Below are 72089 nucleotides of genomic sequence, written 5' to 3' on the forward strand. Positions count from 1 at the left end.
ACCATAGGCACCATGATCTTCAAAGCTCTGTGTGACCTTGGTTCAGGTATAAACCTCATGCCCCTCTCTGTAATAGAGAAACTGGGAATCTATGGGGTGCAAGCTGCTAAAATCTCACTATAGATGGCAGACAGCTCAAGAAGACAGGCTTATGGACACGTAGAAGATGTATTGGTAAAAGTTGAGGGCTTTTACATCCCTGCTGATTTCATAGTCCTGGATACTGGAAAGAAAGAGGATGAATCCATCATCCTAGGAAGACCTTTCCTGGCCACAGCAAGAGCTGTGATTGATGTTGACAGAGGTGAAATAGTCCTTCAATAGAATGAGGACTCCCTTGTGTTTAAAACTCAAGGATCTCCCTCTGCAACCATGGAGAGGAAGCAGAAAAAGCTTCTCTCCAAGCAGAGTCAACCAGAGCCCCCACAGTCAAACTCTAAGTTTGGTGTTGGGAGGCCACAACCAAACTCTAAGTTTGGTGTTGAACTCCCATATCCAAACTCTAAGTTTGGTGTTGGAGAGTCTCAACAAAGCTCTGTACATCTGTGAGGCTCCATGAGAGCTCACTGTCAAGCTATTGACATTAAAGAAGCGCTTGTTGGGAGGCAACCCAATGTTTATCTAATTCTTATTCTTATTGTTTTTCATGTTTTCTTAGGTTCATGATCATGTGGAGTCACAAAATAAAAAAAAAACAAAAAAAAAATTCAAAAACGGAATCAAAAATAGCAGAAGAAAAATCACACCCTAGAGGAGCATCTGTCTGGCGTTCAAATGCCAGAACAGAGCATAGTTCTGGCGCTGAACGCCCAGAATGGGAGCATCCTGGTGCTGAACGCCCAGAACAAGCATGGTTCTGGCGTTCAACGCCAGAAATGGCAGCAAAGGGGCGTTGAACGCCCAAAATGGGCACCAACCTGGCGCTGAACGCCCAGAGTTGTGTGCAAGGGCGTTTTGCATGCCTAAATTGGTGCAGGGATGTAAATGCCTTGACACCTCAGGATCTGTGGACACCACAGGATCATCTCAGGATCTGTGGACCCCACAGGATCCCCACTCTACCTCCTCATAATCCTAGTTTTTATTTTCACATCTTCTTCTTCATCTATTCCTTCTTCTTTTGCTCGAGGGCGAGCAACATTCTAAGTTTGGTGTGGTAAAAGCATAGCTTTTTTGTTTTTTCCATAACCATTGATGGCACCTAAGGCCAGAGAAACCTCTAGAAAGAGGAAAGGGAAGACAAAAGCTTCCATCAAGGGTCTATAGCTCAGTGGTAGAACATTTGACTACAAATCAAGAGATCCCTGAGATACCTCAGGGGATACATTTTCTTCCACACAATTATTGGAAGCAACTAAGGGTGGAACATCAAGAGCACTCCATCATCCTTCATGAAATCAGAGAAGATCTAAAAGCAATGAAGGAGGAGCAGCCAAGGCAAGGAAGAGACATAGAAGAGCTCAAGGACATCACTAAGGTGGATTCATTCCTTGTTCTTACTTTCTCTGTTTTTTGTTTTCTATATTATGTGCTTATCTATGTTTGTGTCTTCATTACATGATCATTAGTAGTAGTGACTTTGTCCTAAAGTTATAAATGTCCTATGAATCCATCACCTCTCTTAAATGAAAAATGTTTTAATTCAGAAGAATAAGAAGTACATGAGTTTCGAATTTATCCTTAAACTTAGCTTAATTATATTGATGTGGTGACAATGCTTCTTGTTTTCTGAATGTATGCTTGAACAGTGCATATGTCTTTTGAAGTTGTTGTTTAAGAATGTTAAATATGTTGGCTCTTGAAAGAATGATGACTAGGAGACATGTTATTTGATAATCTGAAAAATCATAAAAATGATTCTTGAAGCAAGAAAAAGCAGCAAAGAACAAAGCTTGCAGAAAAAAAAAAAAGGGCGAGAAAAAAAAATATATAGAAAGAAAAAGAAAAAGTAAGCAGAAAAAGCCAATAACCCTTAAAACCAAAAGGCAAGGGCAAATAAAAAGGATCCCAAGGCTTTGAGCATCAGTGGATAGGAGGGCCTAAAGGAATAAAATCCTGGTCTAAGCGGCTAAACCAAGCTGTCCCTAACCATGTGCTTGTGGCGTGTAGGTGTCAAGTGAAAACTTGAGACTGAGCGGTTAAAGTCAAGGTCCAAAGCAAAAGAAGAGTGTGCTTAAGAACCCTGGACACCTCTAATTGGGGACTTTAGCAAAGCTGAGTCACAATCTGAAAAGGTTCACCCAATTATGTGTCTGTGGCATTTATGTATCCGGTGGTAATACTGGAAAACAAAGTGCTTAGGGCCACGGCCAAGACTCATAAAGAAGCTGTGTTCAAGAATCATCATACTGAACTAGGAGAATCAATACACTATATGAACTCTGAGTTTCTATAGATGCCAATCATTTTGAACCTCAATGGATAAAGTGAGATGCCAAAACTATTCAAGAGGCAAAAAAGCTATAAGTCCCGCTCATTTGATTGAAGCTATGTTTCATTGATAGTTTAGAATTTATAGTATATTCTCTTCTTTTTATCCTATTTGATTTTTAGTTGCTTGGGGACAAGCAACAATTTATGTTTGGTGTTGTGATGAGCGGATAATTTATACGCTTTTTGACATTGTTTTTAGTATGTTTTTAGTAGGATCTAGTTACTTTTAGGGATGTTTTCATAAGTTTTTATGTTAAATTCACATTTCTTGACTTTACTATGAGTTTGTGTGTTTTTCTATGATTTCAGGTATTTTCTGGCTGAAATTGAGGGACTTGAGCAGAAATCAGATTCAGAGGTTGAAAAAGGACTGCTGATGCTGTTGGATTCTGACCTCCCTGTACTCAAAGTGGATTTTCTGGAGCTACAGAACTTGAAATGGCGCGCTTCCAATTGCGTTGGAAAGTAGACATTCAGGGCTTTCCAGAAATATATAATAGTCCATACTTTGGCCAAGAATTGACGACGTAAACTGGCGTTCAACGCCAGCCTTCTGCCCAAATCTGGCGTCCAGCGCCAGAAAAGGATCCAAAACCAGAGTTGAACGCCCAAACTGGCACAGAAACTGGCGTTCAACTCCACAAATGGCCTCTGCACGTGGAACACTTAAGCTCAGCCCAAACACACACCAAGTGGGCCCCAGAAGTGGATTTATGCATCAATTACTTACTCATGTAAACCCTAGTGACTAGTTTATTATAAATAGGACCTTTTACTAGTCTTTTTGACAATCTTTGGACGCCTGGTTCTTAGATCAGAGGGGCTGGCCATCTCGGCCATGCCTGGACCTTCACTTATGTATTTTCAACGGTAGAGTTTCTACACTCCATAGATTAAGGTGTGGAGCTCTACTGTTCCTCAAAGATTAATGCAAAGTACTACTGTTTTCTATTCAATTCTTCTTATTTCTCTTCTAAGATATCCATTCGCACCCAAGAACGTGATGAAGGTGATGATTATGTGTGACGCTCATCATCCTTCTCAATTTATGAACGCGTTCCTGACAAACACTTCTGTTCTACATGAATTAAGCTAGAATGAGTATCTCTTAGATCTCCTAACCAGAATCTTCGTGGCGTAAGCTAGAATGATGGCGGCATTCAAGAGAATCCGGAAGGTCTAAACCTTGTCTGTGGTATTCCGAGTAGGATTCAATGATTGAATGACTGTGACGAGCTCCTAACTCGCGATTGCAGGGCGTTAGTGACAGACGCAAAAGGATAGTAAATCCTATTCCAGCATGATCGAGAACCGACAGATGAATAGCCGTGCCGTGACAGGGTGCGTGAGCAGATTATTCACTGAGAGGATAAGATGAAGCCATTGACAAGGGTGATGCCTCCAGACGATTAGCCGTGCCGTGACAGGGCATTGGATCATTTTCCCGAGAGATGACCGAAAGTAGCCATTGACAGTGGTGATGTATCACATAAAGCCAGCCATGGAAAGGAGTAAGACTGATTGGATGAAGATAGCAGGAAAGCAGAGGTTCAGAGGAACGAAAAGCATCTCCATTCGCTTATCTGAAATTCCTGCCAATGAATCTACATAAGTATCTCTATCCCTTTTATTGTTTATTTTAATCTAATAAAATATCATGTTTAAATCCGCCTGACTGAGATTTGCAAGGTGACCATAGCTTGCTTCATACCAACAATCTCTGTGGGATCGACCCTTACTCACGTAAGGTTTATTACTTGGACGACCCAGTACACTTGCTGGTTAGTTGAACGGAGTTGTGTCCACACATAGTAAAGAGCCATAATAATGATTCCATACAATAACAAAGAGTACTACATTAATGTGATCACAATTTCGTCCACCATCACCCATGGCTCTAGTGGACCATGCCTCTGCCGCTGAAAGTACAACAGCTGCATGGAAATGTTGAATGGTTAATTAGTTCAACATAACCGCAAGTAGGATAAATAAGTAGTTTAACAATTTAACTTACCATCAGGGCGAACATGCAACCACCACAAGTTTCAAGATTCTTATTTTGGTGTTTTTCTACCACTTTTCCCAACCACTTGAATGTCTATGTGCCCAATTGAATTTGCTGGGATCTGAGACATCCAGAATCAGAGGTATGTGCCATGGAGAAATGGTTTGTTTATTTGTTGGGCATAGGAACATTTTTAAGATCACCAATATGAAGTGCCTTCTAAAATTCATCCTATTCTCTTCTGTGTGCATAGGGCAGGCATAAACAAAGTCGCGCAGCTAGGTGGTTATTTTCTTCTTAAATTGTTCTTTGATTTCTAGGTGGGCAGGATTCTTTTTGTCTATTTTCGGAATGTCAACACCTACATTTCAGAGTCAAACAAGTATGTAAAATAAATGTTATGAATGCTAAGAGCAAACCAACCGAACCATATATGACAAAACAGTTAAAGGAAACAGCAATAGCTTACCACCGGAGCATATCACTAACGCCCTCCCTGTCAACTCAGCATTAATGTGAATGATCCTGACATCCACTATAAGTGTGTCTGTCTCCACATCGTATGCCTTGGCCATTTGTATCATTATCCTCTGCTTCACTGCCCAGTGAGGAATCTTCTTCACAAATCCGAACCCAATTGTGTCAATCTCAACTAGCTTCACATCGGCATTAATTTCTTCCAGGTGGGTGATCATCCCGTTGATGTAGCATGGAGAACAGAGAACATTGCGTCTCAACTAATTTCTATTAAGAAACAGAATACAAGTTATAAAAAAATAGAATCAAGACTGAGTAATAACAAAATGCAGATTACCTTTTTTCCCATCTTAATGCTATTTAGCAACTGAAACTCAGAGCACTTTCTTGCCTGTGAGGAAACATTCAATCATAAGTCTTGACACCAATGACCCATTATCATATGACTGTAATTTTAAATCTAACCATCAATCCGAAGAGCTCGACACACACAGCAGCATGGTACTAAAATGAGTAACCAATAATGATGTTGCCATCAACAATTAGGCTACCGTAGTATTTATACCCAAATTAATTCATATCTACTTAAACCACCACAAAAAGCCTTCTCATGTTGGTTTCATGTGTTCTTACAAAATTGAACATCCCTAATGGATAGAATTTCAAAGTCAATCACATTAATCAGAGATACATAAACTAAAGAATTCTAAAATATTTATCACCAAATTCCAACAAATTTCATACTATTAGCTTTAATCCAAGCATCCATGCACCATGTGATATTTCTAACTGTGTTTTAATTACCAAAAAAAAAAAAGGAAATCAATGGCGATACAACAGTAGTCGTGTGCAATTCGAGTAAACGGGCAAAGAAGCAAAAATCAGGTGTAACAATGTTCTTGGAAAGGAAGCAGCCAAATTAAGTAATAATAAAAATTGCTTTATAAACACTAGAAATTAGTAAAAATAAAAATTGATTCATAAATGCTTTAGATCATTTCACAACCTTAAATTTTTAACATTCAACTAGTATAATTGTCCCCTCTCATGTATTAAAAATCCAACATGTTAAAAAAAATTATTTCTACATAAATACGTATTATTTTTAAAATTTTAATACATATCTTTAAAACATTCATGATCCAGAATAATAAAGTCACAGTTCACTAACTCATACTATTACTATTTGGCAAAATTTTTGTTGAAGAAGACGTGATGAGAACTTCAAAGTTCTTTACTGTCTAATTTTGTGGAACTTGCAATAATTGATTAAACATGTAACCATGAACATAGTTCCTTGTCTACTTTTCTTATCATGAATTAAACTTATTAAAGTTAGTAAGTTTTCCAAAATATACAACTAGTGGCAATTAAAAGAAGAAAAAAGAAAGTAAAGGTGTTTTGTTTCATTGAGCTATTGGGAGAGAATAATTGTTACACAAAACTGGCTCTGCAGAATTCGCACAAATAGACCGGCAAGTATACCAGGTCGTCCAAGTAATACCTGAGGTGAGTCAGGGTCAATCCCACGAGGATTGTGGTTTGAGCAAGTAGTAGATACCTTTTAGATCTTAGTTAGGCGGATAGAAATTATAGTTTGTCACGAAAAGCATATAAAACAGATAAATAGAACGTTACTAGGTAGATAGGAGTTCAATGGTGACAGAATGGTTGAGGCTTCGGAGATGCTTCGTCTTTCTGGATTAACTTTTCTTACTGTCTTCTTCAATAACCTTCTTGGTATGCGAAATTGTTACTCAGGTTGTGAATTATTGTTCGAAATTGATTCCCTGGCGATGGCACCAAAAACGGATGCACAGAACCATGGTCTAAACATATCTTCACAACTTCGCATAACTAACAAGCAAGTGCACTGGGTCGTCCAAGTAATAAACCTTACGTGAGTATGGGTTGATCCCACGGAGATTGTTGGTATGAAGCAAGCTATGGTCACCTTGTAAATCTCAGTCAGGCGGATATAAAATAGTTATAGAGTTTTCGAAATTAATACTAAAATAAGGATAGAAATACTTATGTAAATCATTGGTGAGAATTTCAGATAAGCGTATGGAGATGCATTCATTCCTCTGAACCTCTGCTTTCCTGCTGTCTTCATCCAATCCGTCTTACTCTTTTCTATGGCTGGCTTTATGTAAGGATGTCACCGGTGCCAATGGCTACTTTCAATCCTCTCGGGAAAATAGTCCAAATGCTCTGTCATAGCACGGCTAATCGTCTGGAGGCATCACTTTTGTCGTTGGTTGCATACTATTCCTCTCTGTGAAAATGGTCCGATGCGCTGTCACTGCATGGTAATTATCTTGGAGGTTCTCGATCATACTGGAATAGAATTTACTATCCTTTTGCGTCTGTCACTATGCCCAGCACTCGCGAGTTTGGAGTTCGTCACAGTCATTCAATCACAGAGTCCTACTCGGAATACCACGGACAAGGTTTAGACTTTCCGGACTCTCATGAATGCCGCCATCAATCTAGCTTATACCACGAAGATTCTGATTAAGAGATCTAAGAGATACTCATTCAATCTAATATAGAACGGAAGTGTTTGTCAGGCACGCGTTCATAGGGAATGATGATGATTGTCACATTCATCACATTCAGGTTGAAGTACGAATGAATATCTTAGAAGCGAAATAAGATGAATTGAATAGAAAATAGTAGTACTTTGCATTAATCTTTGAGGAACAGCAGAGCTCCACACCTTAATCTATGGAGTGCAGAAACTCTACCGTTGAAAATACATAAGTAATGAAGGTCCAGGCATGGCCGAATGGCCAGCCCCCAAACGTGATCAATAGATCAAAAGATAATCCAAAGATGGTTCAAAAGAAAGATATCTAATACAATAGTAAAAGGTCCTATTTATAATAAACTAGCTACTAGGGTTTACAGAAGTAAGTAATTGATGCATAAATCTACTTCCGGGGCCCACTTGGTGTGTGCTTGGGCTGAGCTTGAAGTCTACACATGGAGAGGTCATTCTTGGAGTTGAACGCCAGCTTTTGTGCCAGTTTGGGCGTTGAACTCCACTTTGCAACTTGTTTCTGGCGCTGGACGCCAGAATTGGGCAGAGAGCTGGCGTTGAACGCCAGTTTGCGTCGTCTAAACTTGGTCAACGTATGGACTATTATATATTGCTGGAAAGCCCTGGATGTCTAATTTCCAATGCAATTGGAAGCGCGCCATGTTGAGTTCTGTAGCTCCAGAAAATCCATTTTGAGTGCAGGGAGGTCAGAATCCAACAGCATCAGCAGTCCTTCTTCAACCTCTGAATCTGATTTTTGCTCAAGTCCCTCAATTTCAGCCAGAAAATACCTGAAATCACAGAAAAACACACAAACTCATAGTAAAGTCCAGAAATATGAATTTAACATAAAAACTAATGAAAACATCCCTAAAAGTAACTAGATTCTACTAAAAACATACTAAAAACAATGCCAAAAAGCGTATAAATTATCCGCTCATCACAACACCAAACTTAAATTGTTGCTTGTCCCCAAGCAACTGAAAATCAAATAGGATAAAAAGAAGAGAATATACTATAAATTCTAAACTATCAATGAAACATAGCTCCAATCAGATGAGCGGGACTTGTAGCTTTTTGCCTCTTGAATAGTTTTGGCATCTCACTTTATCCATTGAAGTTCAGAATGATTGGCTTCTATAGGAACTCAGAGTTTAGATAGTGTTATTGACTCTCCTAGTTCAGTATGATGATTCTTGAACACAACTATTTTATGAGTCTTGGCCGTGGCCCTAAGCACTTTGTTTTCCAGTATTACCACCGGATACATAAATGCCACAGACACATAATTTGGGTGAACCTTTTCAGATTTTGACTCAGCTTTGCTAAAGTCCCCAATTAGAGGTGTCCAGGGTTCTTAAGCACACTCTTTTTTTGCTTTGGACCTTGACTTTAACCGCTCAGTCTCAAATTTTCACTTGACACCTACACGCCACAAGCACATGGTTAGGGACAGCTCGGTTTAGCCGCTTAGACCAGGATTTTATTCCTTTAGGCCCTCCTATCCACTGATGCTCAAAGCCTTGGGATCCTTTTTATTTGCCCTTGCCTTTTGGTTTTAAGGGTTATTGGCTTTTTCTGCTTGCTTTTTCTTTCTATTTTTTTCGCCTAATTTTTTTTTTCTGCAAGCTTTATTCTTTGCTGCTTTTTCTTGCTTCAAGAATCATTTTTATGTTTTTTCAAATTATCAAATAACATGTCTCCTTGTCATCATTCTTTCAAGAGCCAACATATTTAACATTCTTAAACAACAACTTCAAAAGACATATGCACTGTTCAAGCATACAGTCAGAAAACAAGAAGCATTGTTACCACATCAATATAATTAAACTAAGTTCAAGGATAAATTCAAAACTCATGTACTTCTTGTTCTTTTGAATTAAAACATTTTTCATTTAAGAGAGGTGATGGATTCATAGGACATTCATAACTTTAAGACAAAGTTACTAACTATTAATGATCATGTAATGAAGATACAAACATAGATAAGCACTTAACATAGAGAAAACGAAAAACAGAGAAAGTAAGAACAAGGAATGAGTCCACCTTAGTGATGGTGGCGTTTCCTTCTTGAGGAACCAATGATGTCCTTGAGCTCTTCTATGTCTCTTCCTTGTCTTTGTTGCTCCTCCCTCATTGCTTTTTGATCTTCTCTTATTTCATGAAGGATGATGGAGTGCTCTTGATGTTCCACCCTTAGTTGTCCCATGTTGGAACTTAATTCTCCTAGGGAGGTGTTGATTTGCTCCCAATAGTTTTGTGGAGGAAAATGCATATGAGGCATCTCTGGGATCTCATGGTGATGAGCTTCCTGCGCCTCTTGAGCTCCATGAATGGGCTCTCTTGCTTGCTCCATCTTTTTCTTACTGATGGGCTTCTCTTCCTCAATGTGAATGTCTCCTTCTATGGAAGCTCCAGCTGAGTAACATAGATGGCAGATAAGATGAGGAAAAGCTAGCCTTGCCCCAGGAGAGGGCTTTTCGGCTATTTTGTAGAGTTCAAGGGAGATGACTTCATGAACCTCTACTTCTTCTCCAATCATGATGGCATGGATCATGATGGCCCGATCCACAGTAACTTCAGATCGGTTGCTAGTGGGGATGATGGAGCGTTGGATGAACTCCAACCATCCTCTAGCCACAGGCTTGAGATCCAATCTTCTTAGTTGAACCGGCTTGCCTTTGGAGTCAATCTTCCGTTGAGCTCCTTCCACACATATGTCCATGAGGACTTGGTCCAACCTTTGATTAAAGTTAACCCTTCTAGTATAGGGGCGCTCATCTCCTTGCATCATAGGCAAGTTAAACGCCAACCTCACATTCTCCGGAGTAAAATCTAAGTATTTCCCCCGAACCATTGTAACATAATTCTTTGGATTCGGGTTCTTACTTTGATCATGGTTCCTAGTGATCCATGCATTGGCATAGAACTCTTGAACCATTAGGATGCCGACTTGTTGGATGGGGTTTGTTAGGACTTCCCAACCTCTTCTTTGGATTTCATGTCGGATCTCCGGATACTCATTTCTCTTGAGCTTGAAAGGGACCTCAGGGATCACTTTCTTCTTGGCCACAACATCATAGAAGTGGTCTTGATGGGCTTTGGAGATGAACCTTTCCATCTCCCATGACTCGGAGGTGGAAGTTTTTGTCTTCCCTTTCCCTTTTCTAGAGGATTCTCCGATCTTGGGTGCCATCAATGGTAATGGAAAAACAAAAAGCTTATGCTTTTACCACACCAAACTTAGAATATTGCTCGCCCTCGAGCAAGAGAAGAAAGAATAGATGAAGAAGAAGAAGAAAATATGGAGGAGAGGGGGAGATGTGTTTTCGGTCAAGAATAGAAGAGAGGGTTGTGTTGTGTGAAAATGAAGAAGAATGGGGGGCTATATATAGGGAAGGGAGGGGGGTAAGTTCGGCCATTTAGGAGGGTTTGGGTGGAAAATTGATTTTAAATTTTGAAGGTAGGTGGAGTTTATTGGGTAGGTTTATGGGGAAGAGTGGGTGATTGTAAGTGACGAAGGGTTAATAGGGAAGAGAGATGGAGGTGATAGGTGAAGGGTGTTGGGGAAGAGTGTTTATTGGGAATAGAGGGTGATTGAGAAGAGAAAAGAGAGTGAGTGGAGGTAGGTGGGGATCCTGTGGGGTCCACAGATCCTGAGATGATCCTGTGGGGTCCACAGATCTTGAGGTGCTCAAGGATTTACAACCTTGCACGAAATTAGGCATGTAAAATGCCCTTGCACACAACTCTGGGCGTTCAACGCCAGGTTGGTGCCCATTTTGGGCGTTCAACGCCCATTTGTTGCCCATTTCTGGCGTTGAACGCCAGAACCATGCTTGTTCTGGGCGTTCAGCGCCAGCTCCTCTCCAGGGTGCAATTCTGGCGTTCAGCGCCCAGATGATGCCCATTTTGGGCGTTCAGCACCCAGATACTGCCCATTTTGGGCGTTCAGTGCCAGAACCATGCTCTGTTCTGGCGTTGAACGCCAGACAGGTGCTTCCTCCAGGGTGTGTTTTTTTTCTTCCGCTGTTTTTGATTCTGTTTCTAAATTTTTCGTTTATTTTGTGACTCCACATGATCATGAACCTAAGAAAACATGAAAAACAAAAATAAAATTAGATAAATAAACATTGGGTTGCCTCCCAACAAGTGCTTCTTTAATGTCAATAACTTGACAGTGGGCTCTCATGGAGCCTCACAGATGTGCAGAGCTTTGTTGAGACCTCCCAATACCAAACTTAGAGTTTGGATATGGGGGTTTGACACCAAACTTAGAGTTTGATTGTGGCTTTCCAACACCAAACTTAGAGTTTGACTGTGGGGGCTTTGGTTGACTCTGCTTTGAGAGAAGCTTTTTCTGCTTCCTCTCCATGGATGCAGAGAGAGATCCTTGAGTTGTAAACACAAGGTTGTCCTTATTTAATTGAAGGATCAATTCTCCTCTATCCACATCAATCACAGCTCTTGCTGTGGCTAGGAAAGGTCTTCCTAGGATGATGGATTCATCCTCTTCCTTTCCAGTATCCAGGACTATGAAATCAGCAGGGATGTAAAGGCCTTCAACCTTCACTAACACGTCCTCTACTTGTCCATAAGCCTGTTTTCTTGAATTGTATGCCATCTCTAATGAGATTTTAGCAGCTTGCACCCCATAGATTCCCAGTTTCTCTATTACAGAGAGGGGCATGAGGTTTATCCCTGAACCAAGGTCACACAGAGCCTTAAAGATCATGGTGCCTATGGTACAAGGTATTATGAACTTTCCAGGATCCTGTTTCTTCTGAGGCAATGTCAGTTGATCCAGATCACTTAGTTCATTAGTGAACAAGGGAGGTTCATCTTCCCAAGTCTCAATACCAAATAATTTCGCATTTAGCTTCATGATTGCACCAAGGAACTTGGCAGCTTGCTCTTCAGTAACATCCTCATTTTTTTCAGAAGAGAAATACTCATCAGAGCTCATGAATGGCATAAGGAGGTTCAATGGAATCTCTATGGTCTCTAGATGAGCCTCAGAGTCATTTGCTTCCTCAGAGGGAAGCTCCTTATTGATCACTAGATGTCCCAAGAGGTCTTCTTCCTTGGGATTCACGTCCTTCTCCTCTCTTGTGGGTTCGGCCATGGTAATTAATTCAATGGCCTTGCACTCTCCTTTTGGATTCTCAACTGTATTGCTTGGGAGAGTACTAGGAGGGATTTCAGTGATCCTTTTACTCAGCTGGCCCACTTGTGCTTCCAAATTTCTAATGGAAGACCTTGTTTCATTCATGAAATTCACAGTGGCCTTAGATAGATCAGAGACTAAATTTGCTAAGCTAGATGGATTCTGCTCAGAATTCTCTGTCTGTTGCTGAGTGGATGATGGAAAAGGCTTGCTATTGCTAAACCTGTTTCTTCCACCATTATTAAAGCCTTGTTGAGGCTTTTGATCCTTCCATGAGAGATTTGGGTGATTTCTCCATGATGGATTGTAGGTGTTTCCATATGGTTCACCCATGTATTTTAACTCTACTATTGCAGGGTTCTCAGGATCATAAGCTTCTTCCTCAGAAGATGCCTCTTGAGTACTGTTGGATGCAGCTTGCATTCCATTCAGACTCTGAGAAATCATATTGACTTGCTGAGTCAATATTTTATTCTGAGCCAATATGGCATTCAAAGTATCAATTTCAAGAACTTCCTTCTTCATAGGCGTCCCATTACTCACAGGATTCCTCTCAGAAGTGTACATAAACTGGTTATTAGCAACCATGTCAATGAGTTCTTGAGCTTCTGCAGGCGTTTTCTTTAGGTGAATGGATCCACCTGCAGAAGTATCCAATGACATCTTTGATAGCTTAGATAAACCATCATAGAATATATCCAGGATGGTCCATTCTGAAAGCATGTCAGAAGGACACTTTTTGGTCAGCTGCTTGTATCTTTCCCAAGCTTCATAGAGGGATTCACCTTCTTTCTATCTGAAGGTTTGAACATCAGCTCTAAGCTTGCTCAGCTTTTTAGGAGGGAAGAACTTGGCTAAGAAAGCCATGACCAGCTTATCCCAAGAGTTCAGGCTGTCTTTGGGTTGAGAGTCCAACCATATTCTAGCTCTGTCTCTTATAGCAAAAGGGAAAAGCATGAGCCTGTAGACTTCAGGATCTACTCCATTAGTCTTAACAGTATCACAGATCTGCAAGAATTCAGTTAAGAACTGAAAAGGATCTTCAGATAGAAGTCCATGAAACTTGCAGTTCTGCTGTATCAGAGAAACTAGCTGAGGTTTCAGCTCAAAATTGTTTGCTCCAATGGTAGGAATGGAGATGCTTCTTCCATGTAAATTGGAATTAGGTGCAGTAAAGTCACCAAACATTCTCCTTGCATTATTGTTGTTGGGTTCGGCTGCCATCTCCTTTACTTGTTCAAAATTTTTAATAAGGTTGTCTCTGGATTGTTGTAATTTAGCTTCTCTTAGTTTTCTCTTCAGAGTCCTTTCAGGTTCTGGATCAGCTTCAACAAGAATGCCTTTTTCTTTGTCCCTGCTCATAAGAAAGAGAAGAGAAAAAGAAAAGAAGAGGAATCCTCTATGTCACAGTAAAGAGGTTCCTTATTGTTAGTAGAAGAAGAAAAGGAATAGGGGTGAAGAAGAATGAAGAATCCAAACACAAAGATGATGATAGGAGCAGAGATGTGAGATGAAGAGAAGTGTTAGTAGATGAATAAATAAATAGAAGGGGATGAGAGGAGGAGAGAATTTTCAAAAATAATTTTTGAAAAAGAGTTAGTGATTTTCGAAAATAGTTTTTGAAAAAGGTTAGTAGTTTTTCGAAAATTCAAATAAAAAATAAAATAATTAGTCTAATTAAAAAGAAATTTTGAAAAAGAGGGAAGATTTTTTCGAAAATTAGAGAGAGAGAGTTAGTTAAGTAGTTTTGAAAAAGGTAAGAAACAAACAAAAAGTTAGTTAGTTAGTTGAAACAAATTTTGAAAAGATAAGAAGTTAGGAAGTTAGAAAAGATATTTTGCAATCACTTTTTTGAAAAAGCTAAGATAAGAAGATATTTTTGAAAAGATATGATTGAAATTAATTTTGAAAAAGATTTGATTTTTAAAATCACAATTAATGACTTGATTCATAAGAAATCACAAGATATGATTCTAGAACTTAAAGTTTGAATCTTTCTTAACAAGTAAGTAACAAACTTGAAATTTTTGAATCAAAACATTAATTGGTGATGTTATTTTCGAAAATTATGTGATAAAGATAAGAAAAAGATTTTTGAAAAATATTTTTATAATTTTTGAAAATAACTAAGAAAAATGAAAAAGATTTGATTTTTGAAAAAGATTTTGAAAAAGATGAGATTTTTAAATTGAAAATTTGATTTGACTCATAAAAACAACTAGATTTTTTTAAAAATTTTTGAAAAAGTCAAATCTAATTTTCAAAATTTTAAGAGAGAAAAAGGGAAAGATATTTTTTTGATTTTTGAATTTTTAATGATGAGAGAGAGAAACATGAAAATGATGCAATGCAAGAGAATTTTAGATCAAAACATGTGATGCATGCAAGAATGCTATGAATGTCAAGATGAACACCAAGAACACTATGAAGATCATGATGAACATCAAGAATATATTTTTTTTTAAATTTTTAATGCAAAGAAAACATGCAAGACACCAAACTTAGAAATCTTTAATGCTTAGGCACTAAGAATTCAAGAATGCATATGAAAAACACCATACAACACAAAACAAGAAAAACATCAAGATCAAACAAGAAGACTTACCAAGAACAGCTTGAAGATCATGAAGAACACTATGAATGCATGAATTTTCGAAAAATGCAAGATGAATATGTAATTGACACCAAACTTATAACATGACTCAAGACTCAAACAAGAACACAAAAATATTTTTGATTTTTATGATTTTATAATTTTTTTTGTATTTTTTTTCGAAAATTATTGTGAAAAATAAAAATAAGGATTCCAAAATTTTTAATATAAATTCCAGGAATCTTATGCTCTTTAGTCTAAAGCTCCAATCAAAGGGTCAGGCATAGCTTAATAGCCAGCCAAGCTTTAGCATGTAACTCAGACATGACACGCCTAACATGCCCTACCCAGAAGGATTAGACATGGCTTTACAGCCAGCCAGGCTTCAACATGCTTCATGAAACACTAGAATTTATTCTTAAAAATTCTGAAAAAAAAAATATTTTTGAAAATATTTTTTTTTCGAAAACAGGTGGGAGATTTTTGAAAGGTTTTTGAAAAATTTTTGAAAATAAAATAAAAAGAAAATAATATAATCTGAGCAACAAGATGAACCGTCAGTTGTCCAAACTCGAACAATCCCCGGCAACGACACCAAAAACTTGGTATGCAAAATTGTTACTCAGGTTGTGAATTATTGTTTGAAATTGATTCCCTGGCGATGGCACCAAAAACGGATGCACAGAACCATGGTCTAAACATATCTTCACAACTTCGCATAACTAACCAGCAAGTGCACTGGGTTGTCCAAGTAATAAACCTTACGTGAGTAAGGGTCGATCCCGCAGAGATTGTTGGTATGAAGCAAGCTATGGTCACCTTGTAAATCTCAGTCAGGCGGATATAAAATAGTTATGGAGTGTTCGAAATTAATACTAAAATAAGGATAGAAATACTTATGTAAATCATTGGTGAGAATTTCAGATAAGCGTATGGAGATGCATTCATTCCTCTGAACCTCTGCTTTCCTGCTGTCTTCATCCAATCCGTCTTACTCCTTTCTATGGCTGGCTTTATGTAAGGATGTCACCGATGCCAATGGCTACTTTCAATCCTCTCGGAAAAATGGTCCAAATGCTCTGTCACAGCACGGCTAATCGTCTGGAGGCATCACCCTTGTCGTTGGTTGCATACCATTCCTCTCTGTGAAAATGGTCCGATGCGCTGTCACTGCATGGCTAATCATCTTGGAGGTTCTCGATCATACTGGAATAGAATTTACTATCCTTTTGCGTCTGTCACTACTCCCAGCACTCGCGAGTTTGGAGTTCGTCACAGTCATTCAATCCCAGAGTCCTACTCGGAATACCACGGACAAGGTTTAGACTTTCCGGACTCTCATGAATGCCGCCATCAATCTAGCTTATACCACGAAGATTCTGATTAAGAGATCTAAGAGATACTCATTCAATCTAATGTAGAACGGAAGTGGTTGTCAGGCACGCGTTCATAGGGAATGATGATGATTGTCACGTTCATCACATTCAGGTTGAAGTGCGAATGAATATCTTAGAAGCGAAATAAGATGAATTAAATAGAAAATAGTAGTACTTTGCATTAATCTTTGAGGAACAGCAGAGCTCCACACCTTAATCTATGGAGTGCAGAAACTCTACCGTTGAAAATACATAAGTAATGAAGGTCCAGGCATGGCCGAATGGCCCGCCCCCAAACGTGATCAATAGATCAAAAGATAATCCAAAGATGGTTCAAAAGAAAGATATCTAATACAATAGTAAAAGGTCCTATTTATAATAAACTAGCTACTAGGGTTTACAGAAGTAAGTAATTGATGCATAAATCCACTTCCGGGGCCCACTTGGTGTGTGCTTGGGCTGAGCTTGAAGTCTACACGTGGAGATGTCATTCTTGGAGTTGAACGCCAGCTTTTGTGCCAGTTTGGGCGTTAAACTCCACTTTGCAACTTGTTTCTGGCGCTGGACGCCAGAATTGGGCAGAGAGCTGGCGTTGAACGCCAGTATGCGTCGTCTAAACTTGGGCAAAGTATGGACTATTATATATTGCTTGAAAGCCCTGGATGTCTACTTTCCAATTCAATTAGAAGCGCGCCATTTTTGCTCAAATCCCTCAATTTCAGCCAGAAAATACTTGAAATCACAGAAAAACACACAAACTCATAGTAAAATCCAGAAATATGAATTTAACATAAAAACTAATGAAAACATCCCTAAAAGTAACTAGATTCTACTAAAAACATACTAAAAACAATGCCAAAAAGCGTATAAATTATCCGCTCATCACTTCTGATTCCCTTAATGGCAGCCATAAGTGATTAACTCATGTCCTCTCATTAAGTTAACCTCTTCTACTGCAGCAATCCGCCACGTTGAGATAATTCATGTCCTCTCATCAAGCCACTTCTAGGTTTCTCACTGTAGCAGAAGATGAAGCTCTAAGTAGCTGACTCCCCTTCACAATCCTACTCAAGGTGCCACAGACAAGGCAGATCTTCCAGATCAGAAAGTGCTGCTTCTCTGACTCTAGCCTTAACGCCACAGAAACTTCACGCACCCATAGTCAACGGGATTATATGTCACATATCCAAAGTTGCTCAGATGCTCTACTGGAATCTGCAATGCAATCTCTAGCTTTAGTTCAATGCTATCCGGGTTAGGAATTGCACAAAACCCATGTAGAACAAGGGTGATTGTCACGGGTCACCCTCAATTCATAAGATAAAGAACGAGGTTGCATAAGTGAATAGAATCAGACATATTGAATGAAAATAGTAATATTATTGATCCATGAAACTCAGCAGAGCTCCTAACCTTAACCTTAGGAGGTTAGTGACTCATGCTGACTGAAAAATACAATGAAAGGTTCAAATGGGCAAGATTTTTCTAACAAGGGTGAACTCTTATATATATATATATATACACACACACATCTAATGACTAAGGATTATAGAAACATGACAGACTAGTCTTAGGAGTGCGAAAATCCACTTCTGGGGCGCGAAAATCCACTTCTGGGGCGCGAAAATCCACTTCTGGGGCCCACTTGGTGAGTGTTTGGGCTGAGCTTTGAGTGTCTTCACGAGCTAGGGTCCCTTAGGGGCATTGAACGGTGGCTAGGGACCCCCTTTGGGGTGTTGGATGCCAACTGCTTCTCTGTGGGCGTTGGACACCACGAATGGGACTGGTGGCTGGCGATCAACACCAGTTTTGGGCCTTTATTTCCGAAATAAAGTTTAAACTATTATATATTTCTAGAAAGCCCTGGATGTTAGCTTTCCAAATTCGTTAAGAACACACCATTTAGACTTTTGTAGCTTCAGAAAAGCTCCTTCGAGTGCACTGAGGTCAGATCCTAACAGCATCTGCAGTCCTTTCTCTGCTTCTGAATTAGACTTCTGCTCAAGCTCCTCAATTTCAGCCAGAAAATACCTGAAATCACCATAAGACACACAAACTCAAAGTAGAATCTAAAAATGTGAATTTTGTACTAAAACCTATGAAAACATAATAAAACTTAATCGAAACATAACAAAAACTATATGAAAATGATGCCAAAAAATGTATAAAATATCCGCTCATCAGCACACCAAACTTAAATTGTTGCTTGTTCCCAAGCAACCAAAAACACAGTAGGCTAAAAAGAAATAGAACGATGCAATAAATTTCAGGATTCTCAATGAAGCTCAGTTTCAATTAGATAAGCGGGATTAGTAGCTTTTTGCTTCTGAATAGTTCTGGCATCTCACTTTCCATTGAAGCTTAGAATAGTTGGCATCTTTAGGAACTTAGAGTCCAGATGGTACTGTTGATTCTCTTTGTTAAGTTCTTTTTTATTCTTGAACACAGCTTCTTTAGAGTCTTGGCCGTGACCCTAAGCACTTTACTTTCTAGTATTACCACCGAATACATAAATGCCACAGACACTTAACTGGGTGAACCCTTTCAGATTGTGATTCAGCTTTGCTAGAATCACCAGCCAGTGGTGTCCAGAGTTCTTAAGGACACTCTTTACTTTGGACTACGACTTTAACTACTCAGTCTCAAGTTTTTCACTTGACACCTTCACACCACAAGCATAAAGTTAAGGAAGCAGCTCAATTGAACTATTTAGGCTAAAATATTTCTTTTAAGCCCTCCTAACCATTGATGCTCAAAGCCTTGGATCCTTTTCTCTTGCCTTTTGGTTTAAAGAGCTTATTGGCTTTTTCTTTTTCTTTTTTTGCTATATTTTTTTGCATATAATTTTTTTCTTTTATTGCTTTTTGCTGCTTTTTCTTCCTTCAAGAATCAAATTTTGGATTTTTTAGATTACCAATAACACTTCACTTTCATCATCATTCTTTCAACAACCAACATTCTTTAACTCCAATATCAAATATGCACTGTTCATTCATACATTTAGAAAACAAAAGCAATGCCACCACATCACATAATTGAACCATTCTTAATATGAAACTCGAAATTCATGCATCTTACTTTTTTTTCAATTTAAAATTTTCTTTTAAGCAAGGTGAGAGATGCATGAAATATTTCATAACTTTAAGACATAAAATAAAGATGATCATGCACTAAAAACAGACAATAAAACAAAATACATGGAAAACAAAAAAAATAACATAGACAACAGGGTAGTAAAGGGAACGAATCCACCTTAGTGATGGCGGCTACTACTCCTTCTGGAGGATCCAATGGAGTGCTTGATCTCCTCTATCTCACGCCTTTGCCTCTATTGTTCTTCCCTCATGGCTCATTGTTCTTCCCTCATGGCTCTTTGATCTTCTTTTATGTCATGGAGGATGGTGGAGTGCTCTTGATGTCCCATCCTTAGTTGATCCATGCTGGAGCTTCATTCTTCTAGAGAAGTGTGCAATTGGTCCCAATAGTGTTAGGGAGGAAAATACATTTCTTGAGGCATCTCAGGGACTTCTTGTTGAGGCAGCTCCACATGCTCTTGCTATGGTCAAGGTGCTGGCTCTCTAGTTTGTTCCATCCTCCTCTTGGTGATGGGCTTGTCCTCTTCAATTGGAATGTTTCCTTCTATGACAATTCCAGCTGAATTGCATAGGTGACAGATAAGGTGGGGGAAGGCCAACCTTGCTAAGAGGGAAGGCTTTTCAGCTTTCTTGTACAACTCTTGAGGTATTACCTCATGTACCTCTACCTCACTTCCAATCATGATGCAATGAATCATGATGGCTCTATCAATGGTCGCTTTTGATTAATTGCTAGCAGGGATGATAGAGCGTTGGATAACTTCCAACCATCCTCTAGCTACGGGCTTGAGGTCAAGCCTTCTCAGTTGGATAGGCTTGCCTTGAGCATCCCTCTTCCACTGAGCTCCTTTCACACAAATTCTGAAAGGACTTGGTCCAGCCTCTGGTCAAAATTGACTCTCCTAGTGTAAGGGTGTGGGTCTTCTTGCATCAGTGGCAAATGGAGTGCCAACCTTACACTCTCTGCGCTGAAATCTAAGAGACGCCCTCAGACCATGGTATGCCAATTTTTGGGACTTGGCATAGAACTCTTGTACCATCACCCTCTTCAGGAATCACCCTCTTCTTTGCCACTACTTCATAGAAGTGGTCTAGATGGGCTTTGGTGATGAATCTCTCGATCTTCCAAGATTCAGAGGTGGAAGAAACTATTTTTTCTTTCCTCTTTCTAGAGGATTCTCTGACTTTGGGTGCCATAAGTGTGAATGAAAAGCAAAAAGCAAGGCTTTTCCACACCAAACTTAAAAGCTTTGCTCATCCTCGAGTAAAATATGAAGAAAAGAGTAGAAGAAGAAGAGAATAGAGGAGATAGAGAGGATAGTGGATTCGGCCAAGAAGGGCTTTTAGTGAATGGATGATGTGTATATGAAGGGTAGGAAGAAGGGATATTTATATGGGTGGGATAGGGTTGGGATCGAATGAATGGGTGGGAATTGGGTGGGTAATTTTAAATTTGAAGTGGGTGGGGGTTGGTGGGAGTTATGATGGTTTTGGGAAGTGATATAGATGTGACTGGGTTAGGGTTTATAGGAAAGAGAGTGTGGGGAAGAGTGAAAGAAAGAGAGAGGAGAAGGTGGGGTAGGTGGGGATTCTGTGGGACCCACTGATCCTGAGGGGCTAGGGAATTCAAGTTTCCTGCCCCCTTGTGGGCATTGAACGCCCAGCTCTTGCACCTGGCAGGCGTTCAACGCCAGCAATGTGCCTCTCCTTGGGCGTTAAACGCCCATTTGGGTGTTCCTACTTGGCATTCAACGCTAGGTTTCTGCCCCATTACTGGCGTTCAATGCCAGCAATGTGCTCCCTGGCTGGCGTTCAATGCCAGCATTATGCTCCTTGGTTAGTATTCAACGCCAGCCGTGTCTCTACTCTAGAGTGTTCTGTTTCCAGCTCTGACTATTTTTGTTTCTGTTTCTATTTTAACTACTGAACATGATCGTAAACTTATATGAAAATTAAACTAATATAACTTAAATAAACTTAGAGAAAAACAAGAAAACATTAATTATTGATGTGTTGCCCCCCAACAAGCGCTTCTTTATCGTCACTAGCTTGACGGTTAGCTCCTTATGGAGATGGATAGGGGCTCGGAATTTCTCCCCTTACAGTGAAAAATTCTTGCCTGTGCTCTCATGGATAAGTTCCACATGTTCTAGAGACAAGATCCTATTCACAGTGTGTGGAATGATAGAATTCTCAGTGAAGATAACTCTCATGCAGGGTGAGAGGCCTTCACTGGAGATTTTCTTATCCCTCCAGCCCTTAGGCACTTTTTTACTACCATTCCTCTTAGAGCTTGATGATGGTTGCCCCACAACAAACTTAGAATTGGTGTCTGGGGGCTCTGTACTAAGAGGAGTGGTTGAAGTACTTCATGTGAATGGTGCTTCCTTCAGTTGAGGTAGAATGAGATTTATGAACCTTGAACATAAGATAGTCCTCATCTAACTACAGGAATAGTTCTCCCCTGTCTACATTAATTACAGCCTTGGCTGTAGCTAGGAAGGGTCTTACAAGGATGATGGATTCATCTTCTTCATTGCCAGTATCCATGATTATAAAATCAGCAGGGATGTAAAGGTCTTCAACCTTTACTAAGACATCCTCTACCAGTTCATAAGCTTCTTTCATGGACTTGTCTGCTATCTCAAGTGAGATTCTTACAGCTTGTACCTCAAAGATTCCCAGCCTCTCTATTACAGAGAGAGGCATGAGGTTTATGGTTGACCCTTGGTCACACAGAGCCTTATCAAAGGTCATGGTACCTATGGTGCAAGGAATTAAGAAGCGTTTGGGATCCGGTTTCTTTTGAGGCAACTTTTGCTTAACCAAGGCATTGTGTTCCTTGGTGAGCACTGGAGGTTATTCCTCTAATAGCTCTGTGCCAAATAGCTTGGCATTCAGCTTCATTAGAATTTCTAGGTACCGAGCAACTTGCTCTTCCCTAGTTTCCTCTTCCTCATCAGAGGAGGAGTACTCTTCAGATTCTATAATCTTCAACCAAGCATTCAATGGAACTCCAATAGGTTCCTCATGAACCTTGGGTTCTATCATTTCTTCAATAGGGTAGTTCTCAGTGGGCTTAGGGTTGCCAACTACCCTGAATGCCAAGACTTGTGTTTCTTTGGGCATTGAACGCCCATTATGCATCCCTGTACTAGCGTTCAACGCCAGCTTTGGTACTGCTTTGGGCGTTGAACGCCCAGTAAGGACCTCCTTACTGGCATTCAATGCCAGTAATGGTGCTTCCTTAGGCGTTGAATGCCCAGTAAGGACCTCCTTAATGGCGTTCAATGCCACTAATGGCCCCTCTTTGGGTGTTGAACACCCAGTAAAGACCTCCTTACTGGCGTTCAACGCCACTAATGCCTCCTCAGATTTGGCCTTCACTATTGTAGAGATGGCCTTACACTCTTCTCTTGGGTTTACTTCAGTGTTACCAGGAAGAGTGTTTAGAGGGGTTTTAGGGATTCTCTTGCTCAGTTGACCAACTTGTATCTCCAGATTTCTGTTGGAGGACCTAATTTCTGTTATGAAACTGTGAGTGGTTTTAGAGAGCTCAGAGACTATGGTTGCTATGTCAGAAAGGCTCTACCTAGGAGTCTCCATCTGCTGTTGAGATGATGGGAATGATGGTCTATTATTCAACTTATTCTGGGTTCTTCCACCTTGATTATTGTTGAAGCCTTGCTGAGGCTTCTGTTGATCCTTCCATGAAAGGTTAGGATGATTCTCCCATGAGGGATTGTAGGTGTTTCTATAGGGTTCTCCCATGTAATTCACCTCCTCCGTTGAAGGTTGATTTAGATCGTAGGCATCTCTATCATAGGAGGTATCTTGGGTGCTGCCAGTTGCAGCTTGTGATCCAGTTAAGTGCCGAGAGATCATATTGACCCGTTGAGTCAAGATCTTGTTTTGAGCCAATATGGCATTCAGAGTATCAACTTCCAAGAATCCTTTCTTCTAAGCTACCCTATTGTTCACAGGGTTCCTCTCAGAAGTATTAATGAATTGGTTGTTTGCAACCATTTCAATGAGTTCCTGTGTCCCTGCAGGCATCTTCTTCAAGTGGAGTGATCCACCAGCAGAATGATCCACGGAGATCTTGGATATCTCAGATAGACCGTCATAGAAAATTCCTAGGATAGACCATTCTAAGAGTATGTCAACAGGACACCTCCTGATCAGTTGTTTGTATCTTTCCCGAGCTTCATAGAGGGATTCACCTCTTTTTGTTTGAAGGTTTGAACTTCCACCCTGAGCTTGCTCATCTTTTGAGGTGGAAAGAACTTGGCCAAGAAAGCATTGACTAACTTTTCCCAAGAGTCCAGGCTTTTCTTAGGTTGAGAATCCAACCATATCTTAGCTCTGTCTCTAACAGCAAAAGGAAAAAGTATAAGTCTGTAGACCTCAGGATCCACTCCATTGGTCTTAATAGTGCAGATCTGCATGAATTCAGATAGGAACTGATGTGGATCTTCTAGTGGAAGTCCATAAAATTTGCAATTCTGTTGCAAGAGAGAGATTAACTGAGGTTTTAGCTCAAAGTTATTTGCTCTAATAGAAGGTATGGAGATATTTCTTTCATAGAGGTTAGAAGTTGGTGCAGTGAAGTCACCAAGAACCTTCTTTGCATCTCCTCCATTATTCGGCTCAACTGCCATTTCTGTGTTTTTAGCCTCTTTTTCGAATAGCTCTGTGAGGTTTTCTCTGAAATGTTGTGCTTTAACTTATTGTAAATGCTTCCATAAGGTCCTCTCAGGTTCAGGATCAAGATTAAAGAGAGGTTCTTTATCCTTGTTCCTGCTCATAAACAAGAAAAAGAAAACAAGAAAGAAGAAGAATAGGAGTTCTATGTCAAAGAATAGAGGACTCCCTGTAAGATGTGAGGAAAAAAGAAAAAAGAAGATGGAGAGAAGAGAAGAAGAATTCGAATAAAAGGGGTTAGATAATTCGAAAATTAAGAAGTGAAAAGAGAAACTAGAATTAAAATATTTTTGTTTTTATTTTATTCATTAATTGAATTCGAAAATAAAAGCTAATTAACTAAAAATATTTGAAAATTGAATGATGAATTTTGAAAAAGAAGAGAGAGAAATAGAAAGGAAGTTGACGTTAGGATTTTTGCCAGTAAAGATTTTTAATAAAACAGTCGCGTTGTAGATATAGTTTCTAAACCAACAAAAATCCCTTCGTACAAACGTTTTGGTTGTCACAAGTAACAAACCCCTTAAAAATTGATAACCGAAGTATTCAAACCTCGGGTCGTCTTCTCAAGGAACTGCAGGGAAGTATGTTCTTATTATTGGTTATGGAGATTGTAAATTTGGTGTTTTAAGAATGAGGAACAAATATGACAAATAATTTAAATGGCAATTAAAAATAAATAAATACTGTAAAGCAAACTTTTGGCAAGGTATGAGAAATTAGAGGTCCTATCCTGGCTATCCTTATCAATGATGATAATAATTAAATCTTAATTCCACTTCGTTAGCCTTTACTAATATAAAGGAAGGTTAAGGGATTAATTGGTTTGATCTTCGGATCCTATTTATTTCCTAAGAAAAGATTGAGATTATTGAAGTTCAATTCAATTAACAAGATAACAATTACCAATCGTGTTTGAGTTTGACAACTCCTGAGTTACTAATTTCTTAACCAAAACCAAAAGGGGAAGTAAATCTACTGGAATAAAAATGTCTTCAGAGTAAAAGCAACAATAGCATAAATAAAAGAAATCAATGTTAAACTGAAATACCTCAAATAACATTAATAAAAGAGTAATCTGTAACATGAAAGGATTCATAAAGTGACTTGCAAAAGTAAATGAAAGGAATATTGAACCTGATCAAAAGAGATAATCTTGAAACCGAATAAAAATCCTAAATCTAAATCCTAATCCTAAAGAGAGAGGAGAGAGCCTCTCTCAAAACTAAATCAAAATCATGGAAAGTAAAAAAATTGGTGAGCTCCCTTTGAATGGATGCATTCTCCCACTTCATAACCTCTGGTCTATGCCTTCTGGACTTGGATTTGGGCCAAAAAGGGCTTCAGAATTCGCTATGAGCGTTTTCTGCAATTTCTGGTGCGTGGCCTTTGTCACGCGTCCGCGTGGGTCACGTGGTCGCGTAATTCGGAGCTTTTCTTGTCACGCGGTCACGTCGGTCATGTGGCTGCTTCATATGTGATCTGCTTAAGGCGCGCGGTCGCGTCAGTCATGCGGCCGCGTCGCTGTTGATTCGCGCTTGGCATGCGTCCGCGTCGCCCATGCGATCGCGTGGATGCTAGTTTCTTCAGAAACTCCGTTTTGCGCTTTCCTTCCATTTTTGTATGTTTCCTTTCCATCCTTTAAGTCATTCCTACCTTAGAGGATCTGAAACTACTCAACTGATGCCAGGGCATCTTGGCCAGTTTCACTGACCCTTTCTTTACTGTTTTTAGGTTAGTTTCATGCATTTCCTTAGGAAATAAGCTAGTTTTGGGTAGATATTCACTTACACCTTGATTCAAGCATACATTGTGCATTTTACATTATTTCGTGAGGATTTTGCATGAGTTTAGTGACAAATTGTATGTTGATTACCCATGACTTGGACTAGAACTTTGATGCACTCTATTGCTTGATTTCCGGACCAAAGGAAGCAAGGAATGGGAGGTAACTTGCAAAGTTAATGAGAAAAGTGATTGCCAATAATGCTCTCAAAGCCATCATTGACCACATTAAGAGTGACGTTAACTAAGTTAACGTGAACTCTAACGTGGAGAAGGAAAGTTGAGCCAACGTTAGTGACACTTAACATTGTCACTAACGTTGGCAAATGCTCACAAGTGGCCACGTTAGAGTCTACGTTAACTCAGTTAACGTGGCCTCTAACGTTAGAAAGGGGGAGAAGCGCCAACATTAGTGACATTCAACATTGTCACTAACGTTGGCCTAAGGAGAAATATACCACGTTAACTCCCACGTTAACTTGGTTAACGTGGGAGCTAAAGTAAGAAGCAAGCATGGTCGACAATGTTAGTGACACCCAACATTGTCACTAACGTTGGAAGCAACCACACAATCCCCTAAGGAGCCACGTTAACTTCCACGTTAACCTAGCTAACATGGAAGCTAACGTTGATGAGTGAAAGAATGGCCAACGTTAGTGACACTCAACATTGTCACTAACGTTGGGGATGGTTAAGCATGGCCACATTAGAAGCCACGTTAACCTAGTTAACGTGGACTCTAACGTGAAACATAGGGGCACCTTGGAACGTTAGTGACAATGTTGAGTGTCACTAACGTTCTCGAAGGATGGCAAGCCCACGTTAAAGAGCCACGTTAACTAAGTTAACGTGGGCTCTAACATGGGAACAAAGGGGGCTTTTCAAAGTTATTGGAAATGTTAAGTCTCAATAACTTGTACGAAGGACTTAGAGAAAATGTTAGTGGCAACATTTATGCCGCTAACGTTGAAGTTAACGTGGCTTTTACTTAGTAACGTTAGTGAGAAAGTTGATTGTCACTAACGTTCTCGAACTTATATTTTCACTAAACGTTAACACCCCTAACGTCCTGAGCTAAAGTCTCTGCCCACTTCACATTTTCTCTCTGCAAGTAAAGCCAAGCCCAAATGAAGAAGAGAACTGCTTCAAACTCAAGATCCAAAGGCCCAAGACTTGAAGAGCCAACTAGAAGCTGAGAGAAGTAGTATATATAGGAGTAGCTTTGAATTGTTAAGGAGTTCTGGAAGTTGGAAAAAGAGAATTACTCTCTGTATTTTACTTTCTCTGCAATTTCTAGTTCTATGATGTATTCTCCATCTTTGTTTTCATTTTCAAGAGCTATGAATAACTAAACCCCTTTCATTGGGTTAGGGAGCTCTGTTGTAATTTGATGGATCAATACAAATTTTCATTATTCTTTTTCTATCTTTTCTCTTGATTTTACTTGAAAGCTTTCGATCTTCATCCAATTGAGTAGTTATCTTGGAAAAGAAGCTATTCAATCTTGGATCACTTTTGAACCTTGAAAGAGGAATGAAGAGATCAAGCTAGAAGTGCTTTCTCATGCAGGACCAAATTGGGTTTGGATGGGTATGTGACTATAACCCTCTCAATACTTGATTTGGGAAATGCATGTGGTATAATCAGTGACCATACTTCATCTCTTCTCATGAGCAATTGACCAAGGAATTGGCTATTGATCAAGACTTGAGAGATTGAATTGCAAGAAATTGTAATTCAATCAATTAAGATTGCCAAGGAGATCAATGAGTGCATTGATTGAGGAAGAGATGAAAATAAACTTGATCCAGAGAATTGCAACATCTCTTAAGCCCAATGAACTCCCCATCTCTGATCTTACCCATTCTCTTTAATTTCTGCCATTTACTTTTATGAGCAAATTCCCCATTCCCATTTACAATTCTGCAATTTATTTTCAGTCATTTACTTCCAGTCTTTTAATTCTAGCATTTACTTTTCTGTTATTTACATTCCCGCCATTTTATTTTTTGCAATTCTCAACCCAAATTCTGGATTCGCTCAACTAGAACATTCTTCTAATTAAAGTTGCTTGATCAATCAATCCCTGTGGGATTCAACCTTACTCTATTGTGAATTTTTACTTGACGACAAATTCGGTACACTTGCCGAAGGGAGATTTGTTGCGAGACAAGTTTTCCGCGCATCAAGTTTATAGCGATGTTGCCGGAGATTGATTGTGCATCAACAATGATTAAATTGGAAGATCACTAGATTGAGCATTTTTATTTTGTGAATTTCATTTTCTGTTTGAGTGATTTACTTTTTGTTTTAGTTAAACTTCTTCCCTTCCCCCTCTACTCTTTTGTTTTTCTTTGTTATTTTTAATTCTGTTTGCTAACCTACTAACTGTTTGATATATTGCATCACCCACAACTAACAGTAATTCTGACACAAATACTTTCTGCACCTAGCTTTTCTTGCTTGCACTTGATGGTTGTATGATAGGGAGAAGAAGCGGGGCTTCAACTTCCTTCGATTCTGAACCTGAGAGGACCTTCCTTAGATTAAGGAGGGAGGCAAGAGGAAAGAAAGTGGTTGGTGCTGAGGAAGAAGAGGAATTCTTTGAACCAAACATGGAAGACAACATGGAAAACCATCATGAAGAAGAAGATCACAACCATGGGGGAGGAGGTAGAGCAAATCATGCTGGGGAGGATAGAAGAGTTTTGGGCTCTTACATCAATCCAAACCCAGGCAATTATGGAAGTAGCATGCAAAAGCCAACAATCCATGCCAACAACTTTGAACTTAAACCACAGCTCATCACCCTTGTTCAGAACAACTGCTCGTTTGGAGGAGGTGTTCAAGAAGACCCCAATCAACATCTAACCTCCTTCCTGAGGATATGTGACACAGTGAAGTCTAATGGTGTTCATCCTGACACCTATAGACTGCTCTTGTTTCCATTCTCACTTAGGGACAAAGCAGCCAAGTGGCTGGAATCTTTCCCAAGGGAAAGCTTGACAACTTGGGAAGACGTGGTGAACAAATTTTTAGCAAGATTTTACCCTCCTCAACGAATCAATAGGCTGAGAGCTGAGGTCCAAACTTTCAGGCAACAAGATGGTGAGACTCTATATGAAGCATGGGAGAGGTTCAAGGACTTAACAAGGAGGTGTCCACCTGACATGTTCAACGAATGGGTGCAGCTGCACATTTTCTATGAAGGGCTCTCTTATGAGTCAAACAAGGCCGTAGACCATTCATCCGGAGGATCTTTGAACAAGAAGAAGACTATTGAGGAAGCCATAGATATTATTGAAACAGTAACAGAGAACGACTACTTCTATGCTTCCGAAAGAGGGAACACAAGAGGAGTAATGGAGCTAAACAATGTAGATACTCTGTTGGCCCAAAACAAGCTCATCACCCAGCAGCTGGCTGACCTCAGCAAGAAGATGGAGAGGAACCAAGTAGCAGCAATCTCCACTTCATCAGCAACCCAAGAGGGAGTGAATGAAGAAGCAGAGGGTAGTCAGGAGCAAGCCAACTACATTGGGAATTCACCAAGGAAAAACTATGATCCATACTTCAAGACCTACAAACCTGGATGGAGAAACCACCCAAACTTTGGGTGGGGAAGTGAGCAAGATCAAAACCAAGACCAGAGACGTTACAACTCCAACAATAATGCAGCTCACCAGCAATTCACACAGAGGACATCTCAACACCCCCACAACAACACTTCTCCGCATGCTTATCAAAACCAAAACAGCACATCTGCTCTGAATCACTCATCACTTGATGACAAGCTCTCTATGATTGAAGCCTTACTTGAAGGAATATGCCAAGAGATTCAAGAAAATAAGGTGTTCAAAGAAGAGGTGCGAGCCAATATTAAGAACCAGGGAGAGACCATTAGGAAGTTGGAATTCCAGGTGGGATATTTAGCTGAGAAGATTCCCAAACCTACTGATAGCTTCCCAAGTGACACGGAGAAAAACCTCAAAGGAGAAGCAAAGAAAGTAAAATGGGAAGATTGCAAAATGGTCACTACGAGTGATCAAGAGACTGAAGACAAGCAAGGCAAACTTTGCAAACAACCTGAAGACAACTCAACAAAGGAGGAGGATAGAGATCACCAAGAACCAAAAATCTCACAACAAGAGCTGCTGAAGCTCTATGCTCCCTTCCCTCAACTGCTCAATGGTGCTGTAGGAAAGAGAATATACTCAAGGTTCCTAGACTTGTTTGCATCTCTGCATGTAAACATACCATTCATCAAGGCAATTCAACAAATTCCTGCATTCATCAAGTATATGAAGGAACTTTTTCCCAGGAAAAGCTCACTCAAAGGAGGCCAGACTATAGTGATGAACAAGGAATGTAGTGCCCTTATTCAACCTGAGTTGCCTACAAAAAGAAGAGACCCAGGGAGTTTTCACATCCCTTGTGTCATAGGTGAAACTATGTTCGATAGAGCACTATGTGATTTGGGGGCCAGCATCAACTTATTGCCCTTATCCCTGGTGAAAAGGCTGCAGATCAATGAGATAATGCCCACAGATGTAATCATCAGACTGGCTGACAAAACTCAAAAGCAAGCAATAGGAGTGGTGGAAAATGTGTTGCTAAAGGTTGGGAAATACTTTCTCCCAATAGACTTTGTCATCCTGGACATGGAAGAGAGTCACACTCACCCAATCATATTGGGAAGACCATTCCTAGCTACGGCCAGAGCACTTATCGATGTAGAGAAAGGGGAACTAATATTGAGAATCCATGATGAACGACTCAGCTTCAATGTTTTCAAACTCTCACAAGAAACAGATCAAGAGGACAAGGAACTAAGCACAAATGATAATGAGACACTGAAGGAGGAAACAAGCACTGAAGCACAGCCAATTCATTCTGAGACCCCCCTAATAGATAAACAAGGAAAACAGCAATTGCCAAAGCTCAAGGAAAAGTTGGAGGAACCTAAACCTCTAGAGGCAGGTGAAGACAGCATCACAACTCCTTTAGAAAAAGAGGTCACCAAGGGGAAGGCAACTTCAAAAGAAACAAAGAAGAAGGTACCAAGGAGGTGGAGGAACAAGAAGATCCCTACGGAAGACTTCTCTCCAGGGGATAGAGTTGTCTCAGCTTACTTCCCAGATATTCCCCCTAATCTCCCTACTGTACCATCTCAGTTACCTAAGGTCTTCACTATCAACAGAGTTCTTTCCCTGGAACATGTGGAGATCATTGATCCAACCAATGGATATAAGTCCACAGCAAGAGGGGAGGACTTTAAGCACTACCAACCACCCTGATGAGGGAAAAACGTCAAGCTAGTGACGCTAAAGAAGCGCTTCATGGGAGGCAACCCATGTTTTATATGTTTTTAAAATAATGAATAAATCAATGTTTATGAATTTCAACCCAAACTTGACAAACACTTGGTGCAATTTTTATCATGCAGTATATAGTGAAGAACAAGTTTGGTGTTCAAAGCAAACCAAGATGCATGCTAGTCTTAGGAGCTTTGAACAAAACTTTTCATCACATTGTTTCAAATTAAGTTTGGTGTCACCCCATGGTGCCACCAAAATGCATAAGGATACACAAGTAGTTAGTTAGTTGAAATTCATAAATAAACAAACTCTTTTTCTTCTCTTTATTATTCTAGCCGTAGAGTTTGATTTTTATGATATTAATTTCCTTATTTTAAATCTTTATAGGAAAAGAAAAGAACCATAAAAAGGATGGATTGGACAACTAAACAAAGAAGGATCGGACACCACAAAAGGAAGGGCTACACACGTGTTCTAAAAAGGGAATGCATTGGAAAATATTGCCATGCAACATTGGAAAAATGGAACCCCTAAAAGACTGAGCAATCTCATTCATAAAGTGATGATCCTTGTCTTTTATCCATGCATCACCCCAACCGTCCATCAAGTAACCACTCAAGCAATCCACACCCTCCATTCTCTCACAACTTCTCTATATAAAGGACCCTTGTTCCGTACCCACCTTCATTGTCATTACCCAATCTTCACCACTCTCCATTTTGGTACAAGACACTCCCTACCCTATTAAAAACCTTTTTCCCACCTCACTCTCTTCATCGCAATAAAACCTTAAACAACCAAAAAACTCCACAACTTTGCCACCTTCACATATTAACTATCATTCATGGCGTCTTCGGGTTCTAAAAGAAGGAAGGGAAAGGAACCCATGGAAGAACACCCATATGATGAAAAGAGATTTAGAAGCTTGCATCATGCATTGCAATACGGGTGGATGGTTGATAAGGAAATCATTTATGAGCTGGGATTTCAAGTTAAAAAGACTAAGTGCCCCGAAATCACAGAGAAGATAGAAAGGAGAAGATGGGAGCTCCTCACTGACCCGGTCATTAAGGTGAATGCAAACCTCATAAGAGAATTTTATGCAAATGCGGTTCGATATGATAAGAAGGATGAGTCGTATACAAGCTTTGTGAGAGGAAAGCTGGTGGACTTTTGTCCCATGAGTGTCATGAGGGCATTGAAGTTACGGTCTATACAGTTTGAAGAAGAAAGCTATCACTCAAGATTGGACAACCCCAATTATAACCAGATTCTGCAAGACATTTGTGTACCAGGAGCTGACTGGGAAAGGGGTGCGGGAAATAAACCAAAGTTCATCAAGAGAACAGATCTCACTCCTGAAGCCAAGGGGTGGTTTGAGCTAGTAAGAAGGTCTATTTTCCCAGCTGCAAATAACTCGGAGGTGAATGTCAAGAGAGCCACAATGGTGCACTGTATACTGAAGGGAGGAGAAATCAAGGTTCATGAACTCATAGCTGAAGGTATTAGAAAGATGGCAGAAAAAAGTGACTCAAGAGGAACGTTACGTTACCCCAGCACTATTTACCGAATATGCAAGAAAGCTGGGGTAGTTTTTGAAGATGAGAACCCCATGTGGATAAAGGAAGGCATCCCAATAACTGTACAAAGGATGAATGCTGCAGCATTCCCTTTGCCTCAGCGGAAGCAAAGGAAGAGGACATCCCCTCAAGTAGTGGAAGGACAAGTCTTAGAGGGTCAAGCACAACAGACCTTGGACATGCACCAATTGCAGGAGGCCATCGATGGCCTATCTAGACAATATTTGGAAAGCCAAGGAGCACAGAAGGAGCTTCAACTACAGATGATGGGGCAGCAAGAGGAAACACTCTCAAGATGGATGACTCAGCAAGGTGAGTGGCAAAGGCAAATGATGGAACAGCAACTAAGTCAAGGACAACAATGGGGAGAAAAATTCAACAGGATGGAACAAAGGCAAAATAAGCAACAAGAATCCACCCAGAGACTAATCAACATCCAAGCACATCAAGGGGCACACATACATGAGATGCATCGAAGACAAATAGAACAGGCAGAACTATTGGACGAGCAAAGGGCATTCGCAGAAGGAGTTTACATGAGCGAAACAGGACATCACATAAACACTCAAGCTAGGCTCGGCTACTTAGTGGGACAGCTGCCAATATTGCATCCAGGAATAGCCAGGTATGACGAAATGAAGGATGAATTAGCACGAAAGGAAAGACAAAGGGTGGAAGAGAGTCATGAGTCAGTGAGGAAGGCACTTGAGGATTGGAAGCAAGCAAGATTGGCACAGATGCGAGGAAATGCAAGAGAAAACAAGGAGGACAAGCAAGGAAAAGAACATGGACATCCACAACAGTAAAAGGTGGTCGAGTTCCTTCTTTAGTTCACCTTTCTCTATGTTTTAAATAAGGAAGATCTTGTATGAAATAGAACATGCTTCCATGTTATGTTTAAACCTTTTTCAATTATGTCTTTTAAGTTTTTGGTATTGAAGAAAGTCTCTGTGTGCTAGTCTTTATGTCACTGCATCCCTACTTTACTTACTTGTATGCTTATCCCTTTTAATCAAATGAAGAGAGAATGTTTATGTTTCAAAAGACCAGAGTGGAGTTCATATTGTGGAGTACATTCATGAGTTTGTGGTATGATCATAAGTTAGCTAAGTTGGTTCAACCATAAGGTGGGATGACAACTATCTGGCCTGAATACTTTGCTTTGAATATACTCATGAGACTAAGTATATGACAAGATCCTAATAAGAGAAAGAGAAACAAATAATGAAAGTGAAAAAAAAACAAAAGAAAAAGAGTAAGCAATAAGGCTAGGCACCAATGGTTTTGATCTTAAGATATGTGTCTGTGGTGTTCCTGTGTGAGGGATCTACCTGGATGAATAAGCTCTTAGGAGTGCTTTATCACCTGGTAACTTGGGTTAACTAACCCAGGATTATCAGCTGAAAGTCCATTATCAAGAGTAACCCTCACCATAGAAGATTTAGTAACCCAAAGAGGTGCTGGACACCAAGGTCTCAAGAAGGAAAATAAATGAACTATATGCCTGTGGTGTGTATGTATGGGGGAGAGACTTGAGGGAGTAAGTCCTTAGGGGTGCTTCAACACCTAGCACCTTGAACCAACTGGTTCGAAAGTGTTGGCTGAAAGCTTATCTTAAAAAGTTGCCCCTTACAGAGCACTTAGCCTAAGAACACCAATAAGCTCTGAAATGACAATAAAGGGATCAATGAATAAAAGTCTCATGGGATGTAAGCAAAGTGAGTGTTTTAAGACATGATAAAGGTCTGAAAGCCAGGAATGAACCTAAGTTACTATGCATGAAACCACCATAAAATCAGTGATATGACTTCCACAAGAATGACTCATTGCTCTTGGCATTCCATTCATCATTCTTTTGTTTCAGTACTTGCTTAGGGACAAGCAAGCTTTAAGTTTGGTGTTGTGATGCCAGGGCATCTTGGCAGTTTCACTGACCATTTCTTTACTGTTTTTAGGTTAGTTTCATGCATTTCCTTAGGAAATAAGCTAGTTTTGGGTAGATATTCACTTACACCTTGATTCAAGCATACATTGTGCATTTTACATTATTTCATGAGGATTTTGCATGAGTTTAGTGACAAATTGTATGTTGCATTACCCATGACTTGGACTAGAACTTTGATGCACTCTATTGTTTGATTTCAGGACCAAAGGAAGCAAGGAATGGGAGGTAACTTGCAAAGTTAATGAGAAAAGTGATTGCCAATAACGCTCTCAAAGCCATCATTGACCACGTTAAGAGTGACGTTAACTAAGTTAACGTGAACTCTAACGTGGAGAAGGAAAGTTGAGCCAACGTTAGTGACACTTAACATTGTCACTAACGTTGGCAAATGCTCACAAGTGGCCACGTTAGAGTCCACGTTAACTCAGTTAACGTGGCCTCTAACATTAGAAAGGGGGAGAAGCGCCAACGTTAGGGACATTCAACATTGTCACTACCGTTGGCCTAAGGAGAAATATACCACGTTAGCTCCCACGTTAACTTGGTTAACGTGGGAGCTAACGTAAGAAGCAAGCATGGTCGACAACGTTAGTGACACCCAACATTGTCACTAACGTTGGAAGCAACCACACAATCCCCCAAGGAGCCACGTTAACTTCCACGTTAACCTAGTTAACGTGGAAGCTAACGTTGATGAGTGAAAGAATGGCCAACGTTAGTGACACTCAACATTGTCACTAACGTTGGGGATGGTTAAGCATGGCCACGTTAGAAGCCACGTTAACCTAGTTAACGTGGACTCTAATGTGAGACATAGGGGCACCTTGGAACGTTAGTGACAATGTTGAGTGTCACTAACGTTCTCGAAGGATGGCAAGCCCACGTTAAAGAGCCACGTTAACTAAGTTAACGTGGGCTCTAACGTGGGAACAAAGGGGGCTTTTCAAAGTTATTGGAAATGTTAAGTCTCAATAACGTGTGCGAAGGACTTAGAGGCAACGTTAGTGGCAACGTTTATGCCACTAACGTTGAAATTAACGTGGCTTTTACTTAGTAACGTTAGTGAGAAAGTTGATTGTCACTAACGTTCTCGAACTTATATTTTCACTAAACGTTAACACCCCTAACGTCCTGAGCTAAAGTCTCTGCCCACTTCACATTTTCTCTCTGCAAGTAAAGCCAAGCCCAAATGAAGAAGAGAATTGCTTCAAACTCAAGATCCAAAGGCCCAAGACTTGAAGAGCCAACTAGAAGCTGAGAGAAGTAGTATATATAGGAGTAGCTTTGAATTGTTAAGGAGTTCTGGAAGTTGGAAAAAGAGAATTACTCTCTGTATTTTACTTTCTCTGCAATTTCTAGTTCTATGATGTATTCTCCATCTTTGTTTTCATTTTCAAGAGCTATGAACAACTAAACCCCTCATTGGGTTAGGGAGCTCTGTTGTAATTTGATGGATCAATACTAATTTTCATTATTCTTCTTCTATCTTTTCTCTTGATTTCACTTGAAAGCTTTAGATCTTCATCCAATTGAGTAGTTATCTTGAAAAAGAAGCTATTCAATCTTGGATCTCTTTTGAACCTTGAAAGAGGAATGAAGAGATCAAGCTAGAAGTGCTTTCTCATGCTGGACCAAATTGGGTTTGGATGGGTATGTGACTATAACCCTCTCAATACTTGATTTGGGAAATGCATGTGGTATAATCAGTGACCATACTTCATCTCTTCTCATGAGCAATTGACCAACTAATTGGCTATTGATCAAGACTTGAGAGATTGAATTGCAAGAAATTGTAATTCAATCAATTAAGATTGCCAAGGAGATCAATGAGTGCATTGATTGAAGAAGAGATGAAAATGAACTTGATCCGGAGAATTGCAACATCTCCAAAGCCCAATGAACTCCCCATCTCTGATCTTACCCATTCTCTTTAATTCTGCCATTTACTTTTATGAGCAAATCCCCCATTCCCATTTACAATTCTGCAATTTATTTTCAGTCATTTACTTCCAGTCTTTTAATTCTAACATTTACTTTTCTGTTATTTACATTCCCGCCATTTTATTTTTTGCAATTCTCAACCCAAATTCTGGATTCGCTCAACTAGAACATTCTTCTAATTAAAGTTGCTTGATCAATCAATCCCTGTGGGATTCGACCTCACTCTATTGTGAGTTTTTACTTGACGACAAATTTGGTACACTTGCCGAAGGGAGATTTATTGCTAGACAAGTTTTCCGTGCATCATCAACACACTAATCACGGCATCGAATGGAAATAAAGGTAATTAAAATAATTAATTTAAAAGCATAGGAAACATGTTTTTCACATACATCACATAATAAGGAAGGGAAAGTAAAACCAAGCAATTAATATGAATAAGTGGGTAAAGGGTTGAATAAATCACTCAAATTACGCACAAAATATGTCATAAAATATGGGTTTATCAACCTCCCCACACTTAAACAATAGCATGTCCTCATGCTAAATCCAAGGTAAAGAGTAAGGTAAGATTAAACTGGTGGAATGTTATGCAATGCAACCTATTCTAAATGCAACTACTTAAGAGTCATGCAATTCTAATTTATTCACTCATATATAAAGCTTACATGTAGTTAAAGTAATTCACATTCTCAAGGAATCATATATATACATAGCCAACCCTTAAATAATAAAGCACTTTTTCAAATGAGATGGGAAAGAAAAATATTTTACGAACTTGCAAAACAGTTAGTAAATTAAGCATAGATATATGTTGATGAGTTATTGAACCCTCACTGGATTTTGTGTTTACTCTCTAGTCACTCAGTGTTTATTGGGTTAATCACTCTATTCTTCTTTTTATTCCTACTTTCTATAACTTTGTTCTTCATCTAACCAATCAACAATTATAGAATATAGTCGTACCAAAAATCATGAGGTCTTTAATTAAGGTTGTAATGGGGCCAAGGTAAAGGTAAGGATATATGTATAAGGCTAAGTGAGCTAATAAGTGAATCCTCAATTAGACTAAGATCTCACCTAACATACATACTTAGTAAAACAAAACTACTTTACCTGTTTTCCCATCTTTTTACTTTTGATGTTACATGCTCATGTCTTGATCTTTATTTTTTTATCCCATGTGCATTATTTTTATTTTGCATTTTGGGGAATTCTTTTGTATCCCCTTTATTCAAATGCTAAAAATTAAAATATTATAATAAATTATATATATATATATATATATATATATATTTTAATGCACATGGTAAATTAATTATTTTAATCTCACATGAGCATGTTTCCCAAAAATTTTATTTTGATTAATTTTATTTCTTTCAACTTCCTACCCTTTTTTTTTATCATCTATGTTCCCAATAGGTTTCCCCACACTTAAACAATAAACAATTTCTATCTTAAGCTAACCAAGGATTCATCTTAGGATTTTTATTTTGTTTTTCTGCTTAAGGCTAGTAATGTGATTATTAAAAAAAAAGGGGGAATTAAAGGCTCAAGGGGCTAACAAAGGGGATGTAAAAGGTAGGCTATTTTTGGGACAAATGGGTTAAAATCAAATAATGGCCTCAATCACTTTCTTGGTATGTATCTATATTCTACAACTGGACATATAGATTAAAACAAAGTAAAGAACATCAAAATAAAAAGAAGCGAAACACACAGGGATGAAATTATGGTTTGAATGCAACCATACAATTAAGCTCAAGACTCACAGGCTGTGTGTTCTCTAACTCAAACATCATATATCATTCATATATATTATGCAGGTTTAGTTAAAAATTCCCATTATTCTCATAAAAAAATTATTTAGGGTGGCCTTTAAGGTTTTCATGTTTCTCCTTGATGAAATGTTGTTAGTTTAACTACATGATGTAATGCTACATATACAAGGTTTATGGATTTGATTCTGTTATGTTCAAGTTCCTAGCTTACTTCCTTTTTATATTTTTCAATTTAAACTAAGCTATCTTATGCTAAAAAGGGTAAACTATACTAATTAATCCACTAATAAGTTAGAATTGCAAACTAAACTAAATAACTAGAATATGAACTAAAAATGCAAAATGCAGGAATAGAGTAAAAATACTTAAAAGTAGCAATGTATAAATACTCAGAAAATAAAAATAAAAATAGAGAGAAAAATACAGAAAAATATCCAAAATAAAAGAAAAAGAGTCTGTAGTGGTTCACCAAGATAATATGCCAGAGATGGCGATCTCCCCACACTTAAAATGAAGCATCGTTCCTGATGCTCAATCAAGCAGGGTGTGAAGGGGTGTCATCACTGGAAGGAATGGTAGCTGAAGTCTCTGTGGTGGTGGGCTGAGGATCTAGCTGCTGTAGAGGAGGTGCTGTTTGGATAGGAATCTCAGGATTTGCAGCTTGAATCTGATGTGGAACCTCTGCCTGTGGTGCAGCCTGCTCTGTCTCTCCCTGGGGATGGGTCTCAGCCTCGAGATCATCTGCCTCCTCCTCAGATGCCTCGGATGGTGTGTCAGGCTCGGAGGGGATATCGCCAGAGAGTATGATCAGCTTCAGGTGCTCATAGCGTCGCTTGTTGCAACGCTCCATCTGGTCAAGCCGTCGAGACAAGCGGTGTACTAGATGATAGATGGGCTTTGGGGCAGGTGGAGGTGCAGTAGTGGTGGAAGGTGTAGCTGTAGAGGAAGTGGGGCTGGCAGATGGTGTGGCAGTGTCACCAGAGAGGATTGGAGATCTGTAACCCAAGGCCAGAAAGTTCCTACTGTGCGGGATAATCTTCTTACATTCTGCAGCAGGTGGCCTCTCATCAGCATCCTCCCAAAGCACGTCAGCTCGACGGCCCAACTGTGTAACCAAATAGGGAAAGGGAAGAGTGCCTCGGACGTGGACCCTGGCCAATAGTGCCGGATAAAGCGTGGCAGGTATAGGTCCTTACCCTCCATCACACACCAAAGGAGGGTGATCATAGCGGCTGGTATCTCAGTCTCGTGAGTACTCGGCATAATGTAGTTGCTGAATATCTGATGCTATAGCTGAGCCTCATCGTTCAGGTAAATCTGCTTGATCCCCTTGGGCATGGTGGTGTCCTGACCCATGATCCAAGGAACTGTCAGGTCAAGGGCGATCCTCGCCTTTATTGCATCCCAGTCAAATTGCATATAGTGCATATCCTCCTCAGCTTTCTGATAACCGTCTGGCTGATCAGATTTAGGCAGAAGCTTCAGAACATCTTCAATTGCCTCCTCAGTAACAAAAATCTGCTTCTCTCTAAGGTTCACTGCATCTAGGGAGGTTTTGAAGTAATTGCAGTAGAATTCCCTAACCCAAGATGCATTGACCTCAGTCAGAGGTCTCTCCAGGAAGAACCAGCCTCTTTGTTTGATTTGATCAGAGGTGTACTGCTGGAGTTCTTCTGGAATCTTCAAAGTTCTCTCCAGGTATAGGTTCCTGGAGGTTGCAAACACCAGATACTTAAGCTCACAGTATCGGTTGGCAAATTTAATCGGATCAGTGGCGGGAAGTAGCTGGTCAGCCTTCTCCTGCGGGATAAAGTGTTTCTCCCGCCAGGAGGCATCATGCATTAGATCTATGATGGACATAGATGAATCTCCTCTTTTACGTTTGCCAATGGTAGCCTTTCCTTTTCCCTTTCTCTAGGAATCAGACATCCTGAAAAATAGAAAACCAGGATATAATAAAAATAGGAAAACAAATAGGCAAATAGTCAAAAGAAACACAAAGTGGCAAAGGAGAATTAGAATGAGGTAAATGAGTTAAGTAAATGTGCATTAAGGATTGTATAGGAGTTAGAAGTTTGAAAAGAAGAATGCACAATCCAAAATGTAATTGAATTCATGTGAAATAGAAAAATTATCATTATGCCATGGTTAGAAGGTTAAAAGAAAGTGAAAAACCAGAAGAAAGATTTTAAAAAGGTTAGTTTGGTTAGAAGTGAAAAAGAGTTTAGGAAGTTAACATTAGTGAGTTAGTAGGAAGTGGGTTAAAGTAAGTGGCATAATGAAAATATTCCAAGTAACAATTATTCACAGTTAGAAGCTATAAGTAACTCATAACCACATAAGGAAAACAGGTTGATGCTGATTCAAATAGATATAGAGAAAGCAAAAATTGGAATCAAAACATCACAAATGCAGTTTATGAACCAGGAAATCAAAAAGGATAGAAAGCATGCCCTGGCATTCATGAAATGATTTGGTTAAAGCAGAGGAAAACAGAGTTCAAAATGCCAAAACCAAAACATGAATGAAAACATTTTACAGAAATTTGGACAGCATTCCGGCTAAAATTGGATTGTCCCGGAAAATAAACAGCAATCAAATAGTTCATATGAATTAAAATTAAAGCTTGCAGTTACATATAAGGACTATAATCATGAAAAATCAATGTAAAGAGCAGCAATATACAAGAGAGTACAGCATATGAACTAACATTACAGCAGCAGCAGGATTGCAAAAACATAAAGCAAAAAACATGAACAACGCAAATAAACAGACCTAAATCCACTAACCACAGCCTAGACTACCTAACAACCTAAAATCAACTACAGCATGCATATCTAACTAGCCTAGACATGAACATAAACAGAAAAATATGAACTAATTACGGATAGATAAAAGGGTGACGTTCTGTGGAACCTGGAAGGCCGTAGAATGAGAGTGGGCAGAAAGGTGGCTGGTGGTGGTGGTGACGGGGGCTGGCGCGGTGGCTGGCGGTGGTGGTGATGGCGGCGTGGCTGTTCGGGGCAGGGGGAAAGGGGTAATGGGGGATGGGGGGATAGGGGAAGGGGTGGTGGTGCTGGTGGATGGGGGGCGCGGTTGGGACGGGCGGCGGCGGTGGTTGGTGGTGCGCGGAGGAGTAGTGGCGGAGAGGGGGGAAAAGAGGAAGAAAGAAGGAAAAAGAAGGGGAGGGAAGAAGGGAGGAAAGGTGGCGGCGGCGTCTGGGAGGTCGGCGGCGTCTGGGGGTGGCGGTGGTGGTGACTGGGTGGTGGTGGTTGGATTGGAGAAGGGAGAAGGGAGGGGAGGGGGTTCAGGGGGGCGCGATAATAGGGTTTCGCGTGACCTGGGGGGTTATAAATATGAATCCACGCGGCCGCGTGGGGCACGCGGTCACGTGGATGGTGCAAAATGTGGGGTACGCGATCGCGTGGGTTGCGCGATCGCATGGAAGGGATAAAAGAGGGTAGGACGCGATCGGCTGGGGCATGCGATCGCGTCGCTGGAATTTGTGCTAAACGCACGAATCCAGCGTCATTCCAGCCCAACTCTCTATCTCCTTTTGGGATTTGTGCAATCCATGTGACGCGATTGCGTCGCTCACGCGGTCGCGTGGGATTGATTGTGTGCAAGTGACACAATCGCGTCAGGCACGCGATCGCATGGGTCCTTTTGTGCTAGACGCACAATGGCCGCACGATTCCAGCCCAACTTTCTGGACGTTGGATCCTTACGCTGATTTCCAGGGCACGCGGCCGCGTGGAGGACGCGGTCGCGTGGGAAGTGTATTTCGCCATTGACGCGATCGCATGGATGATGCGGTCGCGTCGCGCACCCTTTTTTTTATGCAGAATGCGGAATGCAATATGCAGAATGCAGTGCTTAATGTGAATGCTATGCATGATTCCAGGTTCAATAAAATAAAATAAAATTCAAAAACAAATAAAACTAAATAAAATTAAAATTGCAAAAGGAACGATCATACCATGGTGGGTTGTCTCCCACCTAGCACTTTTAGTTAAAGTCCTTAAGTTGGACATTGGAAGAGCTTCCTGCTATGGCGGTTTATGCTTAAATTCATCCAGAAATCTCCACCAATGCTTGGAATGCCAATAGCCTCTGGGGTTCCAAACTAGGCATGTAAAGCTTCTGAGCAGCTTCAAACAGAGTCTCAGGCTCCCGGGGTGACGAATGTCAGAATAGAATCCATGATCCCAAGCCTTATATTTAAATCCGCCTCCGTCTTGATCTATATTTTTCCATCCGGGCGGTTTAGAAAGTAGATTCTCACCATGGTGACCAAACATTTTTTGAGATCCATTCGATTGAATATGATACCAATTCGTGCACTTCAAGTTGAAGCGTGGAACCTTATTGAACCTTGTACACCAGCTCTGAGCACGAGCCATTTCCCTTTTATTCTTAAAGCCGCAGAGAGCTCTAAGCTGGCCATCTGTTTCAAGCAAACCATATTCAAGTGAAAAAGTAAAGTTAAAGGTTAAGGATTGGGGTAATGGCCTTGGGGTAGGTGTTTCTGGTGGTTCTGTAAGTTCTTCTCCCTTGTGCTCTTCTGTGAATTCCTTCACTTCCTTGTAAGGTTCTTCAAATGCATCTGAGTCCTAGTCAAAGTCTTCTATGTCTTCCTCATCACTTGAGTCATAGAATGGAGGTTGAGAGAAATCTACCTCCGCATCATCTTCGTATTCACTTGGGGAAGATTCTTCGATCTCAGAGAATTCACTTGCGGATGCAAGTTCATTACTAAGAGAGCTAGACTCGTGACTATCATCATCAAGGGAATTTGTGTCCTCGGTTATTCCGTCTAGTTCTTCATAAATGACTTGCCTTGGGGATTGTGCAATATCATCCTTAGCATCAACTGCGGTGTCCTTGACGGAGTTCTCTTCAGCTCTGGATTCCCATGGAGGTTCAGCGTCTCCTAGATCTTCAACCAACTCTTCTTCTTGCATAATGACAGCTTCTTCTACTTGTTCTAGTACGAATTCATGCTCTGTCTTGTCCACTGGAGTTTCTAGTGTCTCCTTCATGCTACGCTTTTCATTGGATTGTCCACATGGATTTGTGGTTGGTCCTTGAATGTTCGCGCGTCTAGAAGCTAATTGAATTACTGCTTGCTCCAGTTGTCGAATGGTTGTTTGAAGTTTATTTACTGTTGCCTTGAGGCGAACTTCTGATTCTCTGGGTGATGGATTTGGACATGAAACATAGGGAAGTGGTGGTGCTTGGGAGTGATTGGATTGGAACTGGGATAGGAAAGGATCATATGGTGGCGAATGGTGAAGAGAAGCTTGTGAGTGTGGTGGTTCGAGGTTATGTTGAAAGGATGGTCTATAGGCATGGGGTGGGGCTTGTTGGTAGTTACAAGGTTGTCCACCATATCATTCAGCTGGGTATGCATTGTAGAATGGTCGTTGTCCATGATATCATGGAGGGTGTTGTTGCCTGAAGAATTAATTAGATCCTCTTGGCTCCATCCATCCTTCATTGGTCTGACCTTGATGCATATTCCTGCTGTAACTTCTATTTCCTTCAACAAAGTTAGACCCAAACTCAAAGCGAGAGGGGTGAGAATTCATGGTAGCAAATAAAATTAAAAAGGAGAAACAAAAATAAATAAAGCAAAAGAAAAATATTTACAATAACCAATAATAAGGCACACGTTAGCAGTTCCCCGGCAACGGCTCCATTTTGACGTTAGAATTTTTGCCAGTAAAGATTTTTAATAAAACAGTCGCGTTGTAGATATAGTTTCTAAACCAACAAAAATCCCTTCGTACAAACGTTTTGGTTGTCACAAGTAACAAACCCCTTAAAAATTGATAACCGAAGTATTCAAACCTCGGGTCGTCTTCTCAAGGAACTGTAGGGAAGTATGTTCTTATTATTGGTTATGGAGATTGTAAATTTGGGGTTTTAAGAATGAGGAACAAATATGACAAATAATTTAAATGGCAATTAAAAATAAATAAATACTGTAAAACAAACTTTTGGCAAGGTATGAGAAATTAGAGGTCCTATCCTGGCTATCCTTATCAATGATGATAATACTTGAATCTTAATTCCACTTCGTTAGCCTTTACTAATACAAAGGAAGGTTAAGGGATTAATTGGTTTGATCTTCGGATCCTATTTATTTCCTAAGAAAAGATTGAGATTATTGAAGTTCAATTCAATTAACAAGATAACAATTACCAATCGTGTTTAAGTTTGACAACTCCTGAGTTACTGATTTCTTAACCAAAAGCAAAAGGGAAAGTAAATCTACTGGAATAAAAATGTCTTCAGAGTAAAAGCAACAATAGCATAAATAAAAGAAATCAATATTAAACTGAAATACCTCAAATAACATTAATAAAAGAGTAATCTGAAACATGAAAGGATTCATAAAGTGACTTGCAAAAGTAAATGAAAGGAATATTGAACCTGATCAAAAGAGATAATCCTGAAAGCGAATAAAAATCCTAAATCTAAATCCTAATCCTAAAGAGAGAGGAGAGAGCCTCTCTCAAAACTAAATCTAAATCATGGAAAGTAAAAAAATTGGCGAGCTCCCTTTGAATTGATGCATTCCCCCACTTCATAACCTCTGGTCTATGCATTCTAGACTTGGATTTGGGCCAAAAAGGGCTTCAGAATTCGCTATGAGCGTTTTCTACAATTTTTGGTGTGTAGCCTCTGTCACGCGTCTGCGTGGGTCACGCAGTCGCGTCATTTGGAGCTTTTCTTTGCACGCGGTCGCGTCGGTCATGCGGCCGCGTCATATGTGTTCTGCTTAAGGCGCGCGGTCGCGTCAGTCATGCGGCCGCGTCGCTGTTGATTCGCGCTTGGCATGCGTCCGCGTCGCCCATGCGATTGCGTGGAGGCCAGTTTCTTCAGAAACTCCATTTTGCGCTTTCCTTCCATTTTTGTATGTTTTCTTTCCATCCTTTAAGTCATTCCTGCCTTAGAGGATCTGAAACTACTCAACACATTAATCACGGCATCGAATGGAAATAAAGGTAATTAAAATAATTAATTTAAAAGCATAGGAAACATGTTTTTCACATACATCACATAATAAGGAAGGAAAAGTAAAATCATGCAATTAATATGAATAAGTGGGTAAAGGGTTGAATAAATCACTCAAATTACGCACAAAATATGTCATAAAATATGGGTTTATCAGAAGTTTTTGAAAATAAGAGAGAGAAGAATTAGTTTGGAAGTTTTGAAAAAAAAGAAAGAGAAAACAAGTAATTAATTAAGAAAGATTTGAAAATAAGATAAGATTTAAAAAAGATCTGATTTTGAAGTTTGAAATTTGAATTTTGAATTTTAAATTTTAAAATTTGAATTTTAAAAATTGAATTTAAATTAGGATAAGATAAGATTTTGAAAATTAAATTTTAAATTTTGAATTTTGAATTTGAAACAAGATAAGATAAAGATTTGAAAAGGATTTGATTTTTTGAAAAGATTTGAAATTTAAAATTAAGATAAGATAAAATAATGATTTGAAATTAAATGAAAGATAAGATAAGGAATTTAAAAAGTTTTGAATTTTAAATTTTAAAAGAAAGATAAGATAAGATAGAATCAAATTAAAAGAAAGACATGATAAGATATAAAAAGATAAGATTTGAAATTTGAAATTTGAAATTAGGATAAGATAAGATAATGATTTTGAAATTAAAATTTGAAATATTTTTTGAAATTTTCGAAAAAAATTATGAAATAAAGATAGAAAAGATATTTCTTTGATTTTTGAATTAATGAAGAAAGAGAAAAATAACCAGAAGACACCAAACTTAAAATTTTTAGATCTAAAATACTAAGTTTTCGAAAATTAAAAAGAAAAATACCAAAAGACACCAAACTTAAAAATTTTAAGATCAAAACAAGAAAAGAAACAAGAACAACTTGAATACCTAGAAAGAACACTAAGATGATTTTCGAAAGTTTAAAGCAAATAAAGAACAACAGAAAAGACACCAAACTTAAAAACTTTGAAAAGTAAACACATTAATTTCGAAAATTTTAAAGGAAACCAACTAAAGGACACCAAATTTAAGAATTTTGAAATCAAAGACTCTAATTTTAGAAAATTAAAGAAAAGAAACTTAAAGACTCAAGATGACTCAAAAAGATACCTAACTTAAAGATTGACACAAGACTCAAACAAAAGACACCATTTTTGAAAATTTTTTTGAAAAGAAAGAAAGAAAGTTCGAAACTTTAACAAGAACAAGAACATAGACTCAAATAAACAGATAAAGATCAAAAAGAAAAATAAAAGACTCAAACAAAATTAAAAAGTGCCTAATCTAAGCAACAAGATAATCCGATCTTTGTCAAATCCGAACAATCCTCGACAACGGCGACAAAAAACTTGGGGCACGAAACTGGCTCCGCAGAATTTGCACAAATAGACCTGCAAGTATACCGGGTCGTCCAAGTAATACTTGAGGTAAGTCAGGGTCGATCCCATGAGAATTATGGTTTGAGCAAGCAGTGGATATCTTGCAGATCTTAGTTAGGCGAATAGAAATTATAGTTTGTCACGAAAAGCATATAAAACAGATAAATAGAACATTACTAGGTAGATAGGAATTCAATGGTGACAAAATGGTTGAGGCTTCGGAGTCACTTTGTCTTTCCGGATTAACTTTTCTTATTGTCTTCTTCAATAACCTTCTGATTCCTTCAACGGCAGCTGTAAGTGATTAACTCATGTCCTCTCATCAGGTTAACCTCTTATACTGCAGCAATCCACCACGTTGAGATAACTCATGTCCTCTCATCAAGCCACCTATACGTTTCTCACTGTAGGAGAAGATGAAGCTCTAAGCAGTCTACTCCCCTTCATGATCCTACTCAAAGTGCCACAGACAAGGCAGATCTTTCAGATCAAAAAGTGCTGCTTTAGTTCAATGGGATTATATGTCACAGAAACTTCACGCACCCATAGTCAACAGGATTATATGACACATATCCAAAATTGCTCAGATTCTCTATTGGAATCCACAAGGGAATCTCTAGCTTTAGTTCAACGCTATCTGGGTCATGAATTGCATGGAACCCATGTAGAACAAGGGTGATTGTCACGGGTCACCCTCAATTCATAAGATGAAGAACGAGGTTGCATAAGAGAATATAATCATACATATTGAATGAAAATAGTAATATTATTAATCCATGAAACTCAGCAGAGCTCCTAACCTTAACCTTAGGAGGTTAGTGACTCATGCTGACTAAAAAATACAATGAAAGGTTTGAATGGGCAAGAGTTTTCTAACAAGGGTGAACTCTTGTATATATATACTAATCTAAGGACTAAGGATTACAGAAATATGATAGACTAGTCTTAGGAGTGCAAAAATCTACTTCTGGGGCCCACTTGGTGAGTGTTTGGGCTGAGCTTTGAGTGTCTCAATGAGCTAGGGTCCCTTAGGGGCGTTGAACGCTGGCTAGGGACCCCATTTTGGGCATTGGACGCCAACTACTTCCCTGTGGGTGCTGGATGCCAGGAATGGGGCTGGTGGCTGGCGTTGAACACCGATTTTTGGGCCTTTATTTCCGAAACAAAGTATGGACTATTATATATTTCTGGAAAGCCCTAGATGTTAGCTTTCGATAGTCATTGAGAGCGCACCATTTGGACTTTTGTAGCTCCAGAAAAGCTTCTTCGAGTGCACGGAGGTCAGATCTTGACAGCATCTGCAGTCCTTTCTCTGCTTCTGAATCAGACTTTTGCTGAAGCTCCTCAAATTTAGCCAAAAAATATCTAAAATCACTATAAAACACACAAACTCAAAGTAAAATCCAAAAATGTGAATTTTGCACTAAAACCTATGAAAACATAATAAAACTTAATCAAAACATAACAAAAACTATATGAAAATGATGCGAAAAAGAGTATCAAATATCCGCTCATCAATAATCACCAAATCATTATTGAAAGAACTAGGAAATGATGTTGGTTGATGAACGGAAATTTTATACGCTTTTTGGCATCATTTTCATATTCTTTTAGTTATGTTTTGTTTAAGTTTTATTATGTTTTCATAGGTTTTAGTGCAAAATTTATATTTTTGGATTCTACTTTGAGTTGTGTTTTTTGATAATTTTATGTAATTTCTGGCTGAAATTGAGGAGCTTTGGCAAAGTCTAACTCAGAGGCAAGGAAAGCGTAGCAGATGTTGTTAGATTCTGACCTCCATGCACTCAAATGAGCATTTCTAGAGCTACAGAGATCCAAATGACGCGTTCGCAATGGCGTTGAAAAGCTAACTTTCAGAGCTTTCCATCAATATATAATGGTTTATACTTTTCTTTAAAGGAGCCTGCCCATATTGGGCATTGAACGCCAATGAGCTACCCCTTGGCTGGCGTTTAACGCCCCAAGGAGACAAGCCAGTGTTGAACGCCCAAGAACCACCACCTTTGGGGTGTTCAATGCCCACCAGGCAGCAAGGCAGTGCCAATCAGTCCCTAATGGGTGTTCAACTCCCATTCCTCAAAGTTGGACACCAATCTCAGCCCAAGTACTCAACCAAAGTGGGCCCAAGGATGGATTTTCGCACCTCTAGTCTAGTCTGTCAAACTTTTTATACTTCTTAGTTATTAGATTAGTATTTAAAGGAGAAGATCACCCATGTTTCGGATATTCTGCCTCATCTTTACCTTCTTCACCTTTTACATTACTATAGAGTATGAGCAACTAAACCTCCTAAGTTAGGGTTAGGAGCTCTGCTAATTGTCATGGATTAATAATATTATTGTCCTATTTTAATACACGTTCGATTCCATCCTCTTGTGCATTTTTGTTCTTCATCTCATGAATTGAGGATGACCCATGACAATTATCCTTGTTCTACATGGGTTCCGTATGAGTCCTGACCCGGATAGTATTGAACCACAGCTAGAGAGTGCACTGCGAATTCTAAGAGCGTGCTTGTGCGACTTTGGATATGTGAAATATAATCCCGTTGACCATGGGTTACTGAGTTTCTGTGGCATTAAGGATAGAGTATAAGAAGCAGCGTTCCTTGATCCGGAAGATCTGACCTTGTCTGTGGCATTTTGAGTAGCATTGCGAAGGGGGGTGGATTGCTTAGGTCTTCTCCTTCGATTATAGTGGGAAGCTATGAGTTAACTTGATGAGGATGCTATATGAGTTGCTCGGATATGGTGGATTGCTATGGTTTAGAAGAGACTAACTTGATGAGGATGCTATATAAGTTAGTCAATTACGGCTGCCATTAAATGAGTCATTCGTTGTTGAAGTAGATAGTAAGAAAAGTTAATCTGGAAAGAATACGCATCTCCAAAGCCTTAACTAAATATCCATCACTGTCTTTACACTAATCTGGTATTTCGTTCTTTACTATTTCGTTTATGCTTTCAACAAACAACCATCTTTTCTAATCGCCTGACTAAGATTTACAAGATAGCCATTGTTTGCTCAATTCGACAATCTCCGTGGGATTCAACCCTCACTCACCTGAGGTTTTACTTGGACGACCCGGTGCACTTGCCGGTTCAGTTGTGCGGAGTTCAATTTTGTGCACCAGTTATGCATTTGACCAAATAATTTGCAAATTCTATGCAACACCCTGTTGACTTTGATGTAATGCGTTAAAAGAACTATTTTCATTGATTTATTAATTATTTTCCTATTTCAAAGGGCTATGTTTAGAATGTACCAAAAATACGATTGAGATGGTAGATGAAGATGGTCATCAGAATGGAAAAAAGTCTTTAGGTAATCAAACTCAATAACAAAACTACTTTCCCTTACATCCTATCCAATCAAATGCATCAACATCTTATTATATAGCAAGTAGACATGTGAGAAAAAAGCATATTATATTTTCAGCTGAGTTTAAAAAACTTACAAACAACCCAAACCTAGTTCAAAAACCGTATAAACAGATATGTGTTGTCACATTATACTTCCACTTTTTTCCTTAAACTAACAAACATGATACCAATTAAACCCTATTTCTTCAAAATCAAAGATGCATAATGGGTAACTTGAATGGTTATTCACACGTGACACCCTGTTATGTGAGCTAACAGAAGAAAAAAATTGGTATCGGCACAGGTATCCCAGTCAGCATTGACAAATTCGGTGAAATACAGATTAGAAGCAAAGGAGAAGAATAGACCAGTTGTAAGTCTGCCTTTTAAATATCAGAGTACGCAGAAAGCAGCCTGTAGGTGATAAGTGGTTGCACAGTCTAAAAACTGGCTCAAACATCCCACAACATAAGAGATATTGGGTCTCTTTATAGTTTCTCTTGAGCTTAGCATGAGGACATGCTAATGTTTAAGTGTGGGGAGGTTGATAAACCTCTATTTCATGGTTTATCTTGTGCTCATTTGAGTGGTTTTTATCAACTCTTTACCCACTTATTCATACTATTTGCATGGTTTTACATTTGCCTTCCTAATTATGTGCTTTGATTGAAAACATGCTTCTTTGGACTTATAATTGATAATATTAATCCTCTCTTATTACTATTAGATGCCTTGATATGTGTGTTAAGTGATTTCAGAGATTACAGGGCAGGAATGGCTCAAAGGATGGAAAGGAAGCATGCAAAAGTGGAAGGAATACAAGAAGTTGGAGAAATTGCTAAGCTGTCCAACCTGACCTCTTCGCACTCAAACGGCTATAACTTTAGCTACAGAGGTCCAAACGATGCGGTTTTAGTTGCGTTGGAAAGCTAACGTCCGGGGCTTTGATTTGATATATAATATGCCATAGTTTCTCTGATGCTAGGCAATGCGGTCACGTGATCCATGCGGACGCGTCGCAGTTCCGAAAATCAGCGTGGCAGATTTCTTCTCCAGCGATTTCTGGGCTGTTTCCGACCCAGTTTGCGGCCCAAAAAATACAGATTAGAGGCTATAAAGTGGGAAAATTCATTCATTCAAAATCAGGCTTTCACATTCACAATTTTAGGAGTAGATGTAGTTTTTAGAAAGAGAGGTTCTCTCCTCTCTCTTAGGATTAGGATTTATGATTTCTCTTAGTTTTAGGAGTGACTCTCAATCCCAGGTTCAATGTTCTTTTTATTTATTTTCTCAATTTAATTTATGAACATCTATGCCAGATTTAATTTCTTTTGTTAATGCAATTTGAGGTATTTTCAAATTTAAGATTGCTTTGCTTTATTTATATTAATGCTTTTAATTTAATTTAGATATTTTTCTCCCTTTCGGCTTTGGTCAAGTGATTGGTAGTATTTGAGTTATCAAACTTAGCAAGTGATTAAAATTGGCAGATTCTGCTTGAGCTAGGATTGCTCTAACACTAGTCTCTCCACAGGAGTTGACTAGGACTTGAGAATCAAGCTAATCAGTCCACTTAACCTTCCTTTGTTTAATAAAGGTTGACCAAGTGGGATTAAAACCCAATTCTCTTCACACCTGATAAGGATAACTAGGATAGGAATTCCAATTCTTATACCTTGCCAAGAGATTTTATTATTATTACTTTATTTTACTTGTTATATAACATATTCCCTCCTTACTTCCAAAACCCCAATTTACAAACTCATAACCAATAATAAGAACATACCTCCCTGCAATTCCTTGAGAAGACGACCTGCGCTTTGAATACTCGGTTATCAATTTCAAAGGGGTTTGTTACTTGTGACAACCAAAACGTTTGTAAGAAAGGTTGATTGCTTGGTTTAGTAAATATACTTGCAACGAGAGTTTACTATAACCTCTAAACCATCAATCTTCAGTTCTTCAATTATCTCTTCCTATGATTGTGATCCTTGGTTTGCTTGATTCTATATGTCCATTTATTCCTTGTATTCATACATTTATATGATTGAGGCCATTATTTCAATTAGCTCACTTACCCAAATAGCCTACCTTCTGTCCTCTATTGTTAACCAATTTTGATCCTACGCTTAACCCAATTGTTCTAATTTTAGCGCATTACAAGCCTAAAGCGGAAAATAATAAAGTCTCGTGTTTGGATCTTTGATTGGCTTAGGCTAGTGAGAGTGTCTTATATTCAAGTTTGGGGAGATTAGGAACATTGGTTAGGATAAAAGAGTGTTTTGTATTTATACTTGGGAAATTGGGTGCATACTCATGCATTGATTAAATGTATATACCTTATGCATTGAAAAAAAATATAGAAAAAGAAAGAAACAAAGAAAAAAGAAAGGAATAAAAAGGGGACAAAATGCCCCAAAGCAAAGCTCAATAAGGATCAATGCATAAGTGTTGGGAAAATCAAAAGAAATGCATGAGCATGTAAAGAATGAAGGATGGTTGGTTAGGGTTGATTAGAATTTGTATAGGTCATTGTATAGATTAGGTGGGAAAGTCTAGGATAATCAAAGATTCAAATCTCTAGTCCACTTAGCCATACATTATCCTACCTTGACCCTAACCCCATTACAACCTATGAGAAAGACCTCATGATGAATGAATGCATACATTGAATGATTGTTGATTGTTAGATGAAGAACAAACTTTGAAAAACGTGATTAGGAGAGAATTGAGTGAATAAACCTCTAAACACTTGAGTAAATAGAGCGGATACACATCCGGTGAGGGTTCAAAAAGCTCAATTACATGTATTCACCTCTATTATCTATATTCTTGCAAGTTTGAAATTCTTTTGACAATTCAATACAATTGTGATTTGGACTTGATCCCTATTATTCTAGCTCTTATGCTCATATCTTTATTCTCTTGGAAGTTGAATTATTTTGACCAAGCATTTGCATTCACCCTAGGTAGTTTCATTTAGATAGAATTCGTGTAGTTTAGTGCATTGAATAAATGTCATATCCCTTCGCTTCATTCTTGGTCAAGCATGAGGACATGCTTGGTTTAAGTGTGGGGAGGTTGATAAACTCCATTTTCAGGATTTATCTTGTGTTGGATTTAGAGCATTTTGCTAACCTTTTCTCACATTTAGCCAATGATTTAGCATGATTTTACGATCTCTCCCTTATTTGTGCTTAAGTGTAAAAAGCATGCTTTTTGGCCTTTGATTAGATAACTTTACTTTCTACTTGGTTCCATAAGATGCCTTGATGTGTTTGGCAGTAATCTAAGGTTGAAAAGAACTGAGAATGGATCAACGGAGTAAGGAAGGAAGCATGCAAGTGGAGAAGATCATGAAAAGCCAAAGAGTTGAATTCGGCCATGGACGCACGCGTGCACCAAGCGCTTAAAATCTCCCAGGGACGCGTACGCGTGCTGTGCGCGTACGCGTCGGTGCTGATTTATGATTTTTTAATAAAATCGTGGCCAGCGAATTCTCAAGGCCTGTAGGGTCCAATCCAAGTCAACTTTGGCGCCAAAAAACACTCAAAAGGACCAAGGATTGAAGGGAGTAGGGGGGATCATCAATGACACACACATTAGGCTAGTTGAGTTTTAGTTTTTAGAGAGAGAAGCTCTCACTTCTCTCTAGGATTAGAAATAGGATTAGGTTTAGTTCAATAATTTAGATCTAGGTTTCAATTCATGCTTTCCTTTTCTTCTACCTTTCAATTCTATGTTGTTACATTCATCATTCTTCTTTTGTCGTTATTTCTTTCTTCTATTTTGTTTTTAGATCTACTCTTGTTCATTCTATTTTCTTTTAATGCAATTTGAGGTAATTCATGTAGATCTTGTTTCCTTTGATTGTTGTTATTAATTCCTTGCAATAAGTAGTTGTTAGATTTCATTGTTGTTATCAATTTACTTTACTTTCCTTTATTACCTTCCAAGTGTTTGATGAAATGCTTGGTTGGATTTTAGTGTAGATTTTGTTTCTCTTGGCTATGGTAGAGTAATTAGTGACGCTTGAGTTATCTAATTCCCTTGTTGATTGATAATAAGAAGTTGCTAATTGATTTGGATACCACTAAAGCTAGTCTTTCCCTTGGGAGTTGGCTAGGACTTGTGGAATCAAGTTGATTCATCCACTTGACTTTCCTTCATAGTTAGAGGTTAACTAAGTGGTAGCAATGGACAATTTGTGGTCACAATTGAAGACGATAACTAGGATAGGACTTCTAGTTCTCATATCTAGCCAAGAGCTTTGTTAGTTGTTAGTTTAATTTCCTTTGCCATTTACATTTCATGTCTAAAACCTCAAAAACCCCAAACATACCTCATAACCAATAACAAGACACTTTGTTGCAATTCCAAGTGAGAACAACCCGAGGTTCAATACTAGTGACAAACAAATTTTTGTATGAAAGGACTATTGTTGGTTTAGAAACTATATTGCAAACCGAAGTATTGAACCTCGGGTTGTTCTCACTTGGAATTGCAACAAAGTGTCTTGTTATTGGTTATGAGGTATGTTTGGGGTTTTTGAGGTTTTAGACATGAAATGTAAATGGCAAAGGAAATTAAACTAACAACTAACAAAGCTCTTGGCTAGATATGAGAACTAGAAGTCCTATCCTAGTTATCCTCTTCAATTGTGACCATAAATTGTCCATTGCTACCACTTAGTTAACCTCTAACTATGAAGGAAAGTCAAGTGGATGAATCAACTTGATTCCACAAGTTCTAGCCAACTCCCAAGGGAAAGACTAGCTTTAGTGGTATCCAAATCAATTAGCAACTTCTAATTATCAATCAACAAGGGAATTAGATAACTCAAGCGTTACTAATTACTCTACCATAGCTAAGAGGAACAAAATCTAGACTAAAATCCAACCAAGCATTTCATCAAACACTTGGAAGGTAATAAAGGAAAGTAAAGTAAATTGATAACAACAATAAAATCTAACAACTACTTATTGCAAGGAATTAATAACAACAATCAAAAGAAACAAGATCTACATGAATTACCTCAAATTTTATTAAAAGAAAATAGAATAAACAAGAGTAGATCTACAAACAAAATAGAAGAAAGAAATAACAACAATAGAAGAATGATGAATGTAACAACATAAAATTGAAAGGTAGAAGAAAAGGAAAGCATGAATTGAAACCTAGATCTAAATTATTGAACTAAACCTAATCCTATTTCTAATCCTAGGGAGAAGTGAGAGCTTCTCTCTCTAAAAACTAAAACTCAACTAGCCTAATGTGTGTGTCATTGATGATCCCCCTCCTCCCTTCAATCCTTGGTCCTTTTGAGTGTTTTTGGCGCCAAAGTTGACTTGGATTGGACCCTACAGGCCTTGAGAATTCGCTGGCCACGATTTCATTAAAAAATCATAAATCAACACCGACGTGTTCGTGCACAGCACGCGTACGCGTCCCTGGGCGATTTTAAGCGCCTGGTGCGCGCGCGCGTCCATGGCCGAATTTAACTCTTTGGCTTTTCATAATCTTCTCCACTTGCATGCTTCCTTCCTTGCTCCCTTGATCCATTCCCAGTCCTTTTCAACCTGAGATTACTACCAAACACATCATGGCATCTTATGGAACCAAGTAGAAAGTAAAGTTATCTAATCAAAGGCCAAAAAACATGCTTTTTACACTTAAGCACAAACAAGGAAGAGATCATAAAATCATGCTAAATCATTGGCTAAATGTGAGAAAAGGTTAGCAAAATGCTCTAAATCCAACACAATATAAATCCTGAAAACGGAGTTTATTAGACAGCTATAACAGAGGAGATAACAATGGAAACCAGAGGTGAAATAACAACAACAGACAGCAGAATCAGAACCAGCCTTACAGAGCAGCTCACCTAAGACAGTCCCAAGGACCCCATCACAACCAACAACAAGTTCCCCAGATCACCTATCCTAATTTCTCATCAAATGACGAGATGTTTTGTTCTCTTGCACAAGGACAACAATATATGCAGACACAGCTAAACTCTACTTTAAATGGTCTGAATGCCACTTTACAAGCTCTCGCCTCCAGGATAGATTCATTACCTAATCCCATTAACCAACCTTTAAGCTCCAGTGGAATTCCTTCTCAACCCTTACCTAACCCCAAGGGTGGCATCAACGCCATCACTTTGAGGTTCGGAACCACACTGCAAGGGAGGAACCATGAGGAGCCAAGCCCACCAGAACATGCCCCAACTGAGAATGTAGTGGAAGTGGAAGATGCTGAAGAGGAAGAGGACGTACAAGATATAGTTGAAGAAGAAGCAGTTCAACCAAGGAATGGAGAACCAAAGGAAGCTGAAGCTATGCAGGATGCCATTCCTATCCCATTTCCACACCTTGCAAAGAAATCCAGGAAGCAGGTTGAACTTGATCCCAAAATAGTAGAAATATTCAAAAAAGTTGAGGTAACTGTTCCTCTTTTTTATGTCATTTAGCAGGTACCTAAATACGCAAAGTTTCTAAAAGATTTGTGCATACATAAAGATAAAATTAATAAATTAGAAACTATTCCTTTAGGTAGTTCTGTATCTACTTTAATGGAAGGTATACGTGAAAAATGTAGTGATCCAGGTCCATGTATGGTTAACTGTACCATAGGAGGTGTAATATTTTCTGACTGCATATGTGATTTAGGAGCATGTGTTAGTATAATGCCATTGTCTATATATGATACTTTGAGGCTTCCTCCCTTAAAAAGGTCGGCAGCTCGTTTTGTGTTAGCAGATAAAAGCATTATTACAGTAGTTGGAATTGCTGAAGATGTATTAGTGAGCATTAAGGGGCTCACATTTCCTATTGACTTCTATATCCTGGAAATGCCCCCTAATGACTCAGGAAGACCATCATCAATCCTGCTTGGAAGACCATTCCTGAAGACTTCAAAGTTCAAGCTGAATGCATTCTCAGGAACTTACTCCTTTGAGATAGATGGAAGAACAGTGAGTTTCAGTTTAAATGAAGCTATGAAGCACCCTCTAGAAGATCATTCTATCTTCTAGTGCAACATTATTGATGAAACTATAGCTGAAGTTCACCGAGAAGAAATAGAAGAGAAGCACATGGAGCAAGGTCCAAGTGTCGGGACACCCTCTGATCACAATGAAGACACTTTGCCATTATCCTAGCCCCGAATGATCCAGAGCCTAGCCAAGAGCCTAAATCAGAATTGAGGCCCCTTCCTCTACACCTCAAGTATGCTTACCTTGAGCATAATCAGAAATTCCCAGTTATTATTGCAAGGAAACTCACCTCTCAACAAGAAGAGCAACTACTCAGTGTGTTGAGAAAACATAAGAAAGCAATTAGATGGAGTTTGACGGATATAGTAGGCATCAGTCCCCAAGTTTGTGAGCACAGAATATTCTTAGAAGAGGGAGCAAAGCCTGTCCGTCAGCCTCAAAGAAGATTGAATCCCACCATCTTAGAAGTTGTCAAGAAAGAAGTAACCAGACTACTTGAAGCAGATATCATTTACCCTATCTCAGACAGTGAATGGGTCAGTCCAGTACAAGTGGTTCCCAAGAAGTCAGGAGTCACAACAATAAAGAATGAACATGGAGAACTCCTGACAACTAGAGTGCAGAATTCATGGACAGTTCGCATTGACTATAGGCATCTCAACTAAGCCACTCTCAAGGATCATTACCCCTTGCCATTGATTGATCAAATGCTTGATCGCCTGTCAGGTGAATCCCATTATTGCTTTTTAGATGGTTATACAGGATATTTTCATATTCATATAGCTCCTGAAGATCAGGAGAAGACCAATTTTACATGTCCCATTGGAACGTATTCTTATAAAAGAATGCCTTTTGGCTTGTGTAATGCACCTGCTACTTTCCAAAGATGCATGATGAGTATCTTTTCAGATCTTATTGAGGACTGTATGAAAGTTTTTATGGATGATTTTAGCATATATGGTGATTCATTTAGCCTTTGCTTGGATAGTTTATTTAGAGTATTAGACAGGTGTGTTAGTACAAACCTTGTGTTGAATTTTGAGAAATGTCACTTTATGGTAAAACAAGGAATTGTACTAGGACATGTTGTATCTAATACTGGCATTTCTGTAGATCCAGTAAAGGTAGATGTCATTTCTAGTTTACTTTACCCCTCCTCCGTGAGGGAAGTCCGTTCGTTCCTTGGCCATACAGGTTTTTACAGGAGATTCATTAAGGACTTCAGTAAGGTAGCATTGCCTTTATCTAGATTGATGCAGAAAGATATTGAGTTCGAGTTTAGTGAGGATTGCATGCAAGCGTTTGATAAGCTGAAGATCGCCCTGACTCAAGCTCCAATTGTGAGAGGACCAGACTGGAGCCAGCCATTTGAAATTATGTGTGATGCTTCCAACCATGCAGTGGGAGCGGCACTGGCTCAGTGCGAAGGTAAGGATCCTTTTGTAATTGCTTATGCGTCTAAGACTTTAGATGCTGCTCAATCTAATTACACTACTACTGAAAAAGAGTTTCTTGTTATTGTTTTTGCTCTGGATAAATTCCGAGCCTATTTACCTGGTTCTAAGATAGTAGTGTACTCAGACCATGCAGCTCTAAAATATTTATTAGTTAAAAAGGAGTCCAAACCAAGGCTAATACGTTGGATACTGCTTCTGCAAGAATTTGATTTAGAAATTAAGGATAGGAGTGGTAACCAGAATTTAGTGGCAGACCACTTGAGTCGCCTTGAGCACATTAAGGATGACTCCACTCCTATAAATGACACTTTCTCATTCGATAGCTTACACGCAATATTTGAAGTAGTCCCTTGGTATGCACCTGTAGCGAATTATCTAGTTAGCCACACTTTTCCTCCAAATTTCACTAAGCATCAAAGAGACAAGCTGAAAAGTGAGTCCAAATATTATATATGGGATGACCCATATTTATGGAGATGTGGTGTTGACCAGGTAATTAGATGGTGTGTGCCTCAATCAGAATTCCAGTCCATTTTAGAGGTCTGTCACTCATCTGAGAGTGAGGGACATTTTGGCCCTCAAAGAACATCTAGAAAAATTCTAGACTGTGGATTCTGGTGGCCTACTCTTTTTAAAGACGCTGCTAAATTTTGTAAATCTTGTTCCCATTGCCAAAGGTTTAGTAATATATCCAAGAGGGATGAGATGCCTCAACAGATTATGCTTTTCTGTGAAATTTTTGATGTTTGGGGAATTGACTTCATGGGTCCATTTCCAAATTCTAATGGTTACTTTTATATACTGTTAGATGTAGATTATGTTTCTAAATGGGTGGAAGCAATTTCTACCCGTACTGATGATGCTAACACTGTTGTTTCCTTTGTTAGAAACCATATTATTTGTCGCTTTGGATCACCCCGAGCAATCGTGAGCGATCAAGGCACTCACTTTTGTAATAGGAGACTAACCGGATTACTGAAGAAGCATGGGATATTTCACAAAGTAGCAACAGCTTACCATCCCCAGACCAATGGGCAAGCAGAAGTCTCTAACAAGGAAATTAAGCGTATTCTGGAAAAGATAGTAAAACTTGATAAAAAGAATTAGAGTGCCAGGCTACAAGATGCACTCTCGGCATATAGAACAACATACAAGACACCCATTAGGATGAGCCCCTTCCGCTTAGTATACGGAAAGGCTTGCCACCTTCCAGTAGAGGTGGAACACAAGGCTTTCTGGGCTGTGAGGGAGTGCAACATGAATTTTGAGGAAGCTGGTGCTGAAAGGAAGCTGCAACTAGCAGAACTGGAGAACCTTCACCTATAAGCATATGACAACTCTAGGAGATACAAAGAAAAGATGAAGGCTGTCCATGACAAGCACATAAAAAGGAGAGAATTCAGACTACGGGAGTTAGTTCTTCTTTATAACTCCAGACTGAGGCTTATGCCAGGTAAACTGAGATCAAGATGGGAAAGTCCATATAGAGTAGAGAAGGCAGAGCCATACGGAGTTTTTTACCTGCGTCATCCTTCTAGCTCCAAATTCTAAAAGGTCAATGGAAATCGCCTAAAGCTCTATCATGGAGAAAATATTAAGGACCACAAAGAACTAGAGGTCTTCCTCTCGGAAGACCCACCAATAGAAGCAGAATGAGTCTGAAGAGCGTCCAACTTAAGGACGTAAAAGTAAAGTGCTACATGGGAGACAACCCACCATGGTATGATCGTTCCATTTCAGTCTTAGTTTTATTTTACTTTATTCTATTTAATTTTTGTTAATGACTCTTCTCATAATCTCTGCATATAGCTGCATATAGCCTGCATTTGAATTTGCATACTACATAAAAAAAAAAGCACACGACGCATAAGCGTCGCTGACGCGTCCGCGTCATAGGTGCGTTGGTGCGCAGAAATCGTGATCGTTCATTCCTTGGTAACGGCGTCAAAAACTTAATACGCACATTCATAATCTTAGTTCTTTGTCATAACTTTGCACAACTAACCAGCAAGTGCACTGGGTCGTCCAAGTAATAAACCTTACGTGAGTAAGGGTCGATCCCACGGAGACTGTTGGCTTGAAGCAATCTATGGTCACTTTGTAAATCTCAGCAGGCGGATTCAAATGGTTATGGTGAATTGATAATTAAAAAATAATTAAAATATAAAATAGGATAGAGATACTTATGTAATTCCTTGGTGAGAATTTCAGATAAGCGTATAGAGATGCTTTTGTTCCTCCTGAACCTCTGCTTTCCTACTGTCTTCATCCAATCATTCCTACTCCTTTCCATGGCAAGCTTTATGTAGGGCATCACCGTTGTCAATGGCTACTTCCCGTCCTCTCCGTGAAAATGGTCCAAGATGCGCTGTCACTGCACGGTTAATCATCTGTCTGTTCTCAATCATACTGGAATAGGATTCAGTAATCCTTTTGCGTCTGTCACTACGCCCAGCACTCGCGAGTTTGAAGCTCGTCACAACCATCCCTTCCCGGATCCTACTCGGAATACCACAAACAAGGTTTAGACTTTTCGGATCTCAAGAATGGCCGCCAATAGTTCTAGCCTATACCACGAAGACTCTGATCTCACGATCAGAAGGCTAAGAGATACACATTCAAGCTTGTTTACATGTAGAACGGAAGTGTTTGTCAGGCACGCGTTCATAAGTGAGAATGATGATGAGCGTCACATAATCATTACATTCATCATGTTCTTGTGTGCGAATGGATATCTTAGAGAAAAAATAGACTTAAATTGAATAGAAAAACAATAGTACTTTGCATTAATTCATGAGGAACTGCAGAGCTCCACACCTTAATCTATGGTGTGTAGAAACTCTACCGTTGAAAATACATAAGGGATAATGGTCCATGCATGGCCGAATGGCCAGCCTCTCAAAGAGGGTTCAATCATCAAAACATGATCAAAAGATCTAAAATTGATCAAAAGATAAAAGATGTCTAACACAATAGTAAAAAGTTCTATTTATACTAAACTAGTTACTAGGGTTACAGAAATATATGATGCAAAAATTCACTTCTGGGGCCCACTTGGTGTGTGCTTGGGCTGAGCATTGAAGCTTTCACATGTAGAGGTCTTCCTTGGAGTTAAACGCCAGTTTGTAACCTGTTTCTGGCGTTTAACTCCAGAATAAGGCAGAGAGCTGGCGTTGAACGCCAGTTTGTGTCATCTAAACTCGGGCAAAGTATGGACTATTATATATTCTTAGAAAGCCCTGGATGTCTACTTTCCAATGCAATTGAGAGCGTGCCATTTGGACTCCTGTAGCTCCAGAAAATTCACTTTGAGTGCAGGGAGGTCAGAATCCAACAGCATCTGCAGTCCTTCTTCAGCCTCTGAATCTGATTTTTGCTCAAGTCCCTCAATTTCAGCGAGAAATTACCTGAAATCACAAAAAAACACACAAACTTATAGTAAAGTCCAGAAATATAATTTTTATTTAAAAACTAATAAAAATATACTAAAAACTAATCAAATTATACTGAAAACTATGTAAAAATAATGCCAAAAAGCGTATAAATTATCCGCTCATCATGCGTTCTGAGGAAAAGAGAATTGAACAGAAAGTCACGCGAAAGCGTGGGTGGAGGCGTGCCTTAGGCACAAACATGCCCACGCGACCGCGTCGCTGACGCAGCCGTGTTGTTTTGAAAAATATCCTCCCCACGCGTTCGCGTCACCTAAGCGACCGCGTGCCCCTAAAAATTGACGTAAAAGAGGTGTATGGCAGCAAGTTATGATGGAGCTGGGGTGGAATGATGCTGGAAGCACCAGCCCAATCACGCGACCGCGTACCCTACGCATCCGCGTCGTTTTCAAAATATGGCCATTCACGCGATCGCGTCACCCACGCGAACGCGTCACCCTAAATTTTGACAAAAATGAGTTTGAAACAGAGAGTTGCGCGAACGCGAGGCTGCTCTCGTGCTACTAGCACAAATCAAGTCACGCGTCTGCGTGAACCACGCATCCGCGTCACTTGAAAAACATCGCACACCACGTGACTGCGTCACCCACCCGTTTGCATCACATGCGACGCATAGCTTATCCAAATCAGCCAAATATCTTATCTTTTCCTCCCCAAATCTAAATCTTTTCTTTTCCTTTCTTATTTCTTTCTTCTCTCTTCTTCCCTCTTTATTCTTTCTCACTTTCTACCTTCTAATTCCTTATGTTTTTTTTTTACTTTCATTAACAAGGTTCTTTTCTTTTTTCTTTCCCTCTTTACTTTTCCTTTATTATTTTTATTTATATTTTCTTTTTTCTTTTTTACTTTCATTATCTATATTTTCTTTTTCTTCCTTTTTCTTTTCATTCCTTTAATTGGTGTTAGAAATTTAATTAGGTGATTATTTTTTTTTATATTTTGCTTGTGAATTATTGTGAAATTGTTTGACAATTAATATTTCTTCTTAAAGGGTTACTTGCATGTTCAATTTACTACTTTCAATAACATATTTACCATGCATGCTATGTGTTTGTGAAAATGCCCGTATGGCATTATGCATTATCTTAAATTTTTCTATTCTACTACTTTAATGTCTGTTTTTCACGAAATCCCTTTTATATTTTATTAATTAAATATAATTGTCAATACAAACAGGTTGTTAGTTTGAAAGGGTTGGTAATCTAACTTGGACATTGAATACTTAATCTATGCTACTCATGCCTTTGTCGGCTTGCCAATAAACATCTTGCATTTAATTGCCATCACATGCACTTGCTATATTACCTTTGATGGACTTTTCACATGTAGTCTAAACCATGTGTTAACGACATCCTTCTTTACCGTGCATTGATTATCACCCATAATATTTGCTCCCTTGCTCCAACCCTTAGCTTTACATATTACTTTCTTTTTCCTTTTTAGGATGGCCACCAAGAAAGGTAAAGAGAAAGCTACTCCCAAATCACCAGCAAGGTGAGGAATAAAAAGAGCATTAGTGGCGGAAGCATCTTCAACAGCGGTGAAACCCTCAACAAAACGAATCAAGAGGATCATCAAGGTCGATGAAAAAGAGAAAGCCTTTCCAGCAAAGGACACTGTGTGGTTTCCTAACCGCTACTGTGAGCAGATGTTCCCTATCCTGGCTGAAAGGAATTATAACAATGAGTATCTTCTTATCCTCCCGACCAACATTACTGAAATTATTGAGCCCTGTATTGAGCGAAGACAGTGGGGATTCCTACAGAGACAGCCATGGCAGGTTAATCTATCATGGGTAGTTAAATTCTACTCCAATTTTCACATGCCAACCATGCAGTCTGTCTATGTCCATCAGAAGAAGTCCCCATAACTGAAGAGGCCATTCAACAAGCTTTAGATCTTCCCCCTGCTCCAGAAGGATTGGACGCATTCTAAGAAGCCTCACTCAAGCGCCAGACAGACCAATTTGATTGGGACGCCGTTCTCAGAGTTATCGCACAACCTGGCAGCATATGGATCTACGGATACCATCGATCCTGACCTAAGGGCATATTGGCTTCAGCACTCACCTTGGAGGCTTGAGTATGGGCACAGATCATGTCCCATTACGTCTTTTCGAGCACTCATGAGTCCTCCTTTACTGCGGACATGGCTGTTTTACTCTGGTGTATCCTTACAGACTAACACCTCAATTTACCAAGACACATTCGGCATGCTGTGGGACACGTACAGATTGCGGGTAATTTACCTTTCCCCGCCTTGGTTTCAGATCTAGTCTCATAGCCGGAGTCTCCTATAGAGCTGGGGACACCAAGGCTATGATTCCACGCGATGATCAATACGTCCCTAACGGGAAGTATATCAGACCTCCAGCAGCCACTATCAACCGGAGCACAGAACCAGCAGAAGATATCCCTTCATCTCCCACATCACAAGCACCTTCAACAAACCAACTGCTCCATCAGATACTTGAGAGGCTAGACCAGCTTGACCGGAAAAGAAAGCAACAAGAGCGCCGTAACAAGCGCAGATTTACATACCTTAAGGAGCTACTTGTTGGTAACCACCCACCTAAAGAAGACCCAGACACCCCAGACTCCACTTCATTTACCAGCACAGGGAGTGATGAGCGGATAATTTATACGCTTTTTGGCATTGTTTTTAGTATGTTTTTAGTAGGATCTAGTTACTTTTAGGGATGTTTTCATTAGTTTTTGTGTTAAATTCACATTTCTGGACTTTACTATGAGTTTGTGTATTTTTCTGTGATTTCAGGTATTTTCTGGCTGAAATTGAGGGACTTGAGCAGAAATCAGATTCAGAGGTTGAAGAAGGACTGCTGATGCTGTTGGATTCTGACCTCCCTGCACTCAAAGTGGATTTTCTGGAGCTACAGAACTCGAAATGGCGCGCTTCCAATTTCGTCGGAAAGTAGACATCCAGGGCTTTCCAGCAATATATAATAGTCCATACTTTGGCCAAGAATAGAGGACGTAAACTGGCGTTCAATGCCAGCCTTCTGCCGAAATCTGGCGCCCAGCGACAGAAAAGGAGCCAAAACCAGAGTTGAACGCCCAAACTGGCACAGAAACTGGCGTTCAACTCCACAAATGGCCTCTGCACGTGCAACACTTAAGCTCAGCCCAAACACACACCAAGTGGGCCCCGGAAGTGGATTTATACATCAAATACTTACTCATGTAAACCCTAGTAGCTAGTTTATTATAAATAGGACCTCTTACTATTGTATTAGGCATCCTGGATTGTATTTTGATCCGGTGATCACGTTTAGGGGGCTGGCCATCTCGGCCATGCCTGGACCTCCACTTATGTATTTTTAACGGTAGAGTTTCTACACTCCATAGATTAAGGTGTGGAGCTCTGCTGTTCCTCAAAGATTAATGCAAAGTACTACTGTTTTCTATTCAATTCATCTTATTTCGCTTCTAAGATATCCATTCGCACCCAAGAACGTGATGAAGGTGATGATTATGTGTGACGCTCATCATCCTTCCCCCTTATGAACGCGTGCCTGACAAACACTTCTGTTCTACATGAATTAAGCTAGAATGAGTATCTCTTAGATCTCCTAACCAGAATCTTCGTGGCGTAAGCTAGAATGATGGCGGCATTCAAGAGAATCCGGAAGGTCTAAACCTTGTCTGTGGTATTCTGAGTAGGATTCAATGATTGAATGACTGTGACGAGCTTCAAACTCGCGATTGTTGGGCGTTAGTGACAGACGCAAAAGGAGGGTGAATCCTATTCCATCATGATCGAGAACCGACAGATGAATAGCCGTGCCGTGACAGGGTGCGTGAGCATATTATTCACTGAGAGGAGGGGATGTAGCCACTGACAACGGTGATGCCCTTGCATACAGCCAGCCATGGAAAGGAGTAAGACTGATTGGATGAAGATAACAGGAAAGCAGAGGTTCAGAGGAACGAAAAGCATCTCCACTCGCTTATCTGAAATTCCTACCAATGATTTACATAAGTACCTCTATCCCTATTTTATTAATTAATATTCGAAAACTCCATGATTATTTTATATCCGCCTGACTGAGATTTACAAGGTGACCATAGCTTGCTTCATACCAACAATCTCCGTGGGATTCGACCCTTACTCACGTAAGGTATTACTTGGACGACCCAGTGCACTTGCTGGTTAGTTGTATCGATGTTGTGACAGACTATAAAACTAGATCAGAGTATCTGGCCAAGAAGCCATTACCAAAGATCACAATTTCGTGCATCAAGTTTTTGGCGCCGTTGCCGGGGATTGTTTGAGTTTTCGGCAAGCTTTTGGTCCGGTAACATCAGTGCCAGATTCCCTTTTGATCCGGCAACAGCACCAAGTTTTTGGCGCCGTTGCCGGGGATTGTTCGAGTTTGGACAACTGACGGTTCATCTTGTTGCTCAGATTAGGTAATTTTCTTTTTATTTTATTTTCAAAAACTTTTCAAAAATATTTTCAAAAATCTCCCATCTGTTTTCGAAAAAAAAAATAATAAATAAAAATGTTTTCAAAAATTTATTCAAAATTTTTAAGAATGAATTCTAGTGTTTCATGAAGCATGTTGAAGCCTGGCTGGCTGTAAAGTCATGTCTAAATTTATTTGGACTGAGGCTTGCAATTTGTTATCAAAGAGCAATATACTCTCGTGTTAAAGACTAAAGCTTGGCTGGCCATTGGCCATGTCTAGTGCTTTGGACTGGAGCTTTCATTGAAAGCTTGGCTGGCTAGTGAGCCATGTCTAATTCCTGGACTGAAGCTTTAGACTAACATGGCAAGATTCCTGGAATTTATATTAAAAATTTTTGGAATCCTTGTTTTTTCTTTTAATATGCGAAAAATATAAAATAAAAATCCAAAAAAATTAGAAAATCATAAAAATCAAAAATATTTTGTGTTTCTTGTTTGAGTCTTGAGTCATATCATAAGTTTGGTGTCACTTGCATATGCATCTTGCATTTTTTCGAAAATATCATGCATTCATAGTGTTCTTCATGATCTTCAAGTTGTTCTTGGTAAGTCTTCTTGTTTGATCTTGATGAATTTTTGTTTTGTGTCTTTTCATGTTTATCATATGCATTCTTGAATTCTTAGTGCGTAAGCATTAAAGAATTCTAAGTTTGGTGTCTTGCATGTTTTCTTTGCATTAAAAATTTTTCAAAATTGTATCTTGATGTTCATCATGACATTCAAAGTGTTCTTGGTGTTCATCTTGACATTCATAGCATTCTTGCATGCATTCATTGTTTTGATCTAAAAATTTCATGCATTGCATATTTTTCATGTTTTTCATAAAAAATTTCAAAAAAAAAAAATATCTTTCCCTTTTTCTCTCATCAAATTCGAAATTTGAGTTGACTTTTTCAAAAAATTTTAAAAATCAAGTAGTTTCTTATGAGTCAAATCAAATTTTCAATTTGAAAATCTTATCTTTTTCAAAATCTTTTTCAAAAATCAAATCTTTTTCAAAATTATTAGTTATTTTCGAAAATTTCAAAAATATTTTTCAAAAATCTTTTTCTTATTTTTATACCAAATTTTCGAAAATAACATGATCAATTAATGTTTTGATTCAAAAATTTGAAGTTTGTTACTTACTTGTTAAGAAAGATTCAAACTTTAAGTTCTAGAATCATATCTTGTGATTTCTTATGAATCAAGTCATTAATTGAGATTTTAAAAATCAAATCTTTTTCAAAAACTAATTTCTATCATATCTTTTCAAAAATATCTTCTCATCTTATCATTTTCAAAAATATCTTTTCAAAATATCTTTCCTAACTTCCTAACTTCTTATCTTTTCAAAATTTGTTTCAACCAACTAACTAACTTTTTGTTTGTTTCTTAACTTTTTCAAAACTACCTAACTAACTCTCTCTCTCTAATTTTCAAAAATATCTCCCCTCTTTTTCAAAATTTCTTTTTAATTTATTAATTATTTTAATTTTTAAATCTTAATTTTCAAAAATTACTAACACATTTTCAAAAACCATTTTCAAAAATCACTAACTCTTTTTCAAAATAATTTTCGAAAATTATCCCTCTCCCATCCTATTCTATTTATTCATTCATATCCTAACATCTCATATCACATCTCTTCCATCGGTACAGTTGTGTTTCTTCCTTTACATCACATCCTTTGTCTCCCCCTCTTTTCTTCCATTCACAAAGGGATCCCTATACTGTGATATAAAGGTTCTCTATTATTATTATTATTATTTTTCTGTGCCTTCTTCTTTGTCATATGAGCAGGAGCAAGGACAAGAACATTCTTGTGGAAGCAGATCCAGAACCTGAAAGGACTCTGAAGAGAAAATTAAGAGAAGCTAAAATACAACAATCCAGAGATAACCTTTCAGAAATTTTCGAACAGGCAGAGGAGATGGCAGCCGAAAATAATGATAATGTAAGGAAGATGCTTGGTGACTTTACTGCACCTAATTCCAATTTACATGGAAGAAGCATCTCCATTCCTGCCATTGGAGCAAACAACTTTGAGCTGAAACCTCAGTTAGTTTCTCTGATGCAGCAGAACTGCAAGTTTCATGGACTTCCATCTGAAGATCCTTTTCAGTTCTTAACTGAATTCTTGCAGATATGTGATACTGTTAAGACTAATGGAATAGATCCTGAAGTCTACAGGCTCATGCTTTTCCCCTTTGCTGTAAGAGACAGAGCTAGAATCTGGTTGGACTCTCAACCCAAAGATAGCCTGAACTCTTGGGATAAGCTGGTCACGGCTTTCTTAGCCAAGTACTTTCCTCCTCAAAAGCTGAGCAAGCTTAGAGATGATGTTCAAACCTTCAGACAGAAAGAAGGTGAATCCCTCTATGAAGCTTGGGAAAGATACAAACAGTTGACCAAAAAGTGTCCTTCTGACATGCTTTCAGAATGGACCATCCTGGATATATTCTATGATGGTTTATCTGAGCTATCAAAGATGTCACTGGACACTTCTGCAGGTGGATCCATTCACCTAAAGAAAACGCCTGCAGAAGCTCAAGAACTCATTGACATGGTTGCTAATAACCAGTTCATGTACACTTCTGAAAGGAATCCTGTGAGTAATGGGACGCCTATGAAGAAGGGAGTTCTTGAGGTTGATACTCTGAATGCCATATTGGCTCAGAACAAAATATTGACTCAGCAAGTCAATATGATTTCTCAGAGTCTGCATGGAATGCAAGCTGCATCCAACAGTACTCAAGAGGCATCTTCTGAGGAAGAAGCCTATGATCCTGAGAACCCTGCAATAGCAGAGGTGAACTACTTAGGTGAACCTTATGGAAACACCTATAACTCAACATGGAGAAATCATCCAAATTTCTCATGGAAGGATCAAAAGCCCCAACAAGGCTTTAATAATGGTGGAAGAAACAGGTTTAGCAATAGCAAACCTTTTCCATCATCAACTCAGCAACAGACAGAGAACTCTGAACAAAATGCTTCTAATTTAGCAAATCTAGTCTCTGATCTATCTAAGGCCACTGTAAGTTTCATGAATGAAACAAGATCTTCCATTAGAAATCTGGAAGCACAAGTGGGCCAGCTGAGTAAAAGGATCACTAAAATCCCTCCTAGTACTCTCCCAAGCAATACAGAAGAGAATCCAAAAGGAGAGTGCAAGGCCATTGACATAAGCGCCATGGCCGAACCTGTGAGGAGAGGAGAGGACGTGAATCCCAAGGAGGAAGACCTCCAGGGACGTCCAGTGATCAATAAGGAGCTTCCCTCTGGGGAACCAAGGGACTCTGAGGCTCATCTAGAGACCATAGAGATTCCATTGAACCTCCTTATACCCTTCATGAGCTCTGATGAGTATTCCTCTTCTGAAGAGAATGAGGATGTTACTGAAGAGCAAACTGCCAAGTTTCTTGGTGCAATCATGAAGCTGAATGCCAAATTATTTGGCATTGATACTTGGGAAGTTGAACCTCCCTTGTTCATCAATGAACTAAGTGATCTGGATCAACTGACATTGCCTCAGAAGAGACAGGATCCTGGAAAGTTCATAATACCCTGTACCATAGGCACCATGATCTTCAAGGCTCTGTGTGACCTTGGTTCAGGGATAAACCTCATGCCCCTCTCTGTAATAGAGAAACTGGGAATCTATGGGGTGCAAGCTGCTAAAATCTCACTGGAGATGGCAGACAGCTCAAGAAAACAGGCTTATGGACAAGTAGAGGACGTGTTAGTAAAGGTTGAAGGCCTTTACATCCCTGCTGATTTCATAGTCCTGGATACTGGAAAGGAAGAGGATGAATCAATCATCCTAGGAAGACCTTTCTTGGCCACAGCAAGAGCTGTGATTGATGTTGACAGAGGTGAAATATTCCTTCAATAGAATGAGAACTCCCTTGTGTTTAAAACTCAAGGATCTCCCTCTGCAACCATGGAGAGGAAGCAGAAAAAGTCAAACTCTAAGTTTGGTGTTGGGAAGCCACAACCAAACTCTAAGTTTGGTGTTGAACTCCTATATCCAAACTCTAAGTTTGGTGTTGGAGAGTCTCAACAAAGCTCTGCACATCTGTGAGGCTCCATGAGAGCCCACTGTCAAGCTATTGACATTAAAGAAGCGCTTGTTAGGAGGCAACCCAATGTCTATTTATCTAACTATATTTTTCTTAGTTATGTGTCTTTATAGGTTCATGATCATGAGGAGCCACAAAATAAATATAAAAATTGAAAACGGAATCAAAAACAGCAGAAGAAAAATCACACCCTGGAGGAGCATCTGTCTGGCGTTCAGCGCCAGAACAGAGCATGGTTCTGGCGCTGAACGCCCAAAATGGGCAGCTTCTGGGTGCTGAACGCCATAACAGGCATGGTTCTGGCGTTCAACGCCAGAAATGGCACACAAATGGGCATTGAACGCCCAAAATGGCCACCAACCTGGCGCTGAACGCCCAGAGTTGGGTACAAAGGCATTTTTACATGCCTAGTGGGTGCAGGGATGTAAATCCTTGAACACCTCAGGATCTGTGGACCCCACAGGATCCACTCAGGATCTGTGGACCCCACAGGATCCCCACCTTCCTCCACTCACTTCTTCTCACCACTCTCTTTCACATAACCCCATAAACACTCTTCCCTAAAAACCCTTCACCAATCACATCCATCCACTCTTCCCCATAAACCTACCTCATAAACTCCACCTACCTTCAAAATTCAAAACCAATTCCCCACCCAAACTCACCCATATGGCCGAAACCTAACCCCCCCTCCATTCCCTATATAAAGACCTCCATTCTTCACCAAATTCACACAACACAACCCCTCTATACCCTTCTTGGCCGAAACCACATCTCCCTCTCCCTCTCCATATTTCTTCTTCTTCTTCTTCTATTCTTTTGTTTATTGCTCGAGGGCGAGCAATATTCTAAGTTTGGTGTGGAAAAAGCATAGCTTTTTTGTTTTTCCATTACCATTGATGGCATCTAAGACCGGAGAATCCTCTAGAAGAGGGAAAGGGAAGATAAAAGCTTCCACATCCGAGTCATGGGAGATGGAAAGGTTCATCTCCAAAGTCCATCAAGACCACTTCTATGATGTTGTGGCCAAGAAGAAGGTGATCCCTGAGGTCCCTTTTAAACTCAAAAGAAATGAGTATCCGGAGATCCG

At 39.3% G+C, this 72089-nt stretch overlaps 2 non-coding genes across 2 annotated transcripts; both read right to left on the reverse strand.

The window, feature by feature from the left end:
• Positions 1-29248: 29248 nt before the first annotated feature.
• LOC148579745 (small nucleolar RNA R71) lies at positions 29249-29352 on the reverse strand. The gene has a single exon (XR_015899409.1). It is a non-coding gene; the product is annotated as a small nucleolar RNA R71 (small nucleolar RNA).
• Positions 29353-69243: 39891 nt separating this feature from the next.
• LOC148579746 (small nucleolar RNA R71) lies at positions 69244-69351 on the reverse strand. Its single transcript, XR_015899601.1, has one exon. It is a non-coding gene; the product is annotated as a small nucleolar RNA R71 (small nucleolar RNA).
• Positions 69352-72089: the final 2738 nt, after the last annotated feature.

This window comes from Arachis ipaensis, chromosome B10 (genome assembly GCF_059453495.1).
Source record: "Arachis ipaensis isolate K30076 ecotype BB chromosome B10, ASM5945349v1, whole genome shotgun sequence".
Classification (NCBI taxonomy): Eukaryota; Viridiplantae; Streptophyta; class Magnoliopsida; order Fabales; family Fabaceae; genus Arachis; species Arachis ipaensis.